Here is a 53355-nt window from a genome sequence, read left to right as displayed (position 1 = left end):
CAGCGTTTTTAAGACTGTCTTTGGTTCACTGCAGTTTTAATGAGAAAATACTCAGCAATGGTGTTGACTAATGAATTTGCCCATGGTTTGTCTTAAACCATATTAAAATATTCAATTACCATTTTATGGAGAACAGCTTGTTTTCTGTTGCTTTTGTAAGCTATCGCTTTTGTAAGATGGTTAGCGGCTCCATAGGAAAATTAACCATAGTTTTCCGACAAATTATCAAATGGTGGATAACATCGTATCTATAATGTATAATTACAAAAAACATACCACTCTGAAACGTCCTCTGTACTTGCAAAGTCTGTGAGTGAAATCCATCCAATAAGTAGCCTACGTCCTCTCATCACAGTCCTCTTGTTCGTTAACATTGTCAGAGTCGTAGGCATAGACAGTAAAAGAAATGGACAGAGCGATCTCATTGGAACTCAGTTGAGACAGTTGAAGCCCACTTTTAGCGATTTTTGAGAACTTCCGTTCCTGACGCGCAGACTCAGACCGACTCAAACTAAGCTTGATGACGTGAGCAACCTGTCTGACAGACGTTAATCTTCTAGTAGCTGTGCGTGAAAACTGCCAACGTTAATCTTGCAGAGACGGGGAACTTGAGCAAAGAGTTCTTTGGCGTGAGTGAGCAGGAGTAAGTATTCCGTTGCTTTTATGGACTCATTATCTATGGGCTTCTCCCTTGACGGGACGTCCCCCCGATTGCCTGCGAGCTTCTCCTGCTGTCTGTACGGTCATTTCTGTACAGCGCGACAGAGAGTCGAGTGGTTATGACGCAATCGTTAGCCTATTTTTACTAAATCTGTTTCTACGGGGCCATAGTGTAACATAGAAGGTAATGGAGCCCTTTATACATTGTCGTGTTTCTTTAGAAATAAATAATGGACAAATGGAGTCTTTAAACGCCTCAGATGTAAAGTTATTCGCTGTCAAAGTGACGCAAAAATGAATGGGAGTCAATGGAAATGCTAACGCAAGTGAAGTTCTGCTACAACATGGCGGCACCCGTCCGGCTTCAACTTCCGGTCGATGGATTACCCCCTTGGTCGTAGGTTTGAAATTGACACCATCTTTATTCATATTCACACGTAAGAAGAGCTCGCGGTTATGAAGGGGCAGGACACTCGCTTAAGCACTGCCAATAGGCTTGTTTGAGATGAGCAAAATCTGCGCAGAACCGATCACCGGTGATCAGCGCGAGATGCATGCCGGTTAGAAATGTGTCCGAGTGCGGTCCGCCTTGCTCTGATGTCATCATGCCGACGTATGTCAAAAAACTCTCGCGACTGCATGCAAGGCGCACGTGTCGGATTCTGCAGTGCGCGCAGTTGCTCTCCACCGACTGCGCTGATCAAAAGCATGATGGGAAACGACTTGCTGACGGCACAGCTTAATGCTCATTGGTTTAAACAACCGTGATGTATTGTTCTCTTTTAAAATGTTTGATTTTAAAACTCTGACATCATGTTTTATGTGTATAAATTATGTGTGGATATTCCCAAACTCTCTGACAGTGCGATCTATGTGATGTAATTTTATTTTTTTAATAAAAACACATGTCTGTATTAAAGAAAAAATGATTGATAAACACGTAGGCCTATTTAAAATGGAATTAAATAAGTTAATTGTTTATTATATTTATTTTCATATAAAAGCAACAAAACTTAAATTACATCCAGTTTATTAGCAACACCATGCACGAGCGTGAATCCCGCGATATCCACCTTTGATCTCACAGGTGTCTGATCCACTCATAGACAGTATAAGAAGTGGACAGAGGCATCTCATTGGAACTCAGTTGAGACAGTTGAAGCCCATTTTTAGCGATTTTTGAGCACTTCCGTTCCTGACACGCAGACTCAAACCGACTCAAACTCAAGGGTGAAATCCATCGACCGGAAGTTGAAGCCGGCCGGGTGCCGCCATGTTGTAGCAGAACTTCACTTGCGTTAGCATTTCCATTGACTCCCATTCATTTTTGCGTCACTTTGACAGCGAATAACTTTACATCTGAGGCGTTTAAAGACTCCATTTGTCCATTATTTATTTCTAAAGAAACACGACAATGTATAAAGGGCTCCATTACCTTCTATGTTACACTATGGCCCCGTAGAAACAGATTTAGTAAAAATAGGCTAACGATTGCGTCATAACCACTCGACTCTCTGTCGCGCTGTACAGAAGTTACCGTACAGACAGGAGGAGAAGCTCGCAGGCAATCGGGGGGACGTCCCGTCAAGGGAGAAGCCCATAGATAATGAGTCCATAAAAGCAACGGAATTCTTACTCCTGCTCACTCACACCAAAGAACTCTTTGCTCAAGTTCCCCGTCTCTGCAAGATTAACGTTGGCAGTTTTGCACGCACAGCTACTAGAAGATTAACGTCTGTCAGACAGGTTGCTCACGTCATCAAGCTTAGTTTGAGTCGGTCTGAGTCTGCGCGTCAGGAACGGAAGTTCTCAAAAATCGCTAAAAGTGGGCTTCAACTGTCTCAACTGAGTTCCAATGAGATCGCTCTGTCCATTTCTTTTACTGTCTGCTCAAACTAAGCTTGATGACGTGAGCAACCTGTCTGACAGACGTTAATCTTCTAGTAGCTGTGCGTGAAAATTGCCAACGTTAATCTTGCAGAGACGGGGAACTTGAGCAAAGAGTTATTTGGTGTGAGTGAGCAGGAGTAAGTATTCCTTTGCTTTTATGGACTCATTATCTATGGGCTTCTCCCTTGACGGGACGTCCCCCCGATTGCCTGCGAGCTTCTCCTCCTGTCTGTATGGTAATTTCTGTACAGCGCGACAGAGAGTCGAGTGGTTATGACGCAATCGTTAGCCTATTTTTACTAAATCTGTTTCTACGGGGCCATAATGTAACATAGAAGGTAATGGAGCCCTTTATACATTGTCGTGTTTCTTTAGAAATAAATAATGGACAAATGGAGTCTTTAAACGCCTTAGATGTAAAGTTATTCGCTGTCAAAGTGACGCCAATATGAATGGTAGTCAATGGAAATGCTAACGCAAGTGAAGTTCTGCTACAACATGGCGGCACCCGGCCTGCTTCAACTTCCGGTCGATGGATTACCCCCTTGGGGATCCACCAGAGCCGGCCGAGCCACTAAGCGACCGTTGCAATTGCAAAGGGCCCCGTGGCCAGCAGAGGGCCCCCTAGAGTCACTGCTAGCTAGTGGGGGAAAAATCGCAAAAGTAACATAAAATAAATAAATAAAAAGAAATGGACCTACAGCGCTCTTTATCAGGCATCATGATAAGCACAGAGTTGTTATTTATTTAGTTAGTTCTGTATTATGGCAAATCAACCAGGAGCTCCCCGCGAAGGCGCGCGCGCGCGTCTTGATCCCGACTGCCCCTATGATGTCACTCGTTGTCACTTGGTCAGTCAGTTACCGACTCCGACGAATCGACGATGTCTGACAAGAAAATATCTTTCTGGCCAAGAAAAACGACAAAAAAGAGCCTGGAAGAAGAGAAGCAAGAAGATAAAGGTACGTAAGCCTGTAGGCTTAATTTTACGATTTCTGTAATATGGATAATCTGCACTAAAAGACTTATATTAACATTAGCCTAAATCGTGCTTGTATTAATTTTCTACAGTTGTTTAACTTACATGCTAATAACATGCTGCATAAAATTGGTTTAGTATTAGGCCTATTCCATTTGCTGTGGTGTTACCGTTAAAGCATTTAACAGAACAATATAAACCCAGTTTGGATTCTACACTAAAGGGCTAACATTAGTTTACTCCTTATGTCCCCTTAGGAGCACTATTAAAGTATATGCTGCCAGTAAGCAAAGCTCCAGCTGTTGGTGAGTATAAAGGGGCTGTAAAATGATAACCTTCTGCATTTTAAAAATTAAGTCTAACTTTATGTATAATTATTTTCTTTATTTGGATTGGATTTTAATAGTTATATTGAAATGTTACCTTATTCTTAATGTTGTTACTATTGATCTTCTTTGTGGTGTTTTAGATGTTATTGTTAATTTTGTATATATATGTATGTATATATATATATATGTGTGCTGTAGTTTGTGACTCTTAAACTCTGGTGTCAATAAAAATGTATCTTTGTTCAGTGAAAATCAATTTATCTGTCTTTTTATTCAGCAAGTTAATCAGTGTGTGTGTGTGTCTTGCACTGCCATTCAGCTCAGTGGTATCATCATTTTCCTGTTAGACATCAAAGATAGTATAGACAGTATAATATAGTTATATAGTATGGTATAGTTGTAAGGTAGTCATTGCTTTTCTTTAGGCCTTAAAACGGTCAAAGGGGCCTCCAACCAAGTTTTGCTTAGGGCCCCCAAAGGTCTAGGGCCGGCTCTGGGATCCACTACGAGAAGCGAGATCTGTCCGGCTTGCCTGCGATTTTTTCACTCCTCCCCTCACTGCAGCCGCCTACTCTCGCATACATTTCAGGCGAGGCAAGGCGCATCTCAAACAAGCCTAATCACAACATACTAGGCCAGCTAACCAATCACAGCACATTTCGTATTTCGGAAGGAGGGACTTCTTCGAAATTGTCATGTTCGTGCCAGAATGGGGAGAGAGGTGCTGTATAATGTAAAATATGTGAAAAATAATGTGTGTTTTTTTAAACAATCAAGCATAAAAACATTCCCCAAAAACAAAACTTCATAAAAAGGGCCCATAATTGGACCCCTTTAAACACTATTGGTAAACTAAGCATAACATTAAATGTTATGCTTAGTTTACCAATAGTGTTTAAAGGGGTCCAATTATGGGCCCTTTTTATGAAGTTTTGTTTTTCTCAGGAAAATGATTTTATCTAGTGCAGAGTAATCACACAGTTTTGAGAGATTGTACATAACAGATTGTTATTATTAAAATAAATTCAGACTATTCAATGAAGTATCTAGTCTTTAATATAGACATGTTATGATGGCCAAACAGATCATTCATAACATCAAATGTCACATTTCTAACGAAACACTTTCTTTTTGGAAGGAATGGTTCCATAATTTGTTAAACTAAAATAATATTTATTGGTTATAATGTGAACTTGTGCACCTTTGCTCAAAAAGCAAACATCAGTCAACAGAACTTCTGAGCCACTAGTGTTACAAAAAAAATGAATTTAAACAAAAACAGACTGTCCTCAAACAAGGGCTGTGTCCGAAATTGTCCCCATACCCTTAAATAGGGCACTATTTGAGGGGACAGCCAGTTGTAGTGTCCGAAACCACAGTGGACGTTATCCAGTGCACTCATTCAATCCCACAATAATGAGTGTACAACTGATGTACGCTCAATGGCCAGAGAATACGCAATCAGCCAGCAGCCATATCACCCTGTCGCCCAAGACTGGTTGCCCACTGAAGCTAAGCAGGGCTGAGCCTGGTTAGTACCTGGATGGGAGACCTTCTGAGAAAACCAGGTTGCTGCTGGATGAGGTGTTAGTGAGGCCAGCAGGGGGTGCTCACCCTGTGGTCTGTGTGGGTCCTAACGCCCCAGTATAGTGACGGGGACACTATACTGTCAAAGAGCACCGTCCTTCGGATGAGACGTTAAACCGAGGTCCTGACTCTCTGTGGTCATTAAAAATCCCAGGATGTCTTTCGAAAGAGTAGGGGTGTAACCCCGGCATCCTGGCCAAATTTGCCCAGTGGCCTCTGTCCATCATGGCCTCCTAATCATCCCCATATATATATATATATATATATACACTGATTGGCTTCATCACTCTGTCTCCTCTCCACCAGTAAGCTGGTGTGTGGTTAGCGTTCTGGCGCACTATGGCTGCCGTCGCATCATCCAAGTGGATGCTGCACATTGGTGGTGGTTGAGGAGATTCCCCCTTCCATGTGAAGCGCTTTGAGTGCCTAGAAAAGCGCTATATAAATGTAATGAATTATTAATACCCATAATGCACAGCAAGAGTCGCACGCCGAATGAATTCCTGCATCGGACCAAAAGATGGCGTCATCAATCATCAATCCATTTTCCAAACCGATGATCAATGTGGCTACAGAGTAATATCATACAGATATTCCTTTTTAATTGATTATTAAATTATAAAATTAAGGTTAAAAAAGTTTCCATAACAGTTATAAATCTTTTCATCTCACTACTGAAGCTCCCAGTTTGTGAAGTTTCAAATAATGATTACACAGCAAGCACAAACTATGCAAAACCGTCAGCCCTTCCGGCGCACTGGAACAATGAGTCGAGGTGGAGCGGAACGTTCTGAGGCCGGAGGTGGAGACACAGGCTTCTCACGCCCAGGAGGAGATGGCTCCCAGCTGTCCCGAGGTGTATCCATGCCACTGAGAGGAGGCTGGGGTTGTACTGAGGGGCTGATGGGAGACAGTGATGACTGGGTGGCAGGAGTGGCTGAGGACTGAGGAGGAGAATGCAGAACAGAACAAAAAAAGCCGTCATAATGGCAGTCTGAAGAGGTGGTGGGAGGAGGCGGCTGGGCGGGGTTAGCAGGACAAAAGACGATGATACACATTCTGGCATGGTGACAGGACACAGGGAATTCATCCCTCCACACTCATCTAAATTGTCCTTTAAAACCAGCCGGTACTCTCTCAGTAGCGGGAGGGTGGGCGGGGTTAGCTTCCATTCACTTGTACTCCACAAGGACTCCCTTTGCAATGGATGGTGCAGCCGGCTCACAGACCAGGGGCCTCATGTACAAAGACTTGCGTTGAATTCCTACTAAAACATTGCGTACAGACAAAGCTGTAAATGTGCGTACGCACAAAAAAAAGCAGATGTATGAATCTTAACCGTAAACCGAAACCGTACGAAGGATCCCACGCATATTCTCTTTGTACATCCCAATTAACGTAAAATTGAGCGCACATGCACGAGCACAACGCCCCACCCAGTCTCCTCCCCCAATTAAATTAATTTAAATATGGTAATTAGTCCAATTTGGCAAAAGAAACCTACAAGAACATGGCTAAAGCAAGCAAGAAACGAAATTTCACTGAAAATGTCTTCTATGTGAATATATAGTAAAGTGTAATTTATTCCTGTGATCAAAGCTGTATTTTCAGCATCATTACTCCAGTCTTCTGTGTGATCCTTCAGAAATCATTGTAATATAATGATTTGATGATCAAGAAACATTTATGATTATTATCAGTGTTGAAAACAGCTGTGCTTCTGCTTCATATTTTCGTGGAAACCATGATATAGTATTTTCAGGATTCTTTAATTAATAAAAACTTAAATCAAACAGATGTCGAAATCTTATAATCTTTTGTAACATTATAAATGCATTTACTGTCACTTTTACTTGTCACTTCAATGTGTCCTTGCTGAATAAAAATATTACTTTCTTTTTTATCTTTACTGACCGAATTAATGAAGTTTATTTTTTTTTAGTTAAGCCAACGCTGCCATTGCTAGACGGGTTGTATCAATTTGGACATGCTTTATATATGTTCTTACTTAATTGCATAATATAATATTTTAATAAAACTCGTGTGACAATAATATGTCAAATAATTTATCAATTACAAATTATAAGCAATATCTGACAGCTGGTGGTGCGATAGAACAATTCGTAGTGTAATGTTTTCCACTTCACTTTATTGCCTCTATGAGTCGCCAACGGACAAAAATCACGACAAATATACGTACGCCAGACATTGGAGGAACGCACATTCTTACGTTAATTTCACTGTTAGTACATCTGGCCATGAACGTGAAAGCTGACGTACGCCGTGTTTTTGTGCGTACGCAGTGTTGATACATGAGGCCCCTGGTCATACTCTAATGGCTCCAGCTCGGGGGTGATGTTCTGCTCAGTCGCTCCCGTTGGTGCTAGCTGAAACATTGCGGCAGAGACGGATTCGCCTGCGATGGGTTCATGCTGCAGCTCCTCGCAGTCAGATCAGATGGTATCTGGCTGGGCACTGGATTGGGAAAGGGACTGGCATCATCTTCAGCTGTTCCAATGGTCAGCGTTGATCCACAGAATGTCAGGACCCACTCCACATAGTTAGCGAAGATCCCCAGAGGGCCCTCTCCAGACAACTGCTCCTTGGTGTTTGTGTTTAGGCCAGTACTGTAGGCCATGGACTGGAGTTGAAAATTAGCAATAGCTATAAACTCTTTTTGCATAGCATCAGTTACAGACTTGTTTTGTGCTATGTTTAATTGCAATGTCCATGTCAAATAAATGAATAATAAATAATAATAATACACAGAAAAGATTAGAGACAGTCATCTGGGAAGTTTGATAGATGTGCGAGATGATTGTCCATGGTGAAAAAAAGGCCCAAAAAAACACGAGATGAAAAGAACATTCAATATGCAATGCGTAGTGTAAATCACTTCTGGGTCGGGTCCTCTATCTATCACAACGCTGTGTTGTGAACGCACACGAAGAGAAACAGGCCGTCTTTAATAAATCCAGGTATATCCACAAACAAAACAGCAATCCAACACAATTTAACCATAGATGAGACCCAACAGCAATGAACAGAAATAAAGGAATTTAAGTACACCGGCAAACAAGACTAACGAGACACACCTGAACTAAATGATGAATCAAATTAACAACCATGACAAAAAACTCAACTCAGGAAAACTGTGCAAACTGAAAAACAAAGACCAAATGGTGTGTGACTGTTGCTGCGTCTCAATTCGCCTACTTATACTACGCCCTAAAAGTATGTACTCTTTTTGTGAAGAAAAAGTAGATACTTTTGAGTGTGTAGCAAAAGAGTACACAAGCTTTGGGACATATCACGTCATACAATTGCGTCTTCAACGGTTGCTCTCTGTCGCATCCTGTCACCGTAAACTCGCCTGTCAATCATCTTGTCACAGTTAAAATCCTCCACATTTAATTTCATTTTATTTCCTACCATATCAGAGAGAAATGCTGTAGCACATTGATCTGCAGTCGCAGGTCTTTCATGCAGAGAACTCTCCTCAAATTAGTTAATGGCCAAACGGATCTTAATAAAAGATGAAATATAACACGGATAACATTAAATTAATGTTTTTTTTATCAGGTTAAACTTTGATTAGTAACTCAAACCCTTATCTAAACCTCTCACAGTCGGTCGCGCATATCCGCCATGTTTTGTAGTTTTCTGAACACTTTTAACTTGTGTTTGTAGTTCTGAACTGAATCCTCTTCCAAAGCGCAATGGGTTGTGGTGGGCAATATTAGCCGTAGTGTGCACAGCAAGCCATAGTGTGCACAGATCAACACTTCGAAAATACTCTTTTCAACATACTATGCTTTAGGACACACTTATTTTAATCTCACATACTGTTTAGGATGGATAGTATGGACATTGAGACGCAGGGTGTGACAGCAATGTTCAGAGAGAGAAAGAAAAAAAGAATTGTCCATTTTGATTTCATGGTGACTGTGCTTGGTCTCCTGGAGCAGATGGAGCAGTCATACATGATTCAGTTCTGTGCTGGAAATGAAAGAAACGTGTGAATCTCTTCATTGCTGAGAGTCACTGCCAGTACAAGATGGCTATGAGAATATATCAGCTCGGTGTGACTGTAGTTCACTGAGGACAACGCAGTTCAGTTTGTAGCATGATCCGCATGTGTTGCCATGGTTTTCTGTCTTTCAGCACTTATTGCCCGTCCTTATTATAAAGCTCCATAGTTCTTATGTATTCCCTCTTGTCACTCATTTTGTTCTTCCTTCATCAGACTCAGGTCGACCTACTTAGCACAGAAGACTCTGTCAAATAGTCTTTCTGAATATTATTATTTTTATCTTATTCTTGTTTTAATAATACTTATACTTATTACCTTTTCCTAATCCTCATTCTCTCATCTTCCTCTTAATAATTTTTATCTTTCATTCCATATCCCCCAAAACCGCATTTGGAAGTACTCGTACATGAACACTTGGACAAATGGTCACAGGCACGAAGACGCAGTTTTATTTAATTGAGCTGAGCACTCACTAAAAAAAAAAAAAAACTCACAGGCCATTATTTCAAAGAGCTATAATTAATTTTTAGCTTAAATTAATCCATCAATTTGCTCCAGTTTGACCAGTTTAGGCTGTGAGCAGTTGCTGACATGATAGGTGTGCATTATTGCATTGATCATCCAATTACAGTGAAGTGGAAGCATTGCCTCCACTCATTTGAGTTTTTATCTATATTTAATTTTGCCATTTGCCACAAATTTATTCATTGGTGTCGCTGTTGGACAGAGGTACTTTGAAAAAAATAATTGGAAAACTCTTTCATCTAAAATTCTAAATATTTTTGCATTTTTACTGCTGAATTTCCAGATTTTCCTCAAATTTCCAGAACCATTGATTTTCACTGCATTTTGATGTCTTAAATTTCTATTCACCGTTTTTATTGCAAAAGCAGCCGGTTAGAACATTACATATTAATGATAAAAGCAGTGTTGGAAAAAGTTACTTTCAAAAGTAATGCATTACAATATTGTGTTACTCCCTAAAAAAGTAACTAATTACCTTACTCAGTTACTTTTAATGTGTTGCTTTAGCAAATGTGATGCTTATCTAAAGTTATTTTTGCTTATTGGTTTGGTTGAACTGGATTATCGAATGTCAGCAGCAAACACAATAGTTAAAGTGGATTAAATATAAAGTAGATCTGTATTTAATTATTGCAGGTTTGCATAATATTCTATTTGTTTGCATTTCACAATTTTTCTTCATTTTGATGAATACTGAATCTGTTTTTGTGCAAGTGAGATGAGTAAATGCATGCTCACATTAGTCTAGAACGTTACGCTGCTTCAGAAGTCTGTCTGAATTCAGTTTTGTGAGGTATACCTTTGTGTCTAAATACTGCCAATACGTCATTGCCTGATAAGGCAGCCTAAGTTTTTGGACACAGCCCTTATTTATCTGGTTCAGTAGTGTTTGTTCAGGGTTGCAGCTGAATTGTGAAGGTATAGGTAGATCTCCAGGAACAGTATTAAACACCCCTGATGTACACTTTGTGTTGGTTTTTAGGTGTCAACCTTTGGGGATCCAATACAGTTCCATTATAGACAATTATTTATTACCATTGTTTTTCTTGAAATCTCTATTTGTGTTTATCTGAAGAAAGAGACATCTGGGACATCATGAGGGTGAGTAATTTTTTGGGTGGAGACATTGCATTTGTTCTTAGAGATCTATGTTCAAGTCTTTGATAATGAATTAAATGATTAAATAAAATTAAAAGGACATTTTCAATAAAGTACGTATGGTGCACCTGGCCCAGTGCTTCCTTTGGCCAGTCCATCCCTGAGTCAGGGTTACTAAATTAAAATATTTTACTTTATTTTAAACTTTATTTACTTTAAACTTACTTTATTTCAGCTAGTTGCCAAGACATTATTTATTTATTACATTATTAACTTGATTTACTAAAATAAAATAAGTGAAATAAAATATATAAAAACTATAGACAGATAGTCAGACTCAGCACAACACATTTACTAAAGCTAAAATGAAAATGGAAAATATAAAAATAAAACGTATTTAAAATATGAATAAAAAACTATAATATAATATCTGTCAAGTTCATAGTTTTGTTTAGTGTGTTTTGATTCAGTTCTGTTTCCCTATCATTATTTGATCTGATTTCCTAGTTTGTCACCTAGGTTACCCCTTTATTAATCATTCTGTTCAGCTGGTCTTGATTAGTTCCCTTTGTTTGCTCCTTGTATTTAAAACCTGTTTCATTCTGTTCCTTATCTGGTATTGTTTATGTTAAAGTCTAGTTGCCCTTTCTGCAGTCATTCGGAGTCGTGCATGTTATACACGCTTGATCTTAAAATTCAATCAGAGCAGGCTGAAAATCTTCTCATTTGACCTCTGACCAGAAGTGAGATAAATGGAATGGCCTTATATTGAACTTAACAGGGTTGGTCTGTAAACATGCTTATTTCCAAACTTCTCCACCTTCAAAACAACCACCTCCCTCTCAACATGTCCCTCCCTTCCACTCCCTCTCTCTTTTCCTCACACCCTTCCTTATCAGACAAACAGACTGAACATGATGTTTGTGGCTTAAACAGGGCAGTCTACCTTTTGTGAAGCTTATGTTGACGATATCATCTGATACAACAGTTCATCCAACAAACGTGGAATATACGGGACAGCTATCTACCATCACAGGTAACAGACTTTGCACTACAAAAACATGTTTATTTACAAAAATCTGTCACTGGGGCAGTACCCTTTCAAAAGGTAGCCTACACCTTTGTACTTAAAGAGTGCATATTAGTATCTCAAAGGTATATTAGTACCAAATGTATATACCTAAACGGTACATAGAAATTTTTTATAGGGTGCCGTCCCAGTGATAGCTTATACCTTTTTTTCTGAGAGTGTATGTCAGTTTGGCTTGAGAAGGACTACTATATACAAAAGATTACTCTGTATATTTTCTTGAGTTTTCAATTACATGTATACAGTACCTACCTATACAGTTGTGCTGTTTGTTAGATTGACGCTCACAAGTTTACTGCCCTTCCACTGTTTGACAGCAATGTGAACATGATGAAAGGTCATTGAGGGCTCAATATACCTGCAGACGGAGCTATATATAGCTGTATAAACACTCTCTTCACTCAAGATAAGAGCACCACTCATCAAACCAAGGTCAAAAATAGAGGCATATCTCTAAAATTACTTAAAAATTGACTTGCTTATTTCCTCCTTGTAAAAAAGCAACCATGAGAGAGCAATGCACGATATTGGAAAATTCAATTATGACTGTTGACTTGGTATCAGGAATGGACCAGTGTGGTCACGCTTTATATTAGGTGGGCTTAAATACAAAGTTCTGTCATGAAACACTAGATGGCGCATGCTGATGGGTCCTTAACTCAGTTTGTTAACGATCGCATCGTTATCTACATAGCACAGCTGATTGGTTGCTGTGGCATCAGCAGCCAATGAGCTGCGGCTCAACCTAAGCCCAAAGCGCTTCCAGAAACCCTCCTCCTTCCCCAGCTCCACCTTTATAGATCTGCTACAGGGGGTTATTTCATGTATGTTATATGTGCAGCAGCGTAGCAGATCTATTCCGCCAAGACCAAATACGTTAACATTGCCATATCCATTAAAATAACAATCTCTCAGAGAGTTGTCATGACAGAACTACTATTAACCATGTTAGTGCATTAATTACATCTGAACTACTTGCATTTAATTAACATTTGTAGTTACACTGTTAACTTTACCCCTAACCATAACACAACCATTAACCTAAAACCTAACTCTAACACTTATAATCCTAACCCTAACACTGCCTTCACTCCTAAACCTGTAAATATAAATGTGGAAATTTTCCAGAACAACATGTAGTTAACTTACACAGTGAATCCATAGTCTTGTATTTAATGTTAGTTCATAATGTAAAGTGTGACCAACTGAGTCTCCCACAGAATTCGTGTATTTTTAATACTGATATGCATCATGTCCCTTTTTAACTTTAGGGTTCTTTTAATCCAATGTGTCAATCACAATCTGTTTATTATCCATCATTTAGGGGTATGATTTAGGAGGTTCTTTTTCTCTTTTTTTTTTTTCTCAGACTATTTTTCCATACTGTCATACTACAAACTTCTTCCCCTCTCCTGTTTCTTTCTCCCCACCACACCGGTAAAATTCGTTTTGCAAATGATTCTTCGCAGCCACAGGGACGGGAACGAAGGTGCTATTTTTAGCACTGACCAAGGGAGGAGAGAGAGTGAGGCGCACGGGAGAGGGCGAGCAAGCAAACAGAGAAAGAGGGAGGGAGAGACGGGAGAAAATCATTATTTTTGTGTGTAGCAGCAGTTGGAGGCTCTGAGCTAAGGCAGGGAAGAGGAGACGAAACGAGAGGAGTGGAGGAAGAATAACAGATCCACAGCAAAACCAGGCAGCCGGAGAGACCCATCTCAGGTGGGACGCCACTCGCACCACTGGCCTTAATACAAACCAGGGAAGGGTATGGTTACATTATACTTGAGGTTTTCACGTATAACACAATCCGACAATTCCAAATTTATTTTAGGATTAGGGCCAGAGATACTTTAAATTGTGTCTATTGTTGTCAGAAACAGCGACCCGTGCCAGATGTCCGTCGTAATGAGGTGTGTAAGACAGATCTGCTTTGATCTTGAAGTATGTTGCAGTTCTTTTTTCCTTCATAGATTGTTGTAGGAGCATTTGAGACCTGGGAAAATCCAAGCATGTTTAGGCAACTGAAATTATTTGAAAATAGGGATGGGTGGGAATTGGTGCTGGGTTGTTTACATTGGTCCGCCACAATAAAGAGGGGTGTTCAGATGATTTGGGCATGGGGCGGCAGGGGGTGGTGTAGGAGCTGCTTCACGGTGTGTATGTATGTGCTCTCCGATTGCTGTGAAATCTGAGCACAGCCTGGGAAGTGATGGGAAGAGGCGTTGTCATGGAGACTGGGCTTGCACATATTCCTGTAACCAATCCCTCCTATTATATACATTGATTAGCTGGCATTTACTGTACAGAGCATCATTAAGGAAGGATTGAGCAGGTAATAAAAACTTATGAAATGATGCTGTTATTAATTATGAATACAGAAATAATGTGGGTCAAAGCCAATAAGAGATGCATTAGAGGTCTGTGAGTGAGAGTATGTGTGTATGCTGGTAATTTGATATCTGTAAGAATGATGTTTAACTAACATAAAAAAAATATGAATAAATACTGCATGTATTGCTTATTATTAGTCAATGTCTTAACTAATGTTTACTAAAGGAACCTTATTTTAAACCAAATGATATGGCTGCGAATTGCGAATATATGTTGTTATGGTTCCCTAGAGAAAGTTGTATTCGGAGGTTTTTCTTTCCTAGATCAGGAATTCTCTTGAATAGACTTTGTCTCAAATTGTCTCAAATGCCTTAAGAGAACCAGAAATAGTACGAGGATACTAATAATGTGGATATCATAGACCAGATCATTTGAATTTGAGGAATATTTCAACAGTGATTCCTGTCTTGAGCATATCATGCAAATGGGTTTATAGTAAATTATATTTTTTAATAACAATTTTGTATATAAAATGATATAATACTTATAAAACATATTAATATTTTTTCAAATATATTTTTATAAACATTTCCGTCTCATTTCTGTTTGTCAGCAGATGTATATCAGTAACGGTGGTGTATTTGGTTGCAGTATATTTTGTGATTTCGCTGGAACAGTTAGATATGAGGAATGGCATGATGTGTGGGGGCAGCGCTCCGTGTCGAACATTCCCACCCTATGCTGCCTCCACAGCTGATTTAAAAGAAGAATAATACTTCATGTAACAAACCTTAATGTTTTTAACCAAGAGATTTAGATGTCACATATATTGTTAAGCGAATTTCACAGACAAAATAGTCATTTCAATAGGAATCGGTGTGATCTGAGAGCAGATTTTGCAACCGGTTCAAGCTTGTCATGCAGATTTGTCACGTTGACCAACAGAAAGCTGCTTGGTTTGACTTCTGTGTGAACTGTGCATCATACATCACTACACTATTGACGAAAGACTGTTTTTGCCCAAATTTGACCACACCTTGAAGTGCGAAGTCTCCATTTGCTCTCCATTTTAATCTCATTGCTTATGTCGAAACAACTGAGATATTAAAGTAATCTGTAACACTTTACAATGAGTAGTTAATGTTAACTACATTAGTTAACATGAACTAACAATAACAAAATTACAAAAACATTTATTAATCTTAGTTTGTTAATTTTAACATTTATCTGATATTATTTAATGGCCCTGCGCTAACAATGAACAGTTGAATTTGATTAATTAATAAATACTGTAGCAAATGTCTTGCTTTGTTAGTTAATGTTAGGGAAAGCAAGTTCTCTAATGGGACCACATCGTAAGGTGTTATCATGATATTCTATGTATTTTTAGTTTTTTCGGTCACACTTTAGATTAGGGTCCAACTATGACTTTTGCCTCAGTAAACTCCTAATTACTGCTTATTAATAGTTAGTAAGGTAGTTAAGTTTGGGTTTTGGGAAGGATTATGGTTGTGCAGAATAAGGCATTAATATGTGCTTTATAAGTAAACGGCTAATAGCAATATGCATGCTAATAATCTAGTTAATAGTGAGAATTGGACCCTAAACTAACGAGTTACCCATTTTTTTTCCCTATCATGTACATATCTATTTAATTAAGCACTATTTCCGCTTTTACAGTCATGCGTCCCAGGTCCAGATTACTGGCTAAACGGGGCCTCCCCACCATCAGGGAGGGCTATGAGGAGCTGGTACAGGACCTGAACCAGACCAACAGTCAGCACACCACCACACAGGACTACTTCCTCTCCATCTGCCATCTGGCCCGGCCTACCTTCCCTCTGCATGAGCCCGACTGTGACATCCTCTCCATCGGCCCTTTGGATTCCCCAAAGCCCTGCCTACGACTGCAACGCCTGCGCCAGCATCTGCAGTCTCCACTGCCCCACACCTCCACGAGCAACGACCAGACAGTTGAACAAGTTAATAAAGAGAAAGAGACCACCAGATCTGCTCCATCAGAACCACTGCAGGCCCAAGCCACCCCAGAGGAGGACAACGGATGCAGAGATGACGTCCCAAGCCCTGCAGATCCGCTGGAGTACCTCTACAGCCACAGAGGTGCGATAGCGCTCCCCACCAGAAGGGGGAGCATTCCTCCGCGTCGGCCACGCAGCGACACCTACCCGTGCTGTTCCTCGCCAGTTGACGCCCCGCGCAAGAGCAGCTGCCCAGAGATTTGCCTGGCCGAGACAGTCACTGCAGCGACGGTCCTGCAGCGGTCACCTCTCAGCAGGAAGAAGCTGGACGACGGGGGCCTGGCTGCGTGCAGCGGCATTCCCAACAAGCTCGACAGCGCCCCTGCTGGCTGGAGGGGAAAGAGCAGTCGCTGCATGGACAAACAGACCATAGTGTCCCACTGGATCGCAGAATGCCGCAGCGCGTGGAAGGAAGCCCGCATTCGCGCTTGCATGCTGCCTGCCATCGCCGAGAAGTAATCTGCTTTTGCTAAAATCTCTTTCCGGTGAGGCTAAACATCACGTAGAGTAACGTGGATTATTTTGGAATTATGACTTTGCACTTCAGGTTTATATGCATATACATTTTTGGTGTATTTTTAAAACCGTAATCCTATAGATGGTGCCATGTCGATACCACACCATAGTGTAGAGTTACCATGAATGTCAATGATAAGACTGAGTCAGTCCAGTAATGTCCAGTCGTGATCAATAAACGCATTGATTTTTGGATGCCTTTAACATTGTTTAGTGAGATTTTTGCAGGTCTAATATACAATTGCAATTGCAGTTCTAATATACGCAACACTAGTGGTACAGAAATGCATAATATTCACAGATAAGAATCTCACTTTTTTGAGCACCCGGGTTTTAGCAAATTCGCATATTAGGCAGCTACTGTGATGCAGAATGAATATGCCAAGCTTCCTTGAAATATTATTGAACATTTGATGGCATTTCAAAGATTTTTGGGAAACAGGTTCAGCAAAAGATCTGACTTGGATTAGGGTACCTTTCTCTATAATAAATAAATATTATGTCCAACTCTAATTTCTATATAGTCTCAAACCCTTCTTAGTTCACTTTAATATATTGGTATTTACACAACAAGCTATGATAATTCCATCTTCTGACAACAAAGGACAAATGACATGAGATCGTGTTGAAAACAGCCATTATGTTTGTTTTCAGGCCCTTGTTTTGCAGTTTAAAAATGGAACATGGTGTGACAGCTGTAGAGTGAACTGAGTAGTCTGGTAAGAGGATAAATGATTAAATGTCCTGGTTAGGAATCACCTTTGTTCAACAACAGAAAATAAAATGTAAAATCTGACCTACATAATTTTGATATTCACATGTACAGTATGGCAAAAGGCCAATGTAGAACTGCACTGTTATCCTGTAAGACTGTTTGTACACACCCAGAAAAACTGGTTTTCTCTGCATTGATTTGGTGTTTCAGTATTTTGAGATTGTCTTACTGTTAAAGAGTAATTGGTACGGTTGCATGTGAATTTGTAAATTATTTTGTATTCATGCATAATACATTTCTTTGAATTATTATTATGGATGTAATGATTTGAAAGAAGAAAATCTGTAGTACATTTTCAGCAACCTTGTACTTTCCCCCCCACTTTTTTAAAATTAATAAAATGTCTGTTTTATGTATGGATTTTGTTGTGTGTGGGGTGTCTTGGGGGGATTTCTGTTCCATCAACTAGATTAAAAAGTTAGTCAGTGAGTCTTCTGAGACAATTTGTAGTCTATTCCATTAGTTATAATATTGATCAGACAAAACGACTTATTATATCAATAGATTTAAATCAATTTTATTGATCAACAAAAAGGCTAATGAGCATTATGGCTTAGCAACCAAACAGCAATACCATAATGTGACTACACATTACTATTGTGTTTAATACTAAGTATTTTTATTAGTATTTTTATGTAACTTATTGTAAATTGCTAAAACATAGCAGTGAGCTGCTTCTTTAAAGTAAAGAGATTGTCCTTATTGGAGCAATACATTTTTTTAAAAGCTAATTTAAATACAACACCTGTTGTGTAAGTGCGGCTGTCAGCTTTGGTTGCAATAATAAAAACAGATCTAAATGCAGCTGTTTTTATTTTATAAACCAGAAACTCCAAACAAAACACTCAAGATACTTACTGGAACAGAACAACTGGTAAATCAGATGAAAACAGACATTGAACGAAAGAGCAGTTCTTAAATAGCCAGGCAAACTAATCAATGAAATGAACAACGGGTGCACATGATGATCAAATCAAAGAAAATCCATAGAAAGAAATACAAACTCAGTAAACAACTAGAAAACATGCTTAACCAATACAAAACAATCACAGGCAAGATAACACTTGACAAAACAAACGAGAACTCAGGACTGGATAGGACCTCTAAGAGGAGGGAGGAGACAAAGGTGGACAGAACCCTCAGAAGGACGACCAGGGCTGAGTTCCAGTCCAAAGTTGTCATGCCCTTCACTCGCTAACTTCCCTCTGTCTTGTTCACTCGGATGTACGTCATTGCTTACGTTGCAGGAGTGCCCACTACTGGCGGAAACTGCAATTGGCTGAATTGGAACGTCCTAAGCCCTTGATCACTTGGAATCAGCCATGGAGTTGATTTATTATTTAAATTTTGTTTTCCTTTAAGAATTTGTTTAATGCAGCATCCAAATGTATATAGGTGTGTTTGGGTTGTTTTAAATTAAAAATATATATAATTAATATATCAGAGTTGTTTGTGGTGGTGGTGATTAGACAAGATCTGCGGTGACGTCACAATTGTGTTGCATTGTGGTATATGGAGCTGCCTGAAGTGTACATATGAAGTAGGCTCGCTCCCTCTGTCAAAATCGAGGGAACAAGTGTCTGTCCATATAAACTTCCCTCGTCCACTTCACGAAGTAGAACGCACTTCAAAATGTCGGGAGGGATTCCCCCGAGGGGAAGTGCTTAGGGAAGTTCGCAAGTGCGTGTCTAAAAGTGGACTGGAACGCAGCCCTGGACACAGGGTTGAGGGAGGGAGGAGCCATGGTGGAGACTTGGCAGGCGAAACCAGGGGAAAGACTGACTGAGACGGAGCTGGCGACCACAGAAGACTCTGAAGACCAAGGCGGAGACACTGGGACGAGCAGCTGAGGCGAAGCCAGGTTGCTGGAGGACTGAGACGGAGCCGGTGCGCCCGAGGACTGAGGTGGTGCCGGAGGGAAGGCGGAGCCAAAGCGGTGGAGAGACGAGTCACAGACAAAGTCCCGTAAGTCCATGGTGACGGCAGAGTGATGACTGACCAAGGCGGAGCCGGATGGACGAGGAGCTGGCAAACTATCAGCCCAAGGCGGATTCACAATGTACTGAACAGGGAGCGTAGGCGGAGACGAAGGGCTTATGTGAGGCAGTGAAGAGAGGGCTGAAGGACTGGGCAGTGTGGGCAGGGGGTTATAAAATGGCCTTCCTGGCCGATACTGGACACACAAACAATCTAAAAATGGCAAAAAACAAATACAAACCCAGGAAACAGAATTAGAGCACGAGCAAAACCAATACAAAATGAACACAGGCAAGATAACGCATGACAAAACAAGCCAGAACTGCCAGAGAACTGAGGCGGAGCTGGTGTGCCCGAAGACTGAGGTGGAGCCAAAGGGGTGGAGGGACGAGTCACAGACGGAGGCCCGTAAGTCCATGGTGACGGCAGAGTGACGACAGACCAACGCGGAGCTGGAGGGACGAAGAAGCCCGGTGGAGCCGCAGGGGGCGACGAGCCAAGGTGGAGCTGACTAGTTAACAGGCCAAGGTGGAGTGACGAGCTTGGAGGGTCTGGGCGGAGCAATAGGTTTGAAACTCCAGGGCTGAGCTGGCAAACTATCAGCCAGCTCAAACAATCTAAAGATGGCCAAAAACAAATACAAACCCAGGAAACAGAATTAGAACACGAGCAAAACCAATACAAAAGGAACACAGGCAAGCTAACGCATGACAAAACAAACCAGAATTCAGGAATTCATTACAGCTGCACAGATTCAATAAACCAACAAATAAACCATCCACACAATATCAATCAATGATAAAATTCAAGAATAATAGTGCATTTTAAAAACTGATTTAAAACTAGACGAAGGAACATACCTGATGTGTAAAAGGGGACTTGGGGCTGTAACCGCAAAAGCTTTATCTCCCTTATATTTATATTTAGAATGGGGGACAACTAACATAAGATGAGCCCAGCCTAGCCCAAACAAAGCCTTGTACAAACAACAGAATCTTAAAAAAAAAATACATAACTTCACTTGGGCAAGAACTGGGGTAATGTACTCCCTCTTTTGTGTCCCTGCTAGGACTCTAGCAACAGCATTTTGCACCAACTGTAACTAGCCAAGAGACAATTTAGGTAGACCGACAAAAAGTGTTGCAGTAGTCAAGCCTTGATGTAATAAATAGCACCTCACAGCGTTCACTCCATTATTACAAAACAACAAGTACACATCATACATGACAGAGTGAATCACTATTTCCAAGTCTTTTCCTGGATAAGAAAGTGATAGCCCTAAGATGGAAAAAGCTCCCCCTAAGCACTACACTGATTTGCTTATTAAAATAATAGAGCTTATTCAGAGCAGCGCCATGAAAAGGAGGCTGTGAGGGAAAGACTTATCGTGTTGGCATCTGCTGTATAAGCTGCTAGATCACTTATAATTTTCCACAACTCATGTTGTCTGGAGTTTTTTGTACTGAAATTTCTTGGAAAGATATTTTGCAGTGTTTTGTCAGCAGAACAATCCAGAAACACATTAAATAATAGTACAACCCACTGAAGAAATGTGTGTCTATCCCTCACAGCCTCGCTTTCATTCCCGTTAAAAATCAAAGATGGTGCTGCATGTGAATAAGGTCTATTAGAATGTGTTGAACAAGACAGGTTTTTTACATGGGACTGAGCATTAGATGAGGCAGAGCTAGGAGAGCCTAGGATCAACATTTCGGTTTTGGATTTTTTAAGCTGCGAAAAGTAACTAGCCATCCAGGTTTTCATTTCCTCAAAGCACTCCAACATACTAGTTTGAGTTAATAGGTAAATAAAATTGGGTATCATTAGCTTAGCAACGGATATTAGGTGATAGGAGATATTACATTTCTGAATAATGTAGCTCAGAGGAAGCATATAAAGAGGGAACAGCAATGGTTATAGAACAGACCCCTGAGGAACCCCATGTGTAAAGGAGCTGAAAAAGATGAAAAATCTCCTACTGTGAAGGTGACTCAGATATGAGATAACGCAACAACACAAGGTTCATACATACCATATCAGTTCTGTTGGTTTATTACACAGTTAAATATATTTGGAGTTTTTAATGAGCTTTGTAAATTACTGAACTGTTTTACTATGGTATGCTTAATTTTATGAAATGTATGTTCTTTGCTATTTTGTATGTGTGTTGGGATTTGGTGGGGCGCTATAAACCATTTAAGCTCATTTGATTAGAGAGAATAACCACCCCAGCCCCCTTGTGTTAATTCCCGTGCCACACCCCCCACCAAACACCAGCACACCACAACACCCTCCTTTAAGGCGCTATAGGGTCCCCTGCACCACCCACCACAGCCCTGGCAGGGGGAATTATAACCTACTTACTTGTGGCTTCATGTGGTTCCTTGGGGGCCCTAATGTGAGTTCATGAGGCCCTACATTTCCAGAGGGCGTCAAAGGAAACAAAAGCTTCTTACTAATCACTGAAGAATCACATGCATTTGTTAGTTTGGTGCCATTACTGCATTTTGGTGGTGGTGGTGTGTGTATGCCCATACAGTAACAATCTTCTAATTCCTTAAAAGCAAAAAGAGAGGAAAGAAAATTGGGGAAAAAAGAGGAAAGAAAAGAAAAAGAAAACAGCAGAAACAAAGCATTTATACAATAGCCTACCAGAAAGATTATAGAAATCCAATAATGTCGATGAAATGAGAACTATAGGTATTCATGGAATAGGTGGAATAAATCTTAATCACCTGGTTGACAGCTGGTTGTTCATTGAGGACTTGCAGTTCTCTTCATTGGCTTTTACTACTGTAGAAGGGATGTATTAAATAAGAAGTCATGTAAAGCCGAAAAAGAACAGTAGCCTACACAGGTTTGCTACTATGAAGGTGAGTAAATAATAACAAATTTTTGGGTGATTTAACTTTCATAGCTAAGATAATTAGCTATGTAAACATACTTGCCAATACATCTCTTTCTGATTCTGATAGCTGCTGTGTATTTATTTTAGGTATTTTACTGCCTCGTGCGGCTAGTTGAAGTACTGCAGCAGTTGCTGTGATGATAATAACAAATCAAAATATCGCGAGATTGGGGGACTGCAGCCCCAGTTGTGTTGTCGTGGTTGGCTTATTGTCAGAGACCTAAAGGAAGTTGAAGTTATGGCAGATAGAAATGCTAACTCTTGTCAAACATATGTGCTGTGTAATTTAACCATTCGGTTAAACGTGTCCTCAGTACCTCGGTTGGACTGTTAGCTGCTGTAGAGAAGGTGCGGGAAGGCTTGAGCTCGCCAGCGCATCCCTCAAACCGGTTTCAGCAGGTCGCCGAAACTGGATTGAACAGCTAGTAGGCTCATTTACATACCATTCAACAAATATTGTCGTATTTGTCCAAATGTGCGGTATTATTCAGTATTTCAGTTATTGCTCCTTTTCTAGTTTCAAACTTAGCCGAAATAATGTTTTGATAACAGATGTGTGTTGTGTTTAACGCTAGTGCGTTGGCTTTTGACACAAGTTAGCGGAAAACAGTAACGTTACTGTGAAAGTGAACAACATTACATAACATCATCCGGACAGACTGGTGTGATCCATTTCCCAGCATTGCGTTATCACTATAATAACGGTGTTTAGTCTTATTATAGACCGTGTTCAGATGCATTTCTTATCACACGTGGTATCTTCTCAGACAAAATGTTTGTCTTGCAGTCAGTCATAAGTTCCTCGTGTTTCTCCAGCTTTTTCTGTCTTATACTGGCTGTGCTAGTCCTGGCGTCCCACAATGCTGACTGAGCAAACTTCAGCTTGTCAGCAAGATCAACCTGTGCTTTAGCAGTGGTGATCCAGCCGCCCATAACAGGTAAGAGACGAACAAATATGCTTTTGATATCTAAACATTAATGCCTAGACAACTCAGCTAGGAAATAATGTCATGTTTATAATGCTAAATTAAAGGCATATTGTATTGGATATACATAGTTACTTTAGAGTACTTCCACACATGACCTACATTTATTAATTTATTCAAAGGCAATCATATTTGTTATTGAAAAAGGCATGATAAAGAAGATTTAAATAGGGTCTTAAATAAAGTATCATTATCTTGGACATGGTAAGTAACATATGGTTAAAAAGTGGACAGCACATGTTTTGGAAATTGTGTGAATAGGTTTGGGCAATATGGCCAAAAATATTATGACAGTGTTTTTTTCCATTTCATTCGACATCAGTATTTAAAACAAAATTCGGTTCATGCCATTAATGGTCAAGTTAATGCATTTCATGTGTTTGTCAGACGTCATGAATGAATGTAACCATTACTTGTTTGTTTGTATGAAATGAATTCTTAAAACGTTAAAAAAGTCCTTTAAAATCCAAAGTCAATTACAACAAAACAAAACATTGCATTTTTATTTTTGTTAAATCAGGTGCCGCACAATAGAATTTGTATACTTGCTATATTAGTTAAAACATGGATGAAAAAATGTCTTGGTTGTAATGTATGATATTCCTTACATACAACAATGATAATAAATGTAATGTTGTAAGAAATTGTATAATATCTGGGATTTTGGAATTTCAGCCACTCGATTCATTGGTAATGATGTTGTGTGGTCAGTCACTTGCACAATGATGCAGAGGGTCAATTGAACACTGTACCAAAGGATTTTAGAACTGTGTCTCTTTAATGATTAATCTGAGGTTGTTGAATGGTTCTTTGGCCTTAAAATCAAATATTGCTTGGTTAATGTGTAACTTGTTCCTTGTTCCTCTTGATTTCATCTGTAGTTTTGATCCAGTCTCCTTTGATTGGGTTTGTCCAGGCTGTCTTCACTTTTTGGTCTAACAGAAACACTTCATTCAGTAGCCATGGTGTCCAGACCTGGAGACCTTCCAGGTAAAGGAGAGATTTAGACTTTATTTATGTTACACATTGCAGTGCATAAAGTGAAAGGGGTCAAGGGTATTAAACATCAACCTACATTTGCAATACGTTTAATAGATTGTAGATGGTTATATCACACCAGTTTCTACTTTTAAATGTATCAAATAATGTGTTTGTTCAGATGTTGTTGTTTTGCTCTTTTACCTCAGCCCTGGAAGCAGGTCCAGGTTCCTCAGAGGGACTCCTCGGAGGGATGTCCATTCCAGTCGGCATGACCCGTCGAGCTTTCAGCTATGATGATAATCTTGAGCGGCCTATGTCTCCACCTCCAACTGACATTAATATTAACAACCTGTGGAGGCGACCTGTTATACCGGAGAGGAAGTTTGCACGACTTGCTGAGGTTCGTGTGCATTTCTTATTCTTTGACCGATTTGCCCACAGGAACATGCAAATACAATACACACACACACACATTATAGAGTCATGTGGAAAAGAAAGTACACCCTTTTGAATTCTATGGTATTATGTATCAGACATAATAAAAAATCCTCTGGCCCTTGGCAGGTCTTAAAATTAGGTAAATACAACCTCAGATGAACTAAAACACATGACGCTGGGACGCATATTACACCATGTCATGGTTTATTTAACAAAAACTAAGCCAAAATGGAGAAACCATTTGTGACAAATTAAGTACACCCGTACTGCTTCCATAGGAATTAAGAGAGTAAGTAGGAGTCGGGCACTGCTAATCAAATGCCTTGGATTAATTGATCATCAGCAAGTGTGACCAACTCTATAAAAGCAGGAGTTTTGTCAGTTTGCTGGTCTGGAGCATTCAGGTGTGTGTTAACAATGCCAAGGAGGAAAGACATCAGCAATATTGCAATTGTTGCTGCCCATCAATCTAGGAAGGGTTACAAGGCCATTTACTAAACAATTTGAAGTCCATTATTCTACAGTGACGATGATTATTCACAAGTGGAAAACATTCAAGACAGTTGCCAATCTTCCAAGTGGACGACGTCCCAGCAAATTAACCCCAAGAACAGACCGTGCTCAGAGAAAATGCAAAAAACCCAAGTCTACATCTCAGACTCTACAGTATGGAAGCTTGTTTCCGCCACAGAATAAAACATTTTATAAGACAATTGCGACTTTTTATCTCACAATTGCGAGTTTACTATAAATATATGTTATAAAGTCAGAATTGCGTGATATAAAGTCGCAATTTCGTGCTATAGTCAGAATTGCGAGATATAAACTCACAATTGTGAGAAATAAACTATAAAATTAGACTTTTTTTCTTGCAATTGCGAGTTTTTAGCTCGCAATTCTGAATTCTTTTCTCAGAATTGTGATATATAAACTCGCAATTGCGAGTTATAAAGTCCAATTCTGAGGAAAAAAAGACTGACTTTTTTTATATCTCACAATTCTGACTTTATAACACGCAATTGCGACTTTATATCACGCAATTCTGACTTTATAACTCGCTATAGTGAGTTTATATCTCGCAATTCTGACTTTAAAGCTTGCAATTGCGACTTAATCACGCAAATGTAAACTCACAATTGTGAGAAAAAAGTCAGAATTGTGAGATTGTCGAGATGTGGTGGATACATGCTTCCATACTACAGGCCTCAGTTAGCATGTTAAAGTTCATGACAGTACATGGCAGCAGGGCTTATGTTTGCAATGTTGCATCTGAACAACCCACAAGACTAATGGAACGATGTCCTTTTGACAGACTAGACCAAAGTGGAGATGTTTTGCCATAAAGCCCAGTGCCATGTTAGGCAAAAACCAAACACAACATATCACCACAAACACCTCATACCAACTGTCAAGCATGGTGGTGGAGAGCTGATGATTTGGGCTTATTTTGCAGCCACAGGACCTGGGCACCTTGCAGTCATTGAGTCGACCATGAACTCCTCTGCATACCAGAGTATTCTGAGGCCATCTGTCCGGCAGCTAAAGCTTGCCAAAAATTGACTGGTATGCCCCGCCCCCCTTAGTTACTGTTGCTAACTCGGACAAACTAACAGAGTTGCTAACTGTCTTACTATGACAGCTGTCAGTGTCATTCTTGTCCCAAGATGTTTTTGATACATTTTGGACACCAGAAGGACCATCTCTCGTCGAGGAGCATTCAAGTGGTACTTAAAGGGATACTTCAGGATTTAGCATTAAGCTTTGTATCAGTAGAAAACCTGTAGTATTTTCGAATTACCATGCTCTCCTCCCTCATGTTCCCCTGAGACGAGAAATTTATGTATTTTTTTGTCTGGAAAAAATCCTCCGATGACGCAAAAAACGTCATTTTGCGTCATCTGAGGATTTTTTGGCCAGAGGATAAAAACTACAGCCAGTAGAAGGAGCTGTTCCGCATGTTTTCAACCCGCCCATAGAGGGTGGGATCTCACTCACAGAATGTACAAAATAGTTTCAGCCATCTTTTATTTGGAAGCTAAGCTAACAGCCTCTTGTTCTGTGGAGAAAGCTGAGTAGTAGGGGTTACCATACATCCTCTTTTTCCCGGACATGTCCGGCCATCGAGATCATCCAAAATGTCCGGAATTCAGCTTTTGCTTTCTGCAGTTGCCATTCATTGAACGCTAAACAAGTGATCGGTAGCATTGCTAAGAAAATTCCCGCTCCTCCGTAAGAGATACGAGACCGGTGCGTCTCACAGGTGTCGCTCATCAGTAATTACGCCACCGGCCTTGCGCCGTTCTCCTGCGGCCCTAGCCTCGTCCTGCTCGCCACAGTAAACATGATGAATGGCGAATTTAGAACGCAAAAGCCTAATCCTGGACATTTTGGGCGATCACAAAATCCCCGTCAGACTCGTCACGGAGACTCACTAGTAGCTTAGCCTTGTTGTTTAACTGCGCTCTCTTGCCGGTAGCCGTGGCTTGGGAGTGGCCTCCTAGGGCAGCGAAGCAAGTGGATTCTGGGAGTTGTTTTCTTTCATGCCCATAAGCCAAAAATACGTTTTCTGTCTTTTCTCAGTCTAAAAGGCTCCAAATTCAAAAATAATTTCACATTTCTACTACATAAATGACCCATTTTAAATACACATTCATCTTTCCAGAGGTAAAGTATCCCTTTAAAGGGGTCATATAATGGTGCATGCACTTTTACAAGTTGATTGTACTGAAATGTGTGTTGGCAGTGTCTGTACACAACCATCATATAATGATAAAAATCCATCCAGTGGTTTTGTTTTAATCTCCTTATATGTTTTCCCCTGCCTAAAAATCGAGCCGTTCGACCGTGTGACGTCACACGCTCGGAAGCCCCTCCCACGATTGTTGATTGACAGGAGCGTCTCAACACAGACCCGCCCTCGCGGGTGAGATCAGCTCCATGAGAGAGCTGTCAATCATAGTCTGCGCGGACCGGCGCGGTCATTGTTGACATGCTGGAGCACTGTCTATGAGCAGAATGGCGTCTAAGCGATTGTGGTGTTCTGTTCTTGGGTGTAATAACGAACACAGCAGTCATTTTAATGTTCCTAAATCCGAACCGCTGAAGACGCAGTGGCTGTGTTTGTTTTCGAAGGGAATATTCCCCACGAGCAACGTCAATGCGTTCATGTTTGCGCGAATCATTTCTCACCAGACTGCTTTATAGACGAGGATCAGTATAAAGCTGGATTTGCTAAGCTGCTGCTCATGAAAAATGGATCGGTAGCTGCTACCAGATATTCGTGTTCCTGCTGAATCTCCAGAAGAACGGAAGTGAGTGTAACGTTTTATTAAACTTTATATTAATATATTAATTAGGGATGCACGATGATATCGGGACAACATCGGTATCGGCCGATAAAAGCTTAAAATGACCATCATCGGCATCGGCCGATATGAATATTTCTGCCGATGAGCCTTGCCGATAGGGTGGCGTGTTTCCTATGCGCACGTGACGCGAACGAAGCATGAGCGCCAGCAAAACTTCCAACTAGGGGTGTGCGTCTCACGGTTTTTGATCGTGGACGATTAAAATGTCTCCACGATCTGCTTTTGAAGAAAAATCATAGTATCGTGCATTCTATCAGTTCAATTCTGGCGCCTTCATCTCAACATACTGTACAACGCGACGTACATTCACACCACATCACATGTTAACGCAGAGGTAGAGTTACACTCACGGTCACGGGACACCGCAATTCACAAAAGTTCATTATTTGCATGTGCGTCAAAGTCTTGCTAGGTAAACATATCATTCACGTGCTGATACGCTGTTCTAACATCCGCTTTTCTGAGCGCGTTACACCCGATGCTCACAGGAACTAAAAGCCTGTCACAGAGTCTGCATGCATACTGGACTAATCTTTCGAGTCTTATTGCGCTGATACTGTCAAATACACACACGGTTTACATAAACAAAGTTGGTTATGTCTAAAGTGAAAGCAAACAGAGAAAATCTGCTTGTCAAATGCGTGTATATTAGACGCGTCGCGTGCAGTTCTTAAAGAGACAGTATAATATGCTGCCGCTTGTCCTTAAAGAGATACTGCACCCAGAAATAAAAATTCTGTCATTATTTACTCACTCTAATGTTGTTCCAAACCTGTATTCATTTCTTTCTTGTGCTTAAATATACTATGGAAGTCACTGAAGTACAGCAACTGTTTGGTTAGCCACATTCTTCCAAATAACTTTTTATAATTTCAACAGAAGAAAGAAACTTGAGAGAGTAAATGATGACAATTTAAATTTTGGGGAGAACTATCTCGTTAATGTTAATAAAACAACAAAACACAAAGAGGAAATCACTCACTGCTCTTGACTGAGAACTTTAATAGAAGCTTTAATAAGATTTTTTTGCACTTAAAAAAAAACACACAAATATATCGGTATCGGTATCGGGCAAAATTAGTCTGAAAATATCGGCATATCGAATATCGGCCAAAATCCTATATCGTGCATCCCTAATATTAATCTTTGCAAATCGCTAGCTGCACGCTTCACAATGAATGCGTCTAAGGTTTACACTCAGGGTACATTACGGCATGTTTTCTATGTATGACGTTCTCAATATAATTCATAATCCCACGTTTATACTGAACAACGCGTTATGGTTATTGAGTTACAAATGGTGTACGCCAGAGCTCTGGTGTATGCATAAAACAGAGGGGCGGAGTCAGCAAAGCTCATGATCATTTAAAGTCATATGCACTGAAACGGCGTGCTGAAAACAGAGCTGTTTTTGACCAGGTAAAATAAGTGTTTTCTTACAATACTAATGAGAATTTTTAATTAAAGTATATTACAAACTTTTAATTTAGACCCTAAAGAATCATATTAGCTTGTACAAAAATGGCATTATATGACCCCTTTAAATATGCCATGGAGGGATATATAAAAGATTTTTAAAAAATAAATATGGTGGGTATCAAGATTAATTTGGAAGCGAGGGTTTACAGGTCACAATGGAAGCGGGAGATCAACACTGTTCATGTACCACAGGGTAAGATTAAATTAATTTACAGTTAACCAGTTTAATATGGAGAGGTGCTGAAATGCAGACCTTCGTTTGTGTTTTTGACTTGCACTGTACTTGACGTGAGGACAGTTACCTATTAGATTTGTGCGTTAGCATGGCAGCATAACTGACTTTAATTGTAACTTTAATGAGAGTATGACAACCAGAAAATGAATGTTTTTGTCCTCATTGGGATTGGGGTTGAATCCTTAGGGAACCAGGTTACTGTGACCACGTCATTGGATTAATACACGGCTTAATCCAAAGCAGACATTTTGCTCTGTCTTGTTTGGGTTTAGGAAATGTAATAAAATAAATTCCATTGCCCATCCTCTCAGGATGCCTGGAATGAGAGTAAAATGTACCCCAGGCACATCATTTTACCATTTTTGTAGCATAAACACCATCAAACCGATGAGAGCTTCGGATCTTCCACTGTTTCTCTATGGCGCTGAAACCTAAAGATGTCCGAGTTCCGGTGCCTTTGCAACTGATTCTCAGCTGCCATTGGCTCATCTGTGTTTAAAGGGATACTCCACCGTTTTTTCATATTAAACTGTTTTTCCCTTAACTAAGACGAGTTGATACATACCTCTCTGGTCTCAGTGCGTGCACTAAATCGCTCTGTCTTGTGGCGAAACTTTGATAGCACTTAGTTTAGCCCAGTTCATTCATTAGGATCGAAGCAGAGAAGCGACCAAACACCTCCACGTTTTCCCTATTTAAATACACGAGTAGTGTAACTCGACCAAGAATGGTGACACAAAATAAGATGTTGCGCTTTTCTAAGCGTGTAAAGTGGATAACTATAATGTATGGCGGAATACCATAGCAAGTGCTTGGGAGCACTTCGACTCGGCGCATATATATCTATGGACTCGGCGCAGTAATATCATCACTCCGGGGGGGGGGGAGAGGATTTTTCACGAGTGATGATATTACTGCGCGAGTCCATAGATATATATGCGGCGAGTCGAAGTGCTCCCAAGCACTTGCTATGGTATTCCAATAACATAAGGGAATAACATAGTTTAATATGAAAAAACGGTGGAGTATCCCTTTAAGGGAAGGGCTTACCGATAGGTCAATTGGTTAATGCAATAGAACAATGATCCTAAGCACACCATTAAATCTACACCAGAATAGCTGAAAAAGAAAAGAATCAAGGTTTTGCACTTGCACAGTCCAGACCTCAACCCGATTGAAATGCTGTGGCAGGACCTTAAAGGGTCATGAAACCCTAAAACACATTTTTTGAGATGTGAACAGATACAGGTTGCACATCACTGAAAACACTAGGGGTGACCCCGAATAGTCGAAGATTCGATGCTTCGATAGGAGGAGCCTGATTCGACTACCAATCTCACGGTCGAATCTTCGCAGATGTGTTATTAATGAGGATTATGTCATTTTGGCTATATGAGTGTGCTCAATGTCTGATTTCACATAGAACTACTGGTTTTCTGTCAATACGTTAATATACAGCCTATTATGATAATGCTGTCAATAAAAATGTGCAAAGAAAGAAGCTTTTAATAAATATTTTGTAACGTGCGTGCAGCGTGAATAAATCCAAACACCCCGTGACAGATTTAAGTTTCACTTTCGATCCGTGACCGACAGAGGAGCGTCTTGTCGGCAGGGATTTAAATCTTTAAAAATGTCTGGGATAAGAAAATCTAAAGATGCACACCATCAGAAAGGATATTCTCCAAGGCTGGATTTCGCATCAGGAAAACCATGATCGCACTTCTGCCGGCCAACGTTAACAGGTTGGTTTTCCTCGGGACGTTCTAAAACGCTTAAATGGCACTTTTACGTGCTTAATGTGTACACAGTAGGCTACACACCTTAAGAAACCATTCTATGTGCAGATAAGCAGATGAACCCAGAATATGAACGCAACGCGTTTCTCCTATAGAAAGTCACGTAAAGCTCTTTCTTTAACGGTTTTCTATGGGAGGAAAATGCTTAACGTAGCCTATAATAAAACGCGTTGCGTTCATATTCTGGGCTCATCTGCTTTTCTGTAGGCTATATAGTACTATGCTTTATTAATAAGGTGTGTACAGAATTTGATCTTTTAATATAACAGTTTTAGGACAAAGCCGTTAAACGTTTTTCACGTTAAGCGTTAGAATGTATTTTATCCGTGCACACAATTTGAAAAGACTCAAACGGACACAGGCCGAGTGAAAGACTGGATTTTGTTTTTTCGATCAGGTATGGGTAGCTACAAGTGATTTCAAAACATTTCAGCCGGTTCTAATTTGATTTTTGGATACTGTGAACACGTTTAGCTAAAAAGACTGCCGCTCCAGTTTAGCGTTTATTGTTGTTTCAGCAGTTAAAAAGACAAAGTTGACAATCCTGGGCCATACTTTCGTTATTTTAATAATTTTTTTATTTTTATTTTATTAATTGATCACTCGGGGTGATCTAATTTAACTATTTGTGACTTGTGTTTTGAATATTTGTTCCCCTGCACTTTAGGCATTTTGCACACATTTGTTCTGCTTCTTGTGACTTGATTCTGACTTATTTTGTTTTGTATTTTTATTTATTATAAATGTATATTGTGTTCTTAATTGTTGATTATTTTTCAGTGCATCGATGTTGCGCTGTAGGCTTACTTAGAGCATGCTCGTACAGGCAATTCAGCCGATTTAATTTGATTTGCATGTGAAATGCAAATCCTATCTGCAGTGTGGCCTTTCTGCAGTTATTTATGTTATTTCTTAGTTTTATTGATCCGAAATGTTTTTATACATTTTCTTCTATATCTTTGTGTGATGTTCTGTAGATCGCGGCTTTAAAATGTTAAAGCCCCGCCCCCTCCCCAACACCACACACATAATTCGACTATTAGTCGACTATAGGCAGGACTTGACGAATCTGATTCGACTATGAAAATCCTTAGTCGGGGACACCCCTAGAAAACACTAAAAGCACTCATAAATGTTAACAATAAGTGGAAATTGGTTATTTTTGCGTTTTCCCGAGCCATTTCGTTCTTCCAGGTTGAAAAGCAAAGTCTAGGCAACATCACGGAATGTGAGATAGAAGCGCCCCTTCGGAGTATGTGACTGGCTGCAGGCGCGATTCTACGTCAGCTGGCCCCGAGCTAAACTCTGCATTTAATCATGGGAAAGAGCTCGTTCAATCCAATCCCTGCGCTGTATTACGCATGAGATCGCATTACAGCGGAGAATTGAAAAAAAAAACATCGCCGCGCCATCTGCGTGGAACTCCGTGAGGAGTTCAACAACGCTCACAACGCGGATCATATCGTTCATATATTGACTGGAGCAAGATCGTTTCAAGTTTTTATGGACATATTTCATATACTCTACTGCTCTAAACGTGAACCAGCACCGTTTGTGCGCACATGTCTTCTATATAATATAATTACAATAACACGTTTGTAGGTCTATATTGTATCATTTATCATTGTTGTCTTATTTAAGTTGATTTTCTGTAAACTGTATCTTTATTTTTGGACTGATAGTGGTTAATAAAGTAAAATAATGGTATGCAAGAGTATCAGTGGTAATATCATTGAGTTCCTGTTGGTCAGTGATAGAGGAACGGTGTAACAACTCAGGCTTAGCCTGACAGTTAGCCTGCCCTGGACCAGGTTAGTTTCCCAGCATATGTTGCCAGAGTAACTGAGTTTGAACTATTTTAAGTTTGCTTTATGAAACAGAATCCACCAACAAGAAGTCTGACTAACCAAAATAAGCCTGGCTTGTATGCTGATCTTGTTTTATGGAACAGCCCTCTGGTAAAGACCAGACGTTTTTTTATTATTATGTTTTGATTAGGGCTGCTCAATTATGGCAAAAATCATAATCACGAATATACATTATTTTGGTTAATATTGAAATCACGGTTATTGGTGGGCGAATATAAACAAAGTCTTATTTCATGATATGAGTAATTTTAGATATCAGTAAAATTTCACAATTATCGATAGGCTACTTTAGCAAAAAAACTAATCCTCAAAACAGTTACTGAGGAAAAGTAAACAGTCAGCAATACAATAAGATCAAAGAAAATGGACAAATAAATACAACAGAACAAAAATACAAATTAAATAAACAGTGCTTTAAGTTTTTCAGGAAGATGTACTAACAATGGTATTCAAGCAAATAATAGCCTACAACAGAAATTGAATAAAGTAATCAAATATAAAATAACACTGCACTGTCTTCACTGTATGCATTAAATATAGATGAATCCTTATTAAAGCCACAAAATGTATTTATTTGAAAGCAGTGAGGGATTTTTATCTTTGTATTTTGTTGTTCTCATTAACGACACAGACCGAAGCAGTAATATAGGGTTGCTGTCACTTTTAATAGCTGCACGGATCTATTATACTGTTACACATGCGTTTTCTTTCTCAACTGTTTACATCAATTTAAGACATAAACGAGTGTTTAAGAGGATACTTTTCAAAACTGCATTTTGGCATTTTTGTGTGTAGGTTATTTGACCCTTTAGAATCTGAAGCCCACAGTATACTTCGCTTAATACGTGTTCTGCTCCATCTTGCAGCACGGGCACAGAAAGCTGCTTGGGTAACAGTGTCTCTATCACAGCTTAATACACTAATGACACTGTTTAATATCAGGCATGTCACACAGTTTTGCAATGGTAGACTGCATTTTACTCACTGATTCGGCTGATTTAGATGTTAAGTTTAGTGGCTTAGGAAGGAATGAAATTGCAATACTGAATATGGCAGCGGCACAATAATCGTTTTTTCAATTAATTGATCAAATATAAATTAATTGATTAATCGTACAGGCCTAGTCCTGATACATAAACCATAGAATTCAAAAGGGTTTACTTTCTTTTTCACATGACTGTATATATTCTCCATACCACAGTTTAAGACTAATACCACAGTTAGACTAATGCTAACAATTCTTCCTGTATACGTTTAGGAGGATGAGTCAGAAGGAGGGGTAAAACAAAGTGCTACCTTTGAATCCACTAAACCTTCAGGCCCTGTGGTGAAAGCCAAAGCTTCGTCTGTCATGAACTCCCTCATCATCAGTAAGAATGTTACGATGGTTGCCTCATGCATCATATTTCACAGTGTTGACTGCTCTTTAGTGGAAAGTTTAGTTTAGTTTAGTCCTAATTGGACCTGTTGTGTTTCGTTACAGAGCAGACCCAGGAGAGCATGCACAGGTTCGAGAAGCAGGCAGGACTGACCGATACAGGCTACACTCCACACAAAGGCCTGAATGCAGAGGAGACCCGATACCATCGCCTGGCCGAGTCAATGCATGTAGGCAGAGATCCTCTTTACATCAGCTCCAAATGTTATAGGATAGATTTTGGTCTGACATCTCCAATACAGGTCTTTTTTTAAAAGCATAAATTGTGTGTATTGGATGTTGTAGAAGCTTCAAATGCAAAGTGTGGATGCCAAAGAAGAGAAACAGCCTTCATCTAATCAGTCAACGCCTTCCGGGACCCCTCAATCCTCACCCAAGCAGAAACGCAGGTGCCTGTATGAGTCAGCAGCTTCACATCCTTTGTTTTGCATTAATCATTTGTGGGTTGTAATTTTGAGTGTGTGTTTGGCAGGGGCTGGTTCAGTAGTCAAGGCTCCACAGCATCTCTCACAGGCTCTGAGATGAGCACCAGCTCTAGCTCCAGTATAGATCTGGCTTCAGGTGACGGACCTGTAGAGCGCTGGGGTGTTTTTGGACCTCGGCCTCAAGTCAACAAGTCCACCACTGACCCAGGTACAGATTCAGCCATGACAGGTAAACCACACTGTGTACTTCACATGTAGAGAAACCTTTCTGCACACTCTTTAAATATCAAAATCACCCTAAAGACCCCCACTTGCGTTCAAATAATTCATTCTAACAGCATGAGTTGATCAGATATGATCATGTTATCATAATAACAGTAATAATATAATAACAGTAGGCTAGGTTTTGTAGATCTTTGTCAATCCAGCACATTGCTCCCAACCTTGTAAATCTATCTACAATCTACTCATAATTTGAAGTATTTACAGTAAAATCTTAATTTTATCATCAGGCAGGCTCTTACTAAGAATGAGAATAAATCTGTTATTCACATTACCTTCCAGTTTACTCATTTGAGTTTTCACTCTCCTCAAAGACTGATTGAAAATAACATGTGCTGGAAAAAAATTCAAGCTCATTTAAAAAACAGATTGAATAAGTCATAAACGCACATAATCTCAAATCAGTATTAATAGGCCAGGTTGTTTGTTAGCTGAAAATAGCTGAAAGTTAAGTTTATGAAATGTATATACTTGGCAGAAGAATTATTTATGTGAATGTTGATCACTATTAATGATTTAACTATTTAATGATTTAACTATTTATTGAACATTGCTGGGCTTTGTTTGCATTTTTTATTAAGACAGGGATTAAAGTTCTCCGTCGCTACGACGGAGAACTTTAATTGCAGGGTTCCCGTCTGTCCTTATGTTTTAAATTCACTTTTCATAATTTTAAGGCCGTAAATATGCTTACATTTCTGAAATAGTGCAATAAATGTCTTAATTTCAGTTTGAACAGGTCTTAAATTAAGGAAAGACGAGGTGTATTCACCCTGCTGAGGGGGATGTGATCAAAGCCTGGAGTGGAGTAAAAGCATGTGCCTCTCTCCACTCTAAGCGTTCTGTAATCACTCCGCTCTGGATCCACTCCGGGTTTTCCATTCCCGCTCACGGAAAAACTGCTCCGTGTTCACTCCATTTTAAAAGTTATTCTAATATGTAATATGTTTATTTTTTTATATCATGAACGTCTGAATTTATAATACTATTTGTAACATTTATAATACTATATGTAACGGTTTGGAAAGTATTCTACACGTTTAATAAATATAATTACAGAAAAATGACCAAATGTAGTGAACGCGCCTATAGAGAGAAATGCACATTTTATACTGGTTACATAAGAGAGTAGTCAGTTTCTATTCGTTTTGAATTCTTTTCCTTAAAAGTAGACATTTCAAGCTTTATATATATATATATATATATATATATATATATATATATATATATATATATATATATATATATCTATATCATGCCTGTGAAGTAGTCTATACGCTGAGTTTCAGTTCACGTGCAATGCAATATCGGCCTGGCGCCTCCATGTCCTGATTATATTGTCTGCTATATTTGCTTCTCATTTATTAAATCTAGGCAATTGGTTGATGAAACATCGATTCAAATTAAGATACAATTTATACAAAATTAAATTCACTTTAAAGAAAGGCTTTATACAAAACAAAACTTAATGAAGTGGTCAAAATCATGTCTGACCCACTCCATATGTCTCCCGATATATTGCTCAACTAATGATCCTATCTTACTCATGCCCAGCGCCGTACCCACCATTGAGGTCCCCGAGGTCAGGACCTTGGTAATTTTTCGAAGTGCAAATAATGAAGGTTATGAAATAATTGCATTGAATAAAGCATTTTTGCACTCTCACGTTCGTTATTTTAAATGATGATATGCGCGAAAAGTGTGCCCAAATAGAGAGCGACGCCGCCGCAACGCTCGCTTGTTTTCCCAGGCAAGGTGAAACAAATCAAATCAAAGTAGGCTTTATGTTCAAAGAAGGTGCGAGCCGAGCGCGAATTCCAGCGTGACGCTTCACGACACGCTTTCAGTTAACGGTCATATATTGTGTGAGTCTGGCCTTCGAGATGTAAGTAGCTAAACCAAACAACTGTTTATGATAAAAGTATTAAAGGGGTCATATAATGGCACATGCACTTTTACAAGTTGATTGTACTGAAATGTGTGTTGGCAGTGCCTGTACACAAACATCATATAATGATAAAAATCCATCCAGTGTTTTTGTTTTAATCTCCTTATATGTTTTCCCCTGCCTCAAATTGAGCCGTTCGTTTTTGTGACGTCAATAAAACGGACGCCCCTCCCACGATTGTTGATTGACAGCCGGGTTTCAACACAGACCAGCCCTCGCTCGTGAGGGAGCGAGCTGTCAATCATAGTCTGCGCGGCGCGGACCGGACCGGCCTGGTCATTGTTGATATGCTGGAGCACTGTCTATGAGCAGAATGGCGTCTAAGCGATTGTGGTGTTCTGTTCTTGGGTGTAATAACGAACACAGCAGTCATTTTAATGTTCCTAAATCCGAACCGCTGAAGACGCAGTGGCTGAGTTTGTTTTCGTAGGGAATATTCCCCACGAGCAACGTCAATGCTTTCATATTTGCGTGAATCATTTCACACACCAGACTGCTTATAAACGAGGAGGGTCAGTATAAAGCTGGTTTTGCTAAGAAGTACCAACTATTCGTGTTCCTGCTGAACCTCCAAAATAACTGAAGTGAGTGTATCGTTTTATTAATCTTTAATATTTATATTAATCTTTGCAAATCGCTAGATGCACGCTTCACAATGAATGCGTCTAAGGTTGCTACACTCAGGGTACATTACGGCATGTTTTCTATGTACGACGTTCTCAATATAATTCATAATCCCACATCTATAATGAACAACGCGTTATGGTATTGTGTTACAAACGGTGTACACAGAACAGAGAGGCGGGGTGAGCAAAGCTCATGATCATTTAAAGTCATATGCACTGAAACGGCGTGCTGAAAACAGAGCTGTTTTTGACCAGGTAAAATAAGTGTTTTCTTACAATACTAATGAGAATTTTTAATTAAAGTATATTACAAAGTTTTAATTTAGACTCTAAAGAATCATATTAGCTTGTACAAAAATGGCATTATATGACCCCTTTAAACGAGTAACAGAAACAATCAGTTTGCAAAGCCTATCAATCAAAGCTCAGCTTTGGGAAGATAAGATATACAGGTAAAGATTAGGAGACTGAGAAGAAGAGAGAATGTGATGGAGATGAGAGAGGAAGAGCTGGTATTGCATACTGTGCCCATGAGATTAACATTATTACAATGTATTCCTATTTAACACATAAATGTTCTTTGCTAATTACAGTGGAAAATATAAGCTCAATTTAACAACACAAGTACCTATTAATTATAATGCCATAATAGTAGTATTGTATAAATATTAATATTTGTATATGGTCCTCGAATATGTTATATTTCACCAGTATCAGCATTGGGAGTGTTTGCACAACTTGCATCATTAAGCCAGTAGGTGGCGACAAGTGACTGTCTTTATGAGTGAACAATTAAACCATTAAATGAACAGATTAGTCCAAAAACAAGTTGCTGAAACCAATCTTTGATGCTCATATAAATTGATCATTTGCCTGTGGACACAGAAGTATTGCATTGGCATTTGATTGAAATGTAACATCTATGCAAAATAATCCTTGAATCATTCCTAATTTAAGGCCATTCCCGGTTTGAATATGTGATTTTTGTTTTGTCAAGCATAAACAATCTGCGTTTCCATTTTGTAGTGTGGATCATTCATTGCAGCATTAATCTGTTATCTCCTTGACAAATAATTAATCCCACTGCTACTGTTAACACCTTAAAATGCACACGTGTAGATGAGGAAAATAAAAAAAATTCCTCTTTTGGGTTCGTTATGTCCACGAACCCCCATAGCAGGATTACTATAGTAAGGACCTCAGTATTTATAAAATCCTGCGCACGGCCCCGCTCATGCTGTTCACTTTTCATATAATCAACATAGATCAAATTAAAAAATAACATTATATTATTTATTTATAATGGCTAGGTTAAAAACAGTTATTATATTATGTATAGTTTGTTATATTAGCTCACTTTGCGGCAAAAGCTCTGTTGGCTTTTATTATTTGAGAAATAAAACTTGTGTTAAAGTTATGCAAATGGTTAATTATTTGTATGACTACATCACAAAGAGTCAAGTCTTAGATTGAAAACATTGAAATTTCATAAAGTGTGTAAATAATAGAAACGCAGTTCAAAATGGCCTTTCTTTAAATGCAAATGTTCTTTGCGTATTTCATTTGTGAAGGTAAAGCATGTACTCACTATAACACCTAATTACAAGAAGAAAAAACTGCTCTTAAACTGGGTGTGTGACAGGCTGTGGAATGGGGTTTTGACGAGGAAAAATTCTCAGTCAAAATATATATTTTTTATATAAATATATATTTTGTTAAGAGGAACCAGCTATCTATTCAGGTGAGATGTGAGGTATAACACTACCGTTCAAAAGTTTTTATTTTATTTTTGCAAAGATGCATTAAATTAATCTTATACTACAGGCCCGTTGAATGCTTGAATCTGATTGGTTGAGGAACGTTCTAAGGTGTGCAATTATTTTCAGGGAAACGCACGGCTAAAGTAGTTCCAGGCAGGTCTTGACCACATTACCGTTCCATATCACTTTGCGTAGTCAACTGTCATAACGGAAAATATAATACAATTCATAACAAGAAAAAACATGCAGCCCATGCGCTTGATCTGCCATTTTCAATGTCTAACTTCACAATCAATGGAAACATGCAGTTTAATTTTAATAAATAAAGCATATAGTCCTATCTATAATCAATCAAATTAAACTGAATATAGGCCAAATACATTGATAGTCCTGCTGCATGGGTTTTCGTAATTAATGCAGATAATAGGCTATAACAAATAAATAATTATTGATAGGCCTATACTTGTTAATAGCACTTTGTGTTTCATTTATTAGGCTAGTCTACTGTCAATATTAGAAGAAAAAAAACATGAACGAACTAATTAAAACAAATTGAGTTAATTAATAAATAATAATATTGACGCACATGCTTCTCTCTCTCTCTCTCTCTCTCTCTCTCTCTCTCTCTCTCTCTCTCTCTCTCTCTCTCTCTCTCTCTCTCTCTCTCTCTCTCTCTCTCTCTCTCTCTCTCTCTCTCTCTCTCTCTCTAATAACTGCATTAATAACTGCATAAAGCCGAGGACACACTTATTGTAAGGGCGGTTATGAATGTAATTTGATACTTTGTTATGATTGATCATGCCCAAACGCGTGTTCAGCACGTTCAGTCTGTGTTCACAGTCGGTGTGTAAAATCTGCTGCAGCCGATGGAAACAGTCAGAGAGTTTTTCAGCCAGTCGTTAAGTGTGTCCAGCATTTAGTCTGCTATCAGTGGCTCAATCCTCCGTTACTAACTCTAAAATGACGTTTTGGAATTAGCAACGGAGGCATGGGATTAGATGCGCAAGAAATTAGTCCTACATACAAGAGCGTTTTAATGACAAAAACTTTACAAACGTCTTGAAATACATCATTTGAACAATGTTTCGAGGTGTGGTAACTGTAGTATAAGCGGAATAATTGACGACAGGCCGTTAAATTATTAGAAAAATAATGCACACCCGAGGTGTAACGGCCACTCCGCTTCGCGTCGTGACCGCATTACCACCTCGGGTGTGCATTATTTTTCTAATAATTCAACGGCCTGTCGTCAATTATTCCTTACAAAACTGACGGAAAAGACGTTTATGGTGTTACAAAAGACTGATAATTAGAAAAGTTTCTTGAGCAGCCAGCAACTCTAGTCATCAAATCATGAGTAATGATGCTGAAAATTCAGCTTTGCCAACACAGGAATGAATTACATTTTCTAACATCTTTAAATAGAAAAAGTTATTTTAAATTGTAATATTATTTCACAGTATAATTGTTATTTCTGATTAAATGAGCATTAGAGACTTCTTTCAAAAACAGAAAAAGTCTTACCGACCCCAAAGTTTTGAACAGTAGTGTATATCATTCACATCATTTCTGGGCCATTTTACGTCATTCAGACCAGCCAGCTTCTTATGTTTATCCAAGTCCCTTCATCAATATGTATTAAACACTGCTCGACCAATCAAATTCAAGGACCAGCACACCCAACGTCATTCCTGTGTGTTTACAGGGGGCTTTGCCCTGCAGTCCTATAAGGGAGCTCAGAAACCCACCCCTATGGAAGTGATGAAGGCTCAGGCCACCCGCTTGGCCGAGGACCCCAACTTCAAAGCTCCCCCCAAGATGGAGATCCCCACCATGGAGGGGAAGAGACAGGTGACCCGACCTCACAAACTCAAACACCGGGACATGAACGTCCTTACACCCTCTGGATTCTGAGAGAACTCCCTACATTCACCTCAGCTGTACACATAGTGAACCTGTAGCTGGTCTACCCTCTCTCTCTTTCCCTTGTGCTGTCTTGCTGTTGGGTCACTGCAGTAGTACTTGCTTTTCCCTTCACAGGCGCATCTTTTTGCTAGTGTCTAAAGTAAGTGGTCATCCTCAGATGTCGTGCGAGTGTGTATGAGCACTTTTGTTTGTGCAATCGTCTTTTGTTAGTCTCCTTTTTGCCTTTTAAAGTGTTACTTTAAGTTAGTATGTGTGAGAGTGTGCGTGCCTTGATGTTTTTGGATGTACTGTGGTGTAATTACTCATGGCTTACTTTAACGCTGACTATGATGAACAAAAGCAGTGTTTTTTATGTGTTGGATTTTTCGTTCCATCACATACAGTAGCAACAGGTTAGGAAAAAAAAAAAAAAAACGTTTTTTTGTCTGCCTAGAGCAATTGTTATATATTCAGTAATGATGTTGTGATTTCCTGTGTAACATCATCAATACACACAATAGGTTCAGTGATAACTTAATTCTTTAAGTCTTTGCTGTGTGTATTATGACGTTTAAAGCATTGTGATACGGTTGTGTCGAGGACGATGTGACAAATGAAGAGAGCACTAAATTGACTCAAAGACTGAAAGAACTTGGGCTAAAATTGTATTTAATGTAACAGCTCTGGACGGAGAATTTCTTATATTTTTGTTACAAGTTTCAAATCGTTTCATTTTATTATACATGTTAATACATGAATAAATAAATGGACATAAATGATTTTTGCTTTTTTCGAATTTCTTTCCTGCAATTCCCTGTTTACCTTTTTTTTTTTTTTTGACAATGAGTTCAAATAAATCTTTTTATTACACATGGGCTTTTATTTTGTAGACGCATTCTTCTTTTGTAATCATTTAAAAAAATATATAATTTTTTTTTTATTCTTACTTTGATGCAAACTTGCCTTTCAAAAACAGTAAAAACTTTTACCAACTTTTGACTGGTATTCTCTCTCCGTGTGTGTGTACAGGTGTATATTACATTGTGGGGACTATATCCCTAGCCTGGTCCCACCAGACTCTCGTACATTTCATTTGTAGGAGGGCGGAGCCAGGCTACTATATCCCCACAAAGCTTGTAAAACCTGAGATCACCTACAGTACATTGTGGGGACCAGCCAGCGGTCCCCATGAGGGAAATGGATTAATAAACATAGGGGAGGGGAGGGGGGAGGGGGGGGGGGGTCAAGTGTCCTTGTTTATATAGTGAAATATTATGGCAACCAACTAGCGAGTCCTCAGTTAAAAAAAAAAGTTTAATCTAGTGTTTTGTACGTTTCTATGATGGGTAGGAGTTGGGTAAAGTGATAGAAAATATCATTAAACTGATATAAAATCAATGGAAGTCTATGCAATGTCCTCACTATTACTAATATAGTGAAACAAACTGGGGACCCCAGATTTTTTTTCTTCTAGTCATGTGACATGTTCTTGTAATATTTTGATCTGCCATTAAGTGGCAGTGGCTTCCCACAAGTGTTGTCTTTTAGTGTAGCAACTCTATCATAGAAATAAACGTTCAGTGGGTAAACTGAGATTTCTTAAATTATTCTTGGATATGTGAGCAGTTGTTTTCTCCTCTTTGAGTCCAATAAAACCATCTGCATGCCTTTTTGATCCCACTCTATATATAGTGTATTTAACTACTTTGTACTAACATTGCAATTAATAATTAATAATACAATGCACTTATTGTGTACATGTTTTTTACATTGTACTTGCATAAAAAAAAACCCTGCATGTATCTAATTAATTTCACCTATAAGAAGATGGTTGTAACGATGGCTGTTTCAGAGGAACGAGAGAGAGTAGGATCAAGGTTCAGCAAGCATTTATTCAAACGTAAAGTAAATCCAGGCAAAACTGATAAATCCAGACATGGGCAAGGAAAGCAAACTAAACTGACAACAAGCACAAACATCTATAGAAGGACAACACCAGACAAAGAACATGAGAAACCCTGGGGTATTTATTCACAAGGGGTGTCTGGCAAACAAGACCTGGGAACAATCAGGGTAAATATGGATCAAGGCAGGCAAGTCAACAAGGGAAACAGGAACTGAACACAGAAAAACACTTCAAAATAAGAGTCCAACAACACAAGATAGAGTAAAACAGGTCTGGGTCATAATAATGGTTTACCCTTCCCTTACACCTTAACCCACCCTTAGCACCAAACCAACCTGTCCCTAATCTTGCCCCTATCCTAGGAGCTAAAGTGTTTTGCAATACAACATGAACACAATAAGTGCATTGTATAGCTAACAATAATTTAATGTAAGTACATGGTAGTTAAAGACTAGCTAAATGTTTTATTTAATAAATAAAAAGTTTTGTGGGGGCTATTGGAAAGGGAAATTCTAGAATAAATGCACATTTACTGCACTTTGAATCATGTGAATCAATATTTTAAATTATTTATTCAAAATAAAATATATATATATAAAAAACGTATTTTCCCACATGGAGTAGTTGTAACCACTGACACGTTCTTTATATATACACATCATTAATATATATGTGTGTGTTATATATATAGAGAGAGAGGGAGAGGGTGTGTGTGTGAGAGTGAGAGACTGTATTATGACATGTTTTACATGCTTCCTTATTGGAGTTTGGACACAGACATCATCTTACAGAGTAAATGTACAAATGAAGTATATTTCAGAAGTAAAATCTGGCCACAAATGTTACCAGTGGGATTAATTATCCAAACACAAACAAAACAGGATAAATTTGAATAAATTGCGGTAATCTTTGGACCAGTATTATTATAGGTTCATTCTATTAATAATATTAAGATTATTATAGCATAACATTATCATTGTAATTTCGGCTTTCTAGTTTTAGTAACTTTAAAAGAGATGTAACTTTTTTCCAAATACTCACTGAACCTAATTCAAAAAGCCATTCTGATCTCATCATAAGGGTATGTATAATCATAATCATGATTGTGCGTCTTGAATCACAGCATGGCAGACTTTGGCTGTTTTATGAGTGGAAACAGCAATATATATGAGAGGAATGCAATATAACTTTATACATGCACGACACCGCAGAGCGTTATCCGTGAGCTCTGAAGCCGTGTTGTGTCCACATGTTGTGGTCAGACTGTGATCTCATAGCTCTATCACAGTGACTCACATGCAACAGAGGCCCTCGCACTCTGAGCTGGGTGGACCGCCAGGCCTCATATTAAATCCAGACATCCCAGTGGGACTGAAAACGTAGGAAATGACCTACGATGTGTCAGTGTGTAAAAGTACAACGTCACAGAGGGATTACAATAGGGCTCTGGGAGGAGGTGAGCATCTGTATTAGTGTGTGTGAGAGAGAGAGAGAGAGAGTGTTATTGGGTGGAGGCTGGTGGGGGCTGGACTTCCAGGAAAGCCTGTGTTTACCATGGCAGCATCAGATGTGAGGAGACTGCTAATGAAGCAGCAGAGAAAACACTGAAGGATGAAGCTAATGTTGGATGTTAGTAGTGTAGTGTTTTTTGTGATGTGGTATTGTGTGAAGGATACGGACATTAAAGAGTATTGATCACTTATGTTGGAAGATTACCTCTTTATTTCGACTCTTGCATTCCTCAATGACCTCACAATTATTTCCATCAAGAGGTGCATACATTTTTGGTCAAGATCTTGTATTGACAATGCAAAAGTCCAGCACTCTGTAAAGTCTCCTCCAAGCACATCCCAAAGACTTTCAATGAATTTAAGGTCTGTGCCAATTCATGCGTGAACATGATTCTTCATTTCTTCTTTCCATTCTTTCACAATTTGAGCCTGAAGAATCTTGGCTTCGTCATCCTGGAATATGGCTGTGATGTGTCTTCCTACATGGTTGTTTAACCCCGTCAATTAGGGTTAGAAGAACTGTTGCTAAACATATAACATGCTAGAAACATAATAATCACAGCAATAATGTTCCAATCATTGACTATTTAAATTCAAAACAGCGACTTTTTTTTGTGGCCGGGCAGTGTACCGGTATTTGTACTAGTTATGGTTTTGTTGATGAGCTGTTTTTCTGCTATTAAGTTAGACTTTTATTAGGGTTACATATTTAAAAATCATCTACTGTTTGCATGAATTCACATTAGTGAGAACCTTTGATCGTCAACCTGATCGACTTGTGGGAAATGGGACTAATAGTAATTTCCATTAATGAGCGCTCAGTGTGTGCTATAATTGGAGGTGACTTGTGGCGGAAGGGCGAGATCATAATATGCATTAATGAGAGGATCTTGTGAAGTTAAATCACTTGACATACATTCCAATGTCACATGCAGACGCTCTGAGCATTGAGCCTTTCAGTTTGATTGGCACTGAGCAAGAAAAGTCCAATCTGAACTCAGTGGTCCGCTACCACAGCTCTTGATTTAATCGTGAACACCGCAGCGGCCAAATGTTATGATGCCAATCCAACTTTGTGAGCAGTGAACTATTAAATCCATGGTTCTGTATTCAGGAAATACATAGAGGGGGGGAAACCTCCATAGAATTACATTCAGATCTTGCTAGAAATGAATGATCAAAGAGGATGTCTCTGTGCCATAATGCAGAATTCTCTTTTTGAATTATGATGCATTTTTCTAGGCATTAAAGTACAGAAAAAGTACTATTGAATATTTATTCAACATGTTTAATAATAATTAATCAGACACAGATTCAGGGGTTGTTACTCATATTTTGGGAAAACCTTTTGGTTTTAGCTTCATTTAAATTGGTATTTAATACTAAAACATGCCACCTGATATTTGGCTTTTGCTAAATGTAAACATTTGTTTATGAATGAATATATTATATTATATTTTATACAACAGTTCTCTTTGGTTCTTGATTGGCTGAGAGCCTTTTCCAGCCGTGCGATATTCCATCAGTATCAGGACAGGAGCCATTTCACTGTTTTAATCACTACTGTCATGGCGGTTGAGCATATCCAGCATTTGTGTAATTTTTTTTTTTTTTACAAATACCACTGTTATTGTGTCACGGAATGTAGTTTTAACAGTTTTTTAGGCGAGAATGTAGTTATTTAGACCTCAAATATGTGACTCATATATGAATATAGTTCCTATTTTACAATTTGTTTACAATTTTACACAGGCCGTCACCAGCCGTTCAGCGCTCATGTACCCTCATAGAACAGCGTCATCTCGGCCAGTCCTTCGGGAATTTGCCTCTGGCTCTTACATTTGGGGTATATCAAGCGGGCAATCTTTAATGCTATAATTCATTCATTCAAATTCAAATTCATCGTCTGATTCAAAGCGGGCAGAATGCTTGATCTAGCGAGCCGTTACTGACGAAAATAACCGTCAAAAATTCCCAGACAGCAACATAGTGGAATCCATATGTACCAGATATGGGCCGGCACTATGTTGCTGTCAGGGAATTATATTATATTATATTATATTATATTATATTATATTATATTATATTATATTATATTATATTATATTATATTATATTATATTATATTATATTATATCACACCACTCAAAGTAGAAAAATAAATCTGGCAATATTTCTGAACAATGGTATTAGTGATGGCGTCAAAGTCTATTTGGCTGGACTAGAAAGTCTAAATGATCTCAGCTGCTGTGCTGCTTTGCATGACATCGTTTACCTCAAAGGTTTGAAGTGATGGAAAAATCTATCTCACCCACAGGGTTTCAGTGTGCCATGGAAACATTAACGACCATATTTTCAAAAATTCCTTTGGATTTTTAAGGATTTTTTGTGTATTTGATGGTAGTGCTGCTTAATAACATTCATAATGTTCTTTATTAAAGGTGCCCTAGAATGTTTTTTTATATTGTTTTATAATGTTTCCTGGGTTGCCCTTATAATGTTAGTATGTTTTTTAGATCAAAAATAGTCATAATTTAGAAATAAAAGGCATTTTTCCTAGCCTGATTTTAGCCTCTGGTTTGAACGCTCTGTTTGAAGGGGCGTGTCTGCTGTGTGTAACCGGCCTCTGCTGTGATTGGCTGACATGCTTGCATAAGAAATAGCTATGTATTACATGTGAAACTCTCTCGAATAATTTTACTACAGCTATTATACGTTTTTACTATTACAGCTATCGAGATTAACGAATCGTGAGATGTTTTTAAAGTATTTAGATCTATTCCCATCACATAGGCCTACAATGTTGCCGTGATGAGCATCGAGCAAGCAGATCACAGTCTGTTGATCGCGAGCATGAAGATCTTATCATTGCAATGCAGTTTCTGCACTCTCTCTAATGCTTTCACCAATGCAAACACGATCATGTAAATACAGTAAGAGCTTCGTTGTGCAGTGTAGCGTGCGTCATTGAATTCATAACGAGTTTGGCAAGATAAACTCGCGCTGTGGAAAGATTGTTCTTTGATCGCTTTCTTTATATAATTTATTCACAATTTAAATAAGTTTTTTTTTCATCCTACTAAAAGAAACGATGTGAAGTTGATATTTTAGTCACTGGCTTGACTTACTGATGCATAAACAGTGTTGAACGATTTTGAGAGAAAGATTACCTGTCTGAACTTGAATAATTACACATCAGAAAGTGTTGCTTGGTAGCTCGATCCGAGGCCAGCTCTGTATTGGCCCAAGTTGAGGAAACAGTCGTCAGTGAAATGTTTGGAAACTTCCAGAGAAAATAAAATTAACCCATTGTTTCTTCAGAGGCTCGGATGAAGGAAATAAAAAATACTTTTGTGTTCATGTGTACATCCAAACACTGAGCAACTGCTATGCTTCGGCTGCGCAGTTCCGCCTGGCATTGAACATGGGCTGGCATATGCAAATTCTTGGAGTCATACACATTAATGATCCCGACTGTTGCGTCACAGTCGGTGTTATGTGGAGATTCGCCTATTTTTCAGGGGTGTTTTTCAAAAACGAGATTTAAATAAGAAGGAGAAAACAATGGTGTTTGAGACTCACTGTATGTCATGTCCATGTACTGAACTCTTGTTATTTAACTATGCCAAGATAAATTCAATTTCACATTCTAGGGCACCTTTAAGTAATTAACAAATATAGAAATCTTAACAGATCACTTTTATTCATTTCACATATGAATGTCCATGAACTACTGATCTGTTAAACATTATATAAAGAGTTTTCATAACCTATTTCCCATTTAATGTATTATTTTGTATCTTCTGAAGTGATGCCAGCTTAATATGCAGTAATAAACACATATAACAAAAAGTAAAACAAGATAGTGTGATAAGAATAAACTGATAACAGTGAGTTGGGTGCTAAAAAGGAATACCAATTGCAACACAGCCGCCACTGGAACTGCAATTTGTCTCAGTTAGAGAGATATTTGAGGGTGTGACTGTTTGCCGTCTATACCACCCTTTTAGTGGTCACTGACTGCCCACTCATGACACTGGGTATCTGACATCATGTACACAATTAAAGCATTTACTGTAATTCACACCACATATTCAAATATTTAACATCTTGGTTTTTTTTAAAGTTTTGATTTGATAAATTATAGGATTCTGACGTAGCTTAAAACTACAACTTTGAAATACTGGACCTCATTTTTTTTCGTGAGAGAGAAATATCTATTGTTACTTACAGTAAATAGATCTGTTTGTAATTTACAACTTAGCAAGCTGGTTCAGTGTATGAATCACTTTACATCATCTTGGATGATACAGCATATAGGTGGATATCAATAAGCACAAATGGCGAGTTGGTCCTCCTTTACAGCTTCCACTCTTCCTCTAAATGTTAAATAATGGATCTGAGAATTAAGGAGGTCTGTTTTCAATTCCCCCGAAAACAGTGGGATTCTATATGGGACGGTTGTGCTGAAACAGAAAACTTTTGCAACAAAGTCGGAAGCACATAATTTGAACGCCATTGTAGGACGTAGCAGATTGTTTTCACTGGAATTAAGTGAACAATTCAAACCCATTATTTAGAAGGGGTGTCCACAAACGTTTTCCAGCAAGTATCTTTTTACCTGAAATTGCCTCATTTGAAATCCCTGAGGCATATTTGGCCTGAAACCAAAAGATTCAAATCTATAAATCTTTCCGCTTCTGTCTGATATCATCTCACCTCAGTTCTGCTCACCTTGTATGGCTTGAGGAAATTCTTATGGTCCCTTGGGAGTCACTGTGGTAGGACGGATCCACAAATCTTTACAATAGCCCCCCCGCAGGGTGACCACACAGGGCCCGTGTCTTATTCAGCTTAACATGACACAGATGCCTAGACAAGAGAGACCTTACAGTGTTATAGCTGCAGGACGACCAATTGTTAAAAAGTGGAAACATTACCACTGAAATTTTAGTTCTCTACAATAGGTTCCTAATGTCCTGAAATAAACTTAATATGCCCTAAAAAGAATGAAAAAAAAAGACGGTGTTTCAAAGTTTAAACACTGCAGGTTAAAAAAAAATCCTTTTCAAGAGTTTTTTTGTTATATAATCATGGCAATTACAACCATTTCTAATAAACACAATTCAGTTCCTAAATAATGCTCACTTCCAGTGAAGCCTTAATTCTATACAAACAAAGGCATTATAAGGAATTCTGCTTCCAAATTCCTAATAAAAGTTTGGCGTGGCTCGTTTTCTATTTCAGCGGGACAATCATGTCCCTTTTCTTTTATGTTCCACTGAGGGAAGTCATACAGGTTTGGAACGACGTGAGGGTGAGTAAATGATGACAGAATTTAAGGGTGAACTATGAATTGAATGTAATGCTTTTTAATTGCAATTAAATGAAAATGTATTATACGGAAAATGTATAGTTTAAATTTATAGTACGGTAAATGCAATTAGTAGGACTTAAGTAGGCTAGATCTTTATTTGTAATTTCATAATTACCTCTATTATCTTCTGAACAATAGCCGAAATGCATCATTTTCCTGTTATCGCTGTAAAGCTGCTTTAAAAAACAATCAGTGCTGTATAAAGCATATATAAATTAAGGTGACTTGACTTGAAATATGAAAATGTACTACTGAATTTATTGACAATGTATGGTAAACCAAAAATGTCCTTTCTATTGAAACTATTTCGTTTAAATATATTTGTAATTTTACATTTGTTTTGATGAACTTAAAATGTAGTACATTTAAATTATATTTACTTTAAATGTAATTTTAAAAAAACACTCAAGTCCCTGTAAAGGCAATTCTAAAAAAATTCTAAACACATTATAAATGTTAGAATCAAGTACTTTACACATGCTTTAAAATGTTTGGCAACACATCCAAATAAGTGTACTACTTAATAGTCATGAAAGTGTACTCTCTTATAAGTTACACTGAGTTGGCCTTTAATTTCATCAGTATTATATTATCTGTACAGTTTTTTTATTATATACTTTTAAGATTTGAAGTACACAAGTTCACAATCAATATAATTAAGCACACTTTTTTTCACAAGGTACATGAAACTCATTGACGCTTTTGTGTTTAAATGGGATCAAATCCCTGTATCCGTGTTCCATGTTAGTGTAAATTCTTCACAGAAGCAACTCACCATTAATACCAGTGGCTTTGAAATGATGTGTGTTAAATGCTTAACAAACTCACATATGGGTGTGGTGTCCACAAACTTTTGGCTTTATGGGGAGTCAGGCGACTGAGGTTGTCACATTTAGATGTTTCTAGGGTTGTTTCTTTGTAAGTTTGTTTGCTATATTCAAAAACACTATGGTTGGTTAGTCATCATATACACACTCCTGTGTAAATATGCATAGGCTAATCTATTTTTCAATAATGTATTATTAATTTATTATATTAAGTTAGTTAATGTTGTTATACAGAATTACCATTCTATAGTATAGTATAGCATTTTTTAAGGGGTCATGAAGTGAGAAATCAAATTTTCCTTGATCTTTTGACATAGAAGAGGTCATTGTCCTATAAAAATATCCTGTAAGTCTCAGAACTCAAAACTATCTTGTTAGTCCATAAACAGCTAAAACCAAGCTCAGAAAACGACTCGTTTCAGATTTTGTCATATTATTACATCATAGTGCAACGAAAGGCCAATCAGCGTCTTCTTCTACATCGTTGCCGCTTTAGCCCCGCCCACCGATTCACGCATGCCATGTAGTAGTAAATACATTGGCTAAATTTCTCCAGCAACAAAACGATAGTTAAGTTGCCTCTAAGGAATACAAGACGTTTTGAAGTGCCAAGTTGTGGGCCATCAATGTGATCCTAAAATTAAGAAAGAATGGATTAACTTTATTTTTAACGAAGTTCCAGTCAGATTGTGTCTGAGTATCAGTGTTTTTACCATGTGTCACTATTGCTTTGTCTGATACAGATCGTTATATATGCGTATTTATACTGTAGCACCGTAATCAAACTGAATAGTTGTGATTTACTGTCATTTCCTTTGCTTCGGCATTTTTATTTAATGTGTTGTGTTATCGGATATGGAAGAGAACATGTGGAGAACGTCTCCGTTTACTGACTTTGCGTACAGCAAATAGCTGATGCTATAACACCATTCTTTTAGAAATAATGAAGCCTGGGGCAGAAATACTGATGCTTGCGGGGCAATGGCGTTAAGCGGATCAGGCTTCAATATTTCTAGGAGAAATTACACAGTTACTGTGTCAGCTAGCTGTATCGCAACGTCGAGAGACCATCTCGAAAGGAAAAGCTGCTTCTTCTTTCTTTTTTCTATCTAGGCCATTTGCTATAATCCTGAATAAAAGCTTCAGTGAGTGACATCTTCTGTGTTGTCATCAGTAAAAATACATTACAACACGTTTTATTTTAAAACAGGGCACTGCAAATGACAATGCATAGGCTTCACTTTATTGAAAAGGATGAACTATGAATAGCCTGTGACAAATGGTACATTCATTTATAATTCCTTTTACGAAACACCGCAAGTCATCCTTTGTCAGTTAATTGTCAGTTAATAATTGTGGTAACTCCAAATACTTAAACTTTATTTGCCACGACAAAGACTTATAAAGCATGCATAAATGTTTCACATTGTTGGCAAATGTTTTTCAACTATGTAACCAG

General features: G+C 38.7%; 2 protein-coding genes across 3 annotated transcripts; both read left to right on the top strand.

The window, feature by feature from the left end:
• The first annotated feature begins 12023 nt into the window (after nucleotides 1–12023).
• Nucleotides 12024–18204, top strand: si:dkeyp-72g9.4 (uncharacterized). Its single transcript, XM_056262113.1, has 2 exons — nucleotides 12024–12137; nucleotides 16203–18204. The coding sequence occupies exons 1-2, from the start codon at nucleotides 12062–12064 to the stop codon at nucleotides 17018–17020; spliced, it is 894 nt and encodes a 297-aa protein (XP_056118088.1). The 5' UTR covers nucleotides 12024–12061; the 3' UTR covers nucleotides 17021–18204.
• Nucleotides 18205–22891: 4687 nt separating this feature from the next.
• kiaa1191 (KIAA1191 ortholog) lies at nucleotides 22892–43054 on the top strand. 2 transcript variants are annotated; one of them, XM_056262112.1, is made up of 9 exons: nucleotides 22892–23162; nucleotides 23554–23675; nucleotides 24605–24713; nucleotides 24911–25104; nucleotides 35150–35261; nucleotides 35375–35499; nucleotides 35615–35718; nucleotides 35802–35962; nucleotides 42076–43054. In XM_056262112.1, exons 3-9 carry the CDS (start codon nucleotides 24686–24688, stop codon nucleotides 42282–42284), a joined length of 933 nt encoding a protein of 310 aa, XP_056118087.1. In that variant the 5' UTR covers nucleotides 22892–23162; nucleotides 23554–23675; nucleotides 24605–24685; the 3' UTR covers nucleotides 42285–43054. The 2 variants fall into 2 exon arrangements, with proteins under 2 accessions (XP_056118087.1, XP_056118086.1); XM_056262111.1 differs by having other exon boundaries at nucleotides 35802–35983.
• The last annotated feature ends 10301 nt before the right edge of the window (nucleotides 43055–53355 follow it).

This window comes from Rhinichthys klamathensis, unplaced genomic scaffold, assembly GCF_029890125.1.
Source record: "Rhinichthys klamathensis goyatoka isolate OS25496 unplaced genomic scaffold, OSU_Roscu_1.1 h1tg000191l_1, whole genome shotgun sequence".
Classification (NCBI taxonomy): domain Eukaryota; kingdom Metazoa; phylum Chordata; class Actinopteri; order Cypriniformes; family Leuciscidae; genus Rhinichthys; species Rhinichthys klamathensis.
The sequence above is the reverse complement of the archived record's forward strand: the minus strand, read 5'-3'. Positions and strand labels throughout refer to the sequence as shown.

Excerpts from the sequence above, each read along its gene's own strand:
- si:dkeyp-72g9.4 (XM_056262113.1), top strand. The coding sequence starts at position 12,062 with ATGTTGACGATATCATCTGATACAACAGTTCATCCAACAAACGTGGAA. Across the intron at positions 12,138-16,202 it reads ACAGCTATCTACCATCACAG|TCATGCGTCCCAGGTCCAGA; the intron begins GTAACAGACTTT and ends CCGCTTTTACAG.
- kiaa1191 (XM_056262111.1), top strand. The coding sequence starts at position 24,686 with ATGGTGTCCAGACCTGGAGACCTTCCAG. Across the intron at positions 24,714-24,910 it reads CAGACCTGGAGACCTTCCAG|CCCTGGAAGCAGGTCCAGGT; the intron begins GTAAAGGAGAGA and ends CTTTTACCTCAG. Across the intron at positions 35,500-35,614 it reads GCCTGGCCGAGTCAATGCAT|AAGCTTCAAATGCAAAGTGT; the intron begins GTAGGCAGAGAT and ends TGGATGTTGTAG.